The sequence below is a fragment of the Pseudophryne corroboree genome, chromosome 6 (genome assembly GCF_028390025.1).
Source record: "Pseudophryne corroboree isolate aPseCor3 chromosome 6, aPseCor3.hap2, whole genome shotgun sequence".
In the NCBI taxonomy this organism is placed as follows: Eukaryota; Metazoa; Chordata; class Amphibia; order Anura; family Myobatrachidae; genus Pseudophryne; species Pseudophryne corroboree.
In genome coordinates, this window is record NC_086449.1 from 230,700,712 (window position 1) to 230,772,800 (window position 72,089).

Genomic DNA, 72,089 nt, shown 5'->3' on the forward strand with positions numbered 1-72,089 from the left:
CCTTTGGGGTCTGTTCGGTCTGGAGTCACCGATCAACCATCTATAGACGGTGTGATTCTGATAATCTGTTGTGACCGTAGCGAGTTTACTGCATTTAAAGGCAGTGATCTCTTTCTTATCAATGTCTAATTGTGTCTGTAGTTTTTCAACTAGATTGTTGGTTTTATCTTTCTTGATAGTAACCAGATGTGCGCTGCTGAAGATATCGATTTGTGTTTTGACTTTGTTTAGTTCTATACCAACCTCCTCCACAACCAAAAGCATGAGGTCAAGGGAACACTTATTAAGTACCCCACACCAGCGACTGCAAAAAGTGGGGTTGTTCCTGCCTAGTGTCGGGATGTTATTGACCCTAAATCCCCAGGGTATCTGCTTTTTCCGATAATATTCGGACAGAAATTGACCATGCAAGGTGAGGTCGACCTCCCTCCTTTTGAGTCTAAGGAGTTGGTGGTATAGGTCTGTGGGTGTCTCAGCGGGCAAATTGTCAAAGTCTAACTGGTCAAATAAAACCTTTTCCGCATCATCGTCCGTGAGGGATACTATACCGTGTTCAGCTTGTGCAAGAAGGTTATCATCAAGGAAGCCCAACTGGCTTTGCGCCATGCCAAAATTAGGTATTACCACTGCCAATGTTATATAAATATAGAGATACTTACTGTACCTAGTATTCCACGTAGTCACCCTAGCGTGTACTGACCAGGCCCAGCACTGCTTAGCTTCCAAGTTCGGATGGTTTCGGGCTTGCCCAGTGTGGTATGACAGTAAATATAATTGGCGGTATCAAACCAAATAATCCCTTGCTTAGACACCTATACACATATGCAATGAACAGGTACATAACCCAATAAAGTGATGAATCTCATAACAACAGTGCCTGTATTAGATCGAGCTATGTATGGTGGGTGCTGGAGAAGAAAACAGCACAGGATCCTGAACTGTATCTAAATATACTTACAGATCCCTGCACTCTCACGCAGCTCTGCCAACAACTGGGATGCCAATCAGAGTCCGACCCACATAGAGGTGGGACCCATAGTACAATACAGGATTATCCACCTAGTGGAACAGATAGCACTCTCCAGACTTTACTTCAATAAATCAGCAAAGAAAGTATTTAATGTAAATGTATATATATATGTGTATATACAGTATATAAAGATAGTGTGAGCACAACACCACCTAAGCAGCCAGTGATAAAATATAGTAGAATAGGCGGATGGCAGCAAAAAATAAATGCATCCAGCAAAGGTGATGCAATCAAATGTCCAAAGGATCATAAACAACAAGATACTGAACAATATAGAACTTACCAATGTGTGTACCTATTAACAAACTGGAAAAGTTGTCCCTTCTAAGAATATTGATGCCATAGATCATCTATCCAATTTCACATTTGACCCAATAAGCAAAAACAAATCTACTACATCACATGTATGTTGAATTACTCAGTGGGCAAGCTTAGTAAACCATCCCCTAGGAAGCACTCTAACCTGTCCAAAGGTAAAATTTCTGATCATAAAAATTTTAATAAGTATACAGACACTAGGTGATTCATCGCGCCCTATGGGCGCTCTTCACACCGTCGTAAGGGGCTATGCCCCGTTAACCCTTGCATTCCCTTGCAGAGTGCAATATTTGTATTATATGGAGTACTACCTCCAATCATAATTGTGTGAGTGGTTAAACAGCGCACGCAGGGACTGATGAATTACCTAGTAGGTACTGTGGTTGGGGAGTGGCGGGTGCCAGGGAGACATGGATGAGGGAGGGAGTCCGGGGGTGTCGATGGTGGGGGAGGGGTGGATGCGGGGGTGGTGCAGGTGGGGGAGGGGCTGGTGTGGTTGTGGGGGAGGAGCGGGTGCTGAGGGTGGTGGTCAGGAGCCACCTCGGGTGTGGGGGTGGCGCAAGGTGGGGGAGTGGCAGGTGCTGTGGTGCGGCGGCTGGACTATTCAGTTTTCCCATTTCCTGCACAGTTTTTGAAACAAGAGGGTGTACTGCAACTTTTGAATCACCCTATATATACAGTAGTGGCCAAAATTGTATGAACCTTTTGTAAAATGTGTGTTTTTAGGGTTTAATTGCATATAACTGCATTACTTTAAAGAAAATCATATGAATGTATATATCACTGGAAAGATAATTTTATAGACAATATAATGCAGTTCACTGCAATGAATTATCTGTATTACTTAAAAAGTTATAGCAAAATTAAGATAGGGAGACTTTGGGGCAGATATATTAACCTGGAGAAGGCATAAGGAAGTGATAAACAAGTGATATGTGCAAGGTGATAAAGGCACCAGCCAATCAGCTCCAATATGTAAATTAACAGTTAGGATCTGATTGGCTGCTGCCTTTATCACTTTGCACATGTCACTGCTTTATCACTTCCTTATACCTTCTCCAGGTTAACACATCTGCCCCTTTTTCTGTAAAGAGTGGGGATTTCTTCAATCAAAACTGTGTTTGTTCTGAGAGCTAATCAGGTGTTGCAATGCCACAAAATGGATCCAGTAAATGTTAGAGATGAGCGGGTTCGGTTTCTCTGAATCCGAACCCGCCAGAACTTCATGTTTTTTTTCACGGGTCCGAGCGACTCGGATCTTCCCGCCTTGCTCGGTTAACCCGAGCGCGCCCGAACGTCATCATGACGCTGTCGGATTCTCGCGAGGCTCGGATTCTATCGCGAGACTCGGATTCTATATAAGGAGCCGCGCGTCGCCGCCATTTTCACACGTGCATTGAGATTGATAGGGAGAGGACGTGGCTGGCGTCCTCTCCGTTTAGAATAGATTAGAGAGACACTTGATTTACTAATTTTGGGGAGCATTAGGAGTACTCAGTACAGTGCAGAGTTTTGCTGATAGTGACCAGTGACCACCAGTTTTATTTATAATCCGTTCTCTGCCTGAAAAAAGCGATACACAGCACACAGTGACTCAGTCACATACCATATCTGTGTGCACTGCTCAGGCTCAGGCCAGTGTGCTGCATCATCTATTATCTATATATAATATTATATATATCTGTCTGACTGCTCAGCTCACACAGCTTATAATTGTGGGGGAGACTGGGGAGCACTACTGCAGTGCCAGTTATAGGTTGTCAAAGTCAGAAAAATGTCCCAATGCACGTTGCCATATTTGCACCGCACACTGGTCCGCGCTGCGCGTGCGTACGCTCTCCCGTAGAGGCGCCTACCCGCAATAGCGTGCACTCGCAGGCGCGGTATGCGTATTTACGGTAGAGTTTATGTAGTCGTAGCGTGCGACTCATTCGTTACAAATGTTCACAATTAATGTAGTTTATAGATCATGGTCCCTTTGATAGATTCTGAAAGTTTGGTTAAAATACAATGTCCCAGAGCTGAGGAATCCCTCTTTATATCGTACGAAGGGTCTAACAGGAATCATACAGCAGTGTTTGGTACCCATCGGAAGAGTATTTAATTAGCAATATTCCGGTGTTGGTTTGGAGCGTATTAATCGCTCGTGCGAATAGTTATGGACATAAGAAGTTTATGTCCATTTCTATTATTTACACATACTCAGGTATGCGGCGGGAAACCCAGTTTCCCACCCACCTGAGCTGTTGGAAATCGTCACAGCCCACCTGTATGAATCACCCTATGACCTTTTGTTATGATGCAGGGCCGAATTCCTTCGGCCAATGGACAATGGGATTGTAGGACCAGGAGATTGCATTGTGTGTGGGGCATAAATAGGCAGGCCGACCACATCCAGCTCTCACTCTCTCATCAACGGTTATCTGCTGATAGCCGGGAGCTGGATATCGAGGCGCAGGCGATCATACCCTTTGTGCGTAAGTTTCTCTCCGTTATCATTGTCTTTCTGTGAGCCAATCTCTCTCTCTCTCTCTCTCTATCTCTCTCTCTCCTCTTTTCTCTTATATCTCTCATAGTATTATAGCATTGTATTGTATTGCATTTAGGTCAGTGTAGTATTGTCTTTTTGTATTTATTGTTTAGTTCTGTGGTTAGGAAGTCTTTGTTATATTGTAGTGTATCATTTGTACTGTTATCCCCTTTTTACAAGTATATTAGATATAATACAGTTAATAGGCTTTGGAACCTAAACCAGTATCTGTGTATTTTCTATAGTGTTAAGTGTTCACTTGAGCGTCGGTGACGCTCAAGCAGCTTTGTAGTTAGTCAGGTTACACAAGGTTGCACTTACACCCTGTACTCACATTAAGGTATTCTTTGTATTTCTTTGGTATAAGGTTTAAACATTAAGGTATAGCGTTGTGAGCGTCTGCGCCGCTGGTGATCTCCTCGTGGTCTCGAGCGTCCGCTACGCTACTGCGAATCATTCCCCTAGTCATAGCCAATAACGTGTCCTGTGATCACTGGGCCGTGAGCGAACGTGACGCTTGAGCGTCTCGCCTACGGCTGAGCGATCGCTACGCCAATAGCGTACCATTACGGTACTTCTTAAGCAAACAGCGTACAGTGTTCTTAGCTTCATAAAGGGTTGTTATACGACAAAGGAATTTAGCATTGTCAATTGGGGACTCGTCCTATCCTTCTCATATCTGCACTAGGTAGATCAGCAGACATTATCCCTCCAGCAAAGGGTGGGAGGTTGTCTCACAGTGCTGACGGGATAAGCGTCTGCTTCGCTTAGATAAAGAGTGCTGAAGGAATCCGGGAACCGGAAGTAAGAACAAAACGCTTGTGTCTTTTAAAACTGTTTTATTTCTCTTCTGTCTTGCGTATACACGCACGCATACATTTATCTGCATTTCTTTTTCAAATTTCGTATATCACTATTCCTGTTTGCCAAGTTTTATAGTTGATAGAAAGTGCAAAAAGAGATTTGCTGTTATTTCATAATAAAGGTAATAGTTAAAGTATAGAACAACACACGATTTGTCTAAGAGACAAGGCAGTCAGTGTGGATTGCGGTAGATGATCAGGGATCATTTACATTGATAAAAGTATATATTGTGTTACGGTGGATCTTTGCATTGCGTACACGTGTCGCTAACAAAGACTAGCGTACGCAATCCAAACGGCAGACGCACGCAGCGTACATTACGCAACGTAGCGTCCGGTTACGCTCACGTAGCTCAAGTCACGAAAAAGTTGAATTAGCGCAAAGCGATAATTAACGCAAAGGCGATAATTAACGCACAGCGGTAGATAACGCGACGCGGTAAATAACGCAAATCTATTTTTGGAAAAATCTGAAATTTAGTTTAACAGATCCTGCTCCTAATTGGTAACACTTTTGGCCTAAAGACAATTTCTGCGCAGAAATAGATATAGAAACAAAAGTGTACATGTGTTGAGTGAGTGTGTTTTGTATACAAAAGTTTATATAACTGTAAGGTGGAACCAAAAGGAAAGCCGGGTACTCGTCAAGGGACATACGTGTAAGTGACATATACGGTGGCTAGGGAGGCATCCCTGGTTAAATAATATTTGAGCATTAGAGTATAGCGGACCATAAGGTAACAAGACCAGGAGGTCATAAGGTAACAAGACCAGGAGGTCATAAGGTAACAGGTAAAATAGACAAAGAGGTCCGCTATAAAAGTCCAGTGGCACAACGCCTGGGGTGTTGGTGCAGAACCCATATAGGCCATACAAGCTCTTGCTGAAGGAATCGCGGCCGGAAACATCGATTCCATTGATCTTTCAGTACATGACAAGTAGTGCTCGTGTACTGAACGATTGGACCGCACGTAATTGTGTGCAGTAGTTAGTAATCTGACCTAATACCATTAGAGTAAAGTGGTCACAAACGCTATTTGTACATTCTGACGTGATTTGTGTAATTTTTTATTTTTGGAAGGGAAGTTCGCTGGTCACTCAGGAACTATCCAACAACCGATACTTGCTGGGGAACGCGCCCCAGTAAATAAAGGTTCACAGGGGCCCTAGGTTGGGTACAGCAGCTCTGGTTACAGTGATTGCAGTACTGGCCAACGTGGGCGAGAAGTAAGTGGGGTACTTGATAAACCACCACCGCCGGCCTGCCCAAGGACATCTTGGTTTGTTTGTAAGGGTTCGCTGAAAGCCTTGATATTCAAGGAGGAATAAGCAACGCCTGCAGATTATGGGGGCCATTTGTTCAGGTAGGGGGCGATCAACCTCGGTTCGGGTTGATTCTGTGAACCGACCAATTGGGTCGGCACGATATGTAATGTGTGAAAAATATGGAATTCACACCGAATCTTTATGTGATGAATGGGAGAGAATGACTGTACAAGACAGGGACAAATTCCCAAGAATAGGTAGCTTCAGTCCAGAAGTGTTACAAAATTTAAGGAGGAGGATATGTCTCGTAAAATCAACAAAGAGACGAATTCAACATCATGATTGTTTACAGTTATGGCACCAGGAAGGTGAGATACAGAGAGGGTTGGCTCTGGCGGCAGGATCTGGGGCAGTCAGGAAGTTGATTGCCACAGCTCCTCCTCCACCATACATTGCAGGAGAGAAGTTGATTGCGGAGAGAAACGCACTGGGTTGTAAAACACAAACTCTTAGTAACCCTGTAAATGTTAATGATGTTAACCAAATAACTCATGCAAGTATTAACCCGTGCAAGATGTACCCTGTTTTGAACCTTCCTCAGGAGTGTGATCAAGAAGACGATTCAGCAACAATTTCAGCTCTCTCTCTTGCAGCCACCATAGCAGAAACCACAGTAGGCACAGCGACACCCACGAGATTAGTGAAAGCCCCTAGCGGAGGGATAGGTGAGGTCGTGTCAACGGGTAAGTACGGCACCATGCACTACACTGAAACAATTGTACCACAACAAGCAGTAGAATCTACACAGGAAGAGGCTGTTAGAATTGCTCCTGTAAGGGTAATAGCAGTTCCCAATGGAAAAACAGATGTGTCTGGAGCCACTCCCATAAGGAACATTGCCATGTACACTCCATTTTCCCGAATGGAATTAAGAACAATAGTGTCCGAATTTCCTGACCCCAGGAAGGATTTAGTTGCTAGCCAAAAATACATCAGGGATCTAGGTAACACTGTAGAACCCAACAACAAGGATTGGCAGATACTGCTAAGAGCTTGTTTACCTTCCAATGTTGATGCAACTCAGTTTTTAGCTGATTGTGCATTGGATAAAGATGTACCGCTTACAGACGTGTACAACAAGGATAATGTAAAAAGGATAAATTTACAGCTAAAAGAGTATTTCCCAGCCGTTGTTAAATGGAATAAAATATTTTCCATTAAGCAAAAGGAGTCCGAAACGGCAATAGAATATTTTCACCGGGCACTATTAGAAATGGCAAAGTACACGGGTATAGAAGACATAAAGACCAACCCAAACCATCGAGAAGTAGCAGTATCTGTACTGATGGATGGTTTAAAGGAAACATTAAAGACTAGGGTTCAGACCACGCAACCATGCTGGTGAGGTCTGTCAGTGTCCGGCTTGAGAGAGGCTGCTATTGATCACGACAGAAACATCACTAGGCACAGAGAGTCGCAAAGTGATAAGTTGATGTCCGTAAGTATACAGGCGCTGACCACAAGGCAGCCTGCGTATGTACCACCGAATCCTGTGGGTAAGGCAAGTGTAATAACATGTTTTTCTTGTAACAGACCGGGACACTTTGCACGAGAATGTAGAACAAAGAATGTACAAAGATCTTTTCAACCCCCTAGACAACAACACAACACACGACATTGGGAGCAGGGTCCACAGAGGCGGAGTTTTGAGCCACATACAGGGGAAACAAAAAGATATCCCCCGAACAGAGATTGGCATGCCTCTGGTAGTTCCCAGCTAACTCCCTCACAAGTAGTTGCTGCCAGCGGGATTCAGGGAGGTCAGCATACCCAATAGGGGTGTGGCCATACCTGTAATCTGCAGCCAGTTAAGTTGATTGCCAGTCTTGGAAGCGAACCAGAGATTGCAATCAATGTGGCTGGTAAAACTTTAAACTTTCTTGTAGACACAGGGGCGGCCAAGTCAGTGATAAATTCGACAGTGGGCATGAGAACCACTGGTAGGACAATTCCAGCCATGGGAGTAACAGGAGTAGTCCAGCACTACCCTGTTAGCAAACCAGCCGAGATTACAATAGGGCCTTTGCATACCAAGCATTCCTTTTTGCTGGCTGCATCTGCACCAACTAATCTCCTGGGAAGAGACTTACTATGTAAAATGGGTTGCGTCATTTATTGTACTCCTGAAGGTGTATTCTTGGACATTCCTGAGAATCACGCTCAGGAAGTACGAGACATGCTAGACTCCCCATCAAAATTAATGTCACATTCCATTATGACAAATAGGAATCCATCCCAAGTAGAAGAGATGACATCTCAGATACCAGAGTCACTTTGGACAAAAGATGGACAGGACACTGGATTAATGGCAAACGTAGCTCCAGTAGTTGTACAAGTAAAAGATGGTAGGATAGCTCCAAAAATCCCACAGTATCCTCTGAAGCCAGAGGTGGAGTTAGGAGTTTTCCCAGTAATAGAGCGCTTGCTACAACAGGGCATTCTAGTAAGAACGTCCAGCACAGCAAATAGTCCCATCTTCCCTGTTAAAAAGAGTGGGGGGAGGGGTTACAGGCTAGTGCAGGATCTAAGGGGGATTAACAAAATAGTTGAGAGTCAGTTCCCCGTAGTGCCTAATCCAGCTGTCATCCTAATGCAAATTCCTCCCACTGCCAAATTTTTCACTGTCATTGACCTCTGCTCCGCTTTCTTTTCGGTACCTCTGCACCCTGACAGCCAATATTTGTTTGCATTCACATACAGAGGAGTCCAATACACGTGGACTCGGTTACCCCAAGGTTTCATAGATAGTCCAAGTATATTTTCTCAGGCTTTGCATGATTGTTTACAGTCTTTCCAACCAGACAGTGGATCAGTATTGATACAGTATGTGGACGATTTATTACTGTGTTCAGATTCACTGGAGGCATCCCTGAAGGATACGAAACAGCTCCTGTTTCATCTTTCAGACACAGGTCACAAGGTTTCCAAAGACAAGTTGCAATTATGCCAAGCTAAGGTAAAATATTTGGGACACTGTCTAACACAAGGACTGAGACACCTGACCGCTGATAGAATCCAAGCCATTAGAGACATGACACTGCCACAAACCCAGCAACAGATCAGGACGTTTTTAGGAATGTGTGGGTATTGCCGTAATTGGATCCCAGGGTTTTCCATATTGGCGCTACCTTTGCAGGAAATGGTCTCTTCAAACAAACCTGATCGGATTTCGCATACAGACGAATCTGAAACAGCATTTGAGAGACTCAAACAGTGCCTAACGCAGGCACCAGCACTAGGTATGCCAGACTATGGGAAACCCTTTGAACTATACGGAACAGAAAGTGCTGGGTGCGCAGCAGGTGTACTAACACAAAAACACGGTGACGCCAGCAGGCCAGTCGCATACTACAGCGCCCAGCTAGACACGGTAGCGCGATCCCTCCCCACATGCTTGCGTAGCGTTGCGGCGATAGCATTGCTAGTGACGAAAAGCGAAGATGTCGTGCTAGGCCACAACCTCACAATCCATACACCGCATGCGGTATCTGCCTTATTGAATTCTGCCCAAACCAGACACGTCTCATCTGCAAGGTTTACAAGATGGGAATTGGCATTAATGGCCCCAGTAAACATCACCATAAGGAGATGCAGCGCATTAAATCCTGCAACATTTCTCCCAGGTGTGCCTGGTCAGACACAAAGGGTGGAAGGTGAGAGTGATGGGGAAGGAGGATTTAATGCAAAGGAAGATACACATGATTGTATGGAATATTTGACCCAAAATTTTACCGCAAGGCCTGACATCAGTGACAATCCACTGGAAGATGCAGAACTCACGTTCTACACGGACGGTAGTTGTCACAGACAGTCAGACTCGGAAGACTTGTGTACTGGATACGCAGTCGTAGATGACCAAGACACCATAGAAGCGGAACCGCTAGGCCCACCTCACTCAGCCCAGGTTGCTGAACTGGTCGCCCTAACCAGAGCATGTGAATTGGCTAAGGGTAAGTCAGCCAATATCTACACCGATTCCAGATACGCGTTCGGGGTAGTCCATGATTTCGGAGCGCTATGGCGGCTCAGAAATTTCATGACGGCGGCTGGTACACCGATAGTGCATGCAGCTTATATAAAAAGGCTTCTAACAGCGATACAGGAACCCGACAGAGTGGCTGTTATCAAATGTAAAGCACATACATATAGCCAAGACCCAGTATCCCTTGGTAACAGCCGAGCAGACGAAGCCGCAAAGCTTGCAGCTGCTACCCCCATACAGACAGACACCACACAACTGATGGTATTTAATACCATCAACACACAAAAGTTGTGTGAGATGCAGAATTTGTGTTCCACACAGGAGAGAGCAGTCTGGAAGGCAAAGGGATATGGCCAGGAGTCCTCAGGGCTCTGGACGGATGGACATGGTAAACCAGTGGCCCCCAGGGCATACCTTCCATGTCTGGCTGAAGCAGCTCACGGGCTGACTCATCTAGGCAAGGAGGGGATGTGCAAATTGGTAAGAGCATACTGGTGCGCCCCAGGATTCTCCTCTCATGCGGGTAAAAGAGCAATGTCATGCCTTACCTGTCTGAGAAAGAATATTGGAAAAGCAATACCTACAGAACCATCCCATATCCCACCTGCCGGCGGCCCTTTCCAGGTAATACAAATTGACTTCATTCAATTACCCCCATGTCGAAATTTGAAATATGTACTTGTTTGTATAGATGTTTTCTCGAATTGGGTCGAGGCTTTTCCAGCAGCTACAAATACCGCTATGTTTACAGCTAAGAAAATTGTGCAGGAATTTGTATGTAGATATGGTATCCCTAGAATCATTGAAAGTGATAGGGGTACCCATTTTACAGGTGATGTCTTTCAAGGAATGTGTAAATTGATGGGTATTGATAGCAAGCTGCACACTCCGTACCGTCCACAGGCGAGTGCGAAGGTCGAAAGAGTGAACAGCACTATTAAAAATAAATTGAGTAAAGTAATGGCAGAGACAGGATTGACGTGGCCAGAAGCTTTACCCATTGTTTTGTATAGCATCAGAACCACTCCCAGGTCCCCTCTTAACCTGTCCCCTTTTGAAATTCTGTTTGGTCGACAACCGCATGTCATGATTAACCCTCAGGATGATTTGAAATGTAACAATGAAGTAACTGTAAAATACTTGATTAACATGAGTAAGCAGTTGAGGAATCAAAATGATAATCTGAAGTTGATGATTCCTGATTTACCAGATAGTAATTGTCATGACATTGAACCTGGGGATTATGTAATGATACGAAATTTTCTACGCTCAGGTTGTCTTATTGATAGATGGGAAGGACCATACCAGGTCTTATTGACTAGCACCACAGCATTGAAGGTTGCTGAGAGAGAGACTTGGGTCCATTCATCCCACTGCAAAAAGGTGGCCGATCCAGAGAAATCCCGTGATAAGGAACAGACGGTAGAGGTTGTATCACTGGAGTGTCTGTTCCAGGAGGACTGAGGCGGCACCTGAGCCTTGAAGACCGAAAGCAGTTGTCGACTCCCTTCTCCCTTTTATTGTTTTTCTCCACTTCCCAGCCCCTCTCCCTTAAAATTTCTTTTTCCCCCTTCTCATTCTTCTCTATTTCCCTCCTCAAAGATGGACTTGCCCCAAGAGACTGTGATCCGGATTTTGATGTTAACCATGATGTTGACCAGAGCAGTCTGTTCCGGCGAGAGTACCATAGAGGTCGAGAGAGGTTCTGGAATGGGTTCCGATTATGATGATGGAGGCGTAGTTTTCCAAGATCAACCGAACCAACAAGCAAAGGCGAGTATCAGAAAACGATCCGATAGAAGAAATTGTGATGGATTGTTAGCTGAAGAAAATTGTATCTGTAGGCTCTGTGATAATCTGGTTGAAGATGGATGCATAAAGAAATGCCAATCTAGTTTTAATATCCATATAGACCGGCATCCATTGAGTGACTATCACTCCTTAGTGGGTAACGTGTTAAACCAAACAGATTGTTGGGTATGCTCTCAAGTACCTCAGGGTCACAGCAAATCAGGGCTAGTACCATTTCCTTTAACGTTAGGGGAGGTACTTGAGCTAAGTGGTGGGAGACCGGTGGACCGGAGGTTTAACATCTCCAGCCCTCCTAGTTTGAAGCTCCACCAATACCATGTGGATAGGTCCCTCATATGTTTTAACATCTCCAATCCCAGAAAACCGGGAAATTGGGAAGTGTCATGGAGCAACCTTACCATGACCTTTTCACACAGAGCAGATAGAATGCCTACAGATACAGAGCTCGTACGCCATATAGCCAGTAGAGGAAAATCTTTTCGGTATCGATATACCTTAGGAAATAGGATTACTAGAGTTGGAGAGGTATCACCAGGATACTGTGCACATATCGTACAAACCGATACGTGCATTAAGCAGATGGAAGAATTAGGGTCAGGAGATTTCACCTGGAAGGTTTGTAACATGGTCATGTCCTTCTCCGTCCCATATGTTCTCCCCGATGACGCATATTTCATATGCGGGAGAAAGGCGTACAAGTGGCTTGCCCCAAACTCTGAAGGATTGTGTTATATTGGAAAAGTATTGCCTGAAGTGATGACTGTTACACATGACAAAATGAAGGACATACACCGTGGTGCCCAAGCTCCTTATACTCACACTCATTACGAGCACCGAGTTAAAAGACAACTGTCAGAAAGGTTAGAGCATCCGGCCTCCGATCTTATCCATGAATCCACCGGGATTCAGGTTCTGGTAGCGTTAGATTTCACTCGTACCGCTCGAGGAGTGATGAATTATAGATACATTTCCGCACTCGCCAATTTGTTAGATAATATCACTGAAATGTATGATGACACGTTTAGATACACTGGAAGAGAACTTCAAGCTTACAAAACAGAACTGGTACAGCATAGAATGGTTCTTAATTATCTTACAGCAGTAACAGGCGGATATTGTGTTACATTGGCAACACAGTACGGCATAAAGTGTTGCACGTATATCACAAATAGCACCGAGGATCCGGTAGAGGTCATAGACCAAAAGATGGATGATATTCTCCAATTGAAGTGGGAATTTCGTCGAAAACACAATCTCACCCTTGCTGCTGTAGGTAATGAGCTGACTAGTTGGGTGTCATGGTTGAACCCGCGAAATTGGTTCTCCGGTTTGGGAGAATGGGCTCAAGGAGTCATAATGGATGTTGGAAAGTTTCTACTATGTATCTTGGGTGTCGTTATATCGATTGGATTGATATTTAGATGCGGGCAGGCTTTAATGAGGTGCAAACAAAGTACAAAAGTGATGAGCTTGAGGAGTGAGGAAACTGTAATTAACCTGGATTTGATTTATGACCCAATGATAGAAACCAGAATGTGATGAAAATGCGATTATACGGTCCGTTTCTTTCACCTGTTTTTCTGCTTTTCTCCCAGATACAAAGACCCCCTTGGACGAGGAAGCTGACGAGACGAGATGTATACAGACAACGGATTGACCAAAGAAGAAGATTTGACAACTTTAAATATGGACACTTGATGAACTTTGCCATGGATCCCCAGTTTCCCTAGTATTTTTAAACTCACGCTAGCCCAACATTTTTGTAAATCTGATGGCACTGACAAAGCTTGTTGCTCATGCCTAAGGAGCAAAACAGCGCAAAGAAGACGACTCTCAACAGATACCGAACACAACTTCAACAACAGATGTACATTTCCCTGACATAGAATATCATTGCATTTTTCGTAGGTGTTCTTTATCTTCATCTCTACAACCCTCAGGTAACGACACACATAGACGATAGGGAATACAGGCACAGATATCAGCAACCACATACCTCCCCCATTCATGTATCATCAACTAAAATGTGCTCCCCATTTTTTTCAAAATCCGAAAAGAGCTCGGTAAAGTTTGACAGCCCATCCACAGACCTGTACCACAGGATAAGAAGGAATTCAAATGTATACTTCGCAATACCTCGAAGCTTGATTTACAACACGTACGGCACGATGATACATGACCCCCCAAACATGGATTCATACACACATGCTTCTGCTATCTCACTAGGTCATACCCTCTTCACACCTTCTCCTCTCTCCTCCCCTACCCAACCATGGAAATCAATTAACCCCTGACTTACATTTTTCTCCTTAAATGTTTTGTGGCAGTTATTATTGACTGCCAAAGGGTGGACTGTCAAAGTCAGAAAAATGTCCCAATGCACGTTGCCATATTTGCACCGCACACTGGTCCGCGCTGCGCGTGCGTACGCTCTCCCGTAGAGGCGCATACCCGCAATAGCGTGCACTCGCAGGCGCGGTATGCGTATTTACGGTAGAGTTTATGTAGTCGTAGCGTGCGACTCATTCGTTACAAATGTTCACAATTAATGTAGTTTATAGATCATGGTCCCTTTGATAGATTCTGAAAGTTTGGTTAAAATACAATGTCCCAGAGCTGAGGAATCCCTCTTTATATCGTACGAAGGGTCTAACAGGAATCATACAGCAGTGTTTGGTACCCATCGGAAGAGTATTTAATTAGCAATATTCCGGTGTTGGTTTGGAGCGTATTAATCGCTCGTGCGAATAGTTATGGACATAAGAAGTTTATGTCCATTTCTATTATTTACACATACTCAGGTATGCGGCGGGAAACCCAGTTTCCCACCCACCTGAGCTGTTGGAAATCGTCACAGCCCACCTGTATGAATCACCCTATGACCTTTTGTTATGATGCAGGGCCGAATTCCTTCGGCCAATGGACAATGGGATTGTAGGACCAGGAGATTGCATTGTGTGTGGGGCATAAATAGGCAGGCCGACCACATCCAGCTCTCACTCTCTCATCAACGGTTATCTGCTGATAGCCGGGAGCTGGATATCGAGGCGCAGGCGATCATACCCTTTGTGCGTAAGTTTCTCTCCGTTATCATTGTCTTTCTGTGAGCCAATCTCTCTCTCTCTCTCTCTATCTCTCTCTCTCTTCTTTTCTCTTATATCTCTCATAGTATTATAGCATTGTATTGTATTGCATTTAGGTCAGTGTAGTATTGTCTTTTTGTATTTATTGTTTAGTTCTGTGGTTAGGAAGTCTTTGTTATATTGTAGTGTATCATTTGTACTGTTATCCCCTTTTTACAAGTATATTAGATATAATACAGTTAATAGGCTTTGGAACCTAAACCAGTATCTGTGTATTTTCTATAGTGTTAAGTGTTCACTTGAGCGTCGGTGACGCTCAAGCAGCTTTGTAGTTAGTCAGGTTACACAAGGTTGCACTTACACCCTGTACTCACATTAAGGTATTCTTTGTATTTCTTTGGTATAAGGTTTAAACATTAAGGTATAGCGTTGTGAGCGTCTGCGCCGCTGGTGATCTCCTCGTGGTCTCGAGCGTCCGCTACGCTACAGCGAATCATTCCCCTAGTCATAGCCAATAACGTGTCCTGTGATCACTGGGCCGTGAGCGAACGTGACGCTTGAGCGTCTCGCCTACGGCTGAGCGATCGCTACGCCAATAGCGTACCATTACGGTACTTCTTAAGCAAACAGCGTACAGTGTTCTTAGCTTCATAAAGGGTTGTTATACGACAAAGGAATTTAGCATTGTCAAGGTTATAGCAGGAGCCAGGAGTACATAATATATTATATAGTGAGTGACCACCAGACACACAGTGCAGTTTATTTAATATATCCGTTCTCTGCCTGAAAAAAGCGATACACACAGTGACTCAGTCAGTCACATACCATATCTGTGTGCACTGCTCAGGCTCAGGCCAGTGTGCTGCATCATCTATATATATTATATATCTGTCTGACTGCTCAGCTCACACAGCTTATAATTGTGGGGGAGACTGGGGAGCACTACTGCAGTGCCAGTTATAGGTTATAGCAGGAGCCAGGAGTACATAATATTATATTAAAATTAAACAGTGCACACTTTTGCTGCAGGAGTGCCACTGCCAGTGTGACTAGTGACCAGTGACCAGACCACCAGTATATATAATATTAGTAGTATACTATCTCTTTATCAACCAGTCTATATTAGCAGCAGACACAGTACAGTGCGGTAGTTCACGGCTGTGGCTACCTCTGTGTCGGCACTCGGCAGCCCGTCCATAATTGTATATACCACCTAACCGTGGTTTTTTTTTCTTTCTTTATACATACATACTAGTTACGAGTATACTATCTCTTTATCAACCAGTCTATATATTAGCAGCAGACACAGTACAGTGCGGTAGTTCACGGCTGTGGCTACCTCTGTGTCGGCACTCGGCAGCCCGTCCATAATTGTATATACCACCTAACCGTGGTTTTTTTTTCTTTCTTTATACATACATACTAGTTACGAGTATACTATCTCTTTATCAACCAGTCTATATATTAGCAGCAGACACAGTACAGTGCGGTAGTTCACGGCTGTGGCTACCTCTGTGTCGGCACTCGGCAGCCCGTCCATAATTGTATATACCACCTAACCGTGGTTTTTTTTTCTTTCTTTATACATACATACTAGTTACGAGTATACTATCTCTTTATCAACCAGTCTATATTAGCAGCAGACACAGTACAGTGCGGTAGTTCACGGCTGTGGCTACCTCTGTGTCGGCACTCGGCAGCCCGTCCATAATTGTATATACCACCTAACCGTGGTTTTTTTTTCTTTCTTTATACATACATACTAGTTACGAGTATACTATCTCTTTATCAACCAGTCTATATATTAGCAGCAGACACAGTACAGTGCGGTAGTTCACGGCTGTGGCTACCTCTGTGTCGGCACTCGGCAGCCCGTCCATAATTGTATATACCACCTAACCGTGGTTTTTTTTTCTTTCTTTATACATACATACTAGTTACGAGTATACTATCTCTTTATCAACCAGTCTATATATTAGCAGCAGACACAGTACAGTGCGGTAGTTCACGGCTGTGGCTACCTCTGTGTCGGCACTCGGCAGCCCGTCCATAATTGTATATACCACCTAACCGTGGTTTTTTTTTCTTTCTTTATACATACATACTAGTTACGAGTATACTATCTCTTTATCAACCAGTCTATATATTAGCAGCAGACACAGTACAGTGCGGTAGTTCACGGCTGTGGCTACCTCTGTGTCGGCACTCGGCAGCCCGTCCATAATTGTATATACCACCTAACCGTGGTTTTTTTTTCTTTCTTTATACATACATACTAGTTACGAGTATACTATCTCTTTATCAACCAGTCTATATTAGCAGCAGACACAGTACAGTGCGGTAGTTCACGGCTGTGGCTACCTCTGTGTCGGCACTCGGCAGCCCGTCCATAATTGTATATACCACCTAACCGTGGTTTTTTTTTCTTTCTTTATACATACATACTAGTTACGAGTATACTATCTCTTTATCAACCAGTCTATATATTAGCAGCAGACACAGTACAGTGCGGTAGTTCACGGCTGTGGCTACCTCTGTGTCGGCACTCGGCAGCCCGTCCATAATTGTATATACCACCTAACCATGGTTTTTTTTTCTTTCTTTATACATACATACTAGTTACGAGTATACTATCTCTTTATCAACCAGTCTATATATTAGCAGCAGACACAGTACAGTGCGGTAGTTCACGGCTGTGGCTACCTCTGTGTCGGCACTCGGCAGCCCGTCCATAATTGTTTATACCACCTAACCGTGGTTTTTTTTTCTTTCTTTATACATACATACTAGTTACGAGTATACTATCTCTTTATCAACCAGTCTATATTAGCAGCAGACACAGTACAGTGCGGTAGTTCACGGCTGTGGCTACCTCTGTGTCGGCACTCGGCAGCCCGTCCATAATTGTATACTAGTATCCAATCCATCCATCTCCATTGTTTACCTGAGGTGCCTTTTAGTTGTGCCTATTAAAATATGGAGAACAAAAATGTTGAGGTTCCAAAATTAGGGAAAGATCAAGATCCACTTCCACCTCGTGCTGAAGCTGCTGCCACTAGTCATGGCCGAGACGATGAAATGCCAGCAACGTCGTCTGCCAAGGCCGATGCCCAATGTCATAGTACAGAGCATGTCAAATCCAAAACACCAAATATCAGTAAAAAAAGGACTCCAAAACCTAAAATAAAATTGTCGGAGGAGAAGCGTAAACTTGCCAATATGCCATTTACGACACGGAGTGGCAAGGAACGGCTGATGCCCTGGCCTATGTTCATGGCTAGTGGTTCAGCTTCACATGAGGATGGAAGCACTCAGCCTCTCGCTAGAAAAATGAAAAGACTCAAGCTGGCAAAAGCAGCACAGCAAAGAACTGTGCATTCTTCGAAATCCCAAATCCACAAGGAGAGTCCAATTGTGTCGGTTGCGATGCCTGACCTTCCCAACACTGGACGTGAAGAGCATGCGCCTTCCACCATTTGCACGCCCCCTGCAAGTGCTGGAAGGAGCACCCGCAGTCCAGTTCCTGATAGTCAGATTGAAGATGTCAGTGTTGAAGTACACCAGGATGAGGAGGATATGGGTGTTGCTGGCGCTGGGGAGGAAATTGACCAGGAGGATTCTGATGGTGAGGTGGTTTGTTTAAGTCAGGCACCCGGGGAGACACCTGTTGTCCGTGGGAGGAATATGGCCGTTGACATGCCAGGTGAAAATACCAAAAAAATCAGCTCTTCGGTGTGGAGGTATTTCACCAGAAATGCGGACAACAGGTGTCAAGCCGTGTGTTCCCTTTGTCAAGCTGTAATAAGTAGGGGTAAGGACGTTAACCACCTCGGAACATCCTCCCTTATACGTCACCTGCAGCGCATTCATAATAAGTCAGTGACAAGTTCAAAAACTTTGGGTGACAGCGGAAGCAGTCCACTGACCAGTAAATCCCTTCCTCTTGTAACCAAGCTCACGCAAACCACCCTACCAACTCCCTCAGTGTCAATTTCCTCCTTCCCCAGGAATGCCAATAGTCCTGCAGGCCATGTCACTGGCAATTCTGACGAGTCCTCTCCTGCCTGGGATTCCTCCGATGCATCCTTGCGTGTAACGCCTACTGCTGCTGGCGCTGCTGTTGTTGCCGCTGGGAGTCGATGGTCATCCCAGAGGGGAAGTCGTAAGCCCACTTGTACTACTTCCAGTAAGCAATTGACTGTTCAACAGTCCTTTGCGAGGAAGATGAAATATCACAGCAGTCATCCTACTGCAAAGCGGATAACTGAGTCCTTGACAACTATGTTGGTGTTAGACGTGCGTCCGGTATCCGCCGTTAGTTCACAGGGAACTAGACAATTTATTGAGGCAGTGTGCCCCCGTTACCAAATACCATCTAGGTTCCACTTCTCTAGGCAGGCGATACCGAGAATGTACACGGACGTCAGCAAAAGACTCACCAGTGTCCTAAAAAATGCAGTTGTACCCAATGTCCACTTAACCACGGACATGTGGACAAGTGGAGCAGGGCAGGGTCAGGACTATATGACTGTGACAGCCCACTGGGTAGATGTATGGACTCCCGCCGCAAGAACAGCAGCGGCGGCACCAGTAGCAGCATCTCGCAAACGTCAACTCTTTCCTAGGCAGGCTACGCTTTGTATCACCGCTTTCCAGAATACGCACACAGCTGAAAACCTCTTACGGCAACTGAGGAAGATCATCGCGGAATGGCTTACCCCAATTGGACTCTCCTGTGGATTTGTGGCATCGGACAACGCCAGCAATATTGTGTGTGCATTAAATATGGGCAAATTCCAGCACGTCCCATGTTTTGCACATACCTTGAATTTGGTGGTGCAGAATTTTTTAAAAAACGACAGGGGCGTGCAAGAGATGCTGTCGGTGGCCAGAAAAATTGCGGGACACTTTCGGCGTACAGGCACCACGTACAGAAGACTGGAGCACCACCAAAAACTACTGAACCTGCCCTGCCATCATCTGAAGCAAGAAGTGGTAACGAGGTGGAATTCAACCCTCTATATGCTTCAGAGGTTGGAGGAGCAGCAAAAGGCCATTCAAGCCTATACAATTGAGCACGATATAGTAGGTGGAATGCACCTGTCTCAAGTGCAGTGGAGAATGATTTCAACGTTGTGCAAGGTTCTGATGCCCTTTGAACTTGCCACACGTGAAGTCAGTTCAGACACTGCCAGCCTGAGTCAGGTCATTCCCCTCATCAGGCTTTTGCAGAAGAAGCTGGAGGCATTGAAGAAGGAGCTAAAAGGGAGCGATTCCGCTAGGCATGTGGGACTTGTGGATGCAGCCCTTAATTCGCTTAACAAGGATTCACGGGTGGTCAATCTGTTGAAATCAGAGCACTACATTTTGGCCACCGTGCTCGATCCTAGATTTAAAGCCTACCTTGGATCTCTCTTTCCGGCAGACACAGGTCTGCTGGGGTTGAAAGACCTGCTGGTGACAAAATTGTCAAGTCAAGCGGAACGCGACCTGTCAACATCTCCTCCTTCACATTCTCCCGCAACTGGGGGTGCGAGGAAAAGGCTCAGAATTCCGAGCCCACCCGCTGGCGGTGATGCAGGGCAGTCTGGAGCGACTGCTGATGCTGACATCTGGTCCGGACTGAAGGACCTGACAACGATTACGGACATGTCGTCTACTGTCACTGCATATGATTCTCTCAACATTGATAGAATGGTGGAGGATTATATGAGTGACCGCATCCAAGTAGGCACGTCACACAGTCCGTACTTATACTGGCAGGAAAAAGAGGCAATTTGGAGGCCCTTGCACAAACTGGCTTTATTCTACCTAAGTTGCCCTCCCACAAGTGTGTACTCCGAAAGAGTGTTTAGTGCCGCCGCTCACCTTGTCAGCAATCGGCGTACGAGGTTACATCCAGAAAATGTGGAGAAGATGATGTTCATTAAAATGAATTATAATCAATTCCTCCGCGGAGACATTGACCAGCAGCAATTGCCTCCACAAAGTACACAGGGAGCTGAGATGGTGGATTCCAGTGGGGACGAATTGATAATCTGTGAGGAGGGGGATGTACACGGTGATATATCGGAGGGTGAAGATGAGGTGGACATCTTGCCTCTGTAGAGCCAGTTTGTGCAAGGAGAGATTAATTGCTTCTTTTTTGGGGGGGGTCCAAACCAACCCGTCATATCAGTCACAGTCATGTGGCAGACCCTGTCACTGAAATGATGGGTTGGTTAAAGTGTGCATGTCCTGTTTTGTTTATACAACATAAGGGTGGGTGGGAGGGCCCAAGGACAATTCCATCTTGCACCTCTTTTTTCTTTTCTTTTTATTTGCATCATGTGCTGATTGGGGAGGGTTTTTTGGAAGGGACATCCTGCGTGACACTGCAGTGCCACTCCTAGATGGGCCCGGTGTTTGTGTCGGCCACTAGGGTCGCTAATCTTACTCACACAGTCAGCTACCTCATTGCGCCTCTTTTTTTCTTTGCGTCATGTGCTGTTTGGGGAGGGTTTTTTGGAAGGGACATCCTGCGTGACACTGCAGTGCCACTCCTAGATGGGCCCGGTGTTTGTGTCGGCCACTAGGGTCGCTAATCTTACTCACACAGCTACCTCATTGCGCCTCTTTTTTTCTTTGCGTCATGTGCTGTTTGGGGAGGGTTTTTTGGAAGGGACATCCTGCGTGACACTGCAGTGCCACTCCTAGATGGGCCCGGTGTTTGTGTCGGCCACTAGGGTCGCTAATCTTACTCACACAGCTACCTCATTGCGCCTCTTTTTTTCTTTGCGTCATGTGCTGTTTGGGGAGGGTTTTTTGGAAGGGACATCCTGCGTGACACTGCAGTGCCACTCCTAGATGGGCCCGGTGTTTGTGTCGGCCACTAGGGTCGCTAATCTTACTCACACAGCTACCTCATTGCGCCTCTTTTTTTCTTTGCGTCATGTGCTGTTTGGGGAGGGTTTTTTGGAAGGGACATCCTGCGTGACACTGCAGTGCCACTCCTAGATGGGCCCGGTGTTTGTGTCGGCCACTAGGGTCGCTTATCTTACTCACACAGCGACCTTGGTGCAAATTTTAGGACTAAAAATAATATTGTGAGGTGTGAGGTATTCAGAATAGACTGAAAATGAGTGTAAATTATGGTTTTTGAGGTTAATAATACTTTGGGATCAAAATGACCCCCAAATTCTATGATTTAAGCTGTTTTTTAGTGTTTTTTGAAAAAAACACCCGAATCCAAAACACACCCGAATCCGACAAAAAAAATTCGGTGAGGTTTTGCCAAAACGCGTTCGAACCCAAAACACGGCCGCGGAACCGAACCCAAAACCAAAACACAAAACCCGAAAAATTTCAGGCGCTCATCTCTAGTAAATGTCCTCATTCCAAGTTGATCACTTGCTAGCTAGTTTTAGCAGACGTGCAAACGCTATGCCACCGCCCACTGGGGAGTGTATTTTAGCTTAGCAGAAGTGCGAACACATGTGCAGCCAAGCTCTGCAAAAACAGTTTGTGCAGTTTCTGAGTAGCTCTGAACCTACTCAGCGCTTGCGATCACTTCAGCCTATTCGTGTCCGGATTTGACTTCATACACCCGCCCAGCGAACGCCCAGCCACGCCTGCGTTTTTTCAGACACGGCTGCGTTTTTGCAAACACTCCCTGAAAACAGTCAGTTGACACCCAGAAACACCCCCTTCCTGTCAATCTTCTTGCACCCGTCAGTGCGACTGAAAACTTCATTAGAACCTGTGCACAACCACAACGTGCTTTGTACCCGTACTTCACGCTTGCGCAGTGCGGGGCATACGCATGCACAGAAATGCAGATTTTTAGCCTGATTGCTGCGCTGCTAACAACTGCAGCTAGCAATCAACTCTGAATGACCCCCATAGTGTTAGCATAAGTAAGCTCACATTTGTTGCTACTAGAATTGATAGTAAAACATTTTATTTAGTTGTTTGATTATCACTAAGTTGGTCACTGTTTTTTATGCATTTATTTTACTTTAATTTCCTGCAGTAAGCTGTGTAACTTATTAATGATGACAAGCAAAGTAAAGAGAGTTCACTGGTCACCTAGAAAGAGATACAAAATAATTACTTTACATGAAGAAGGTAACACTGACAACAAAATTATAAGAAAAGTAGGTGGCAACATAACCAAAGGGGAATTTCGAAAATTTGGAATAAGTATCAACTAGTGATGTGCACCGGAAATTTTTCGCGTTTTGTGTTTTGGCTTTGGGTTCGGTTCCGCGGCCGTGTTTTGGATTCGGACGCGTTTTGGCAAAACCTCACCGAAATTTTTTTGTCGGATTCGGGTGTGTTTTGGATTCGGGTGTTTTTTTCAAAAAACCCTAAAAAACAGCTTAAATCATAGAATTTGGGGGTCATTTTGATCCCATAGTATTATTAACCTCAATAACCATAATTTCCACTCATTTCCAGTCTATTCTGAACACCTCACACCTCACACTATTATTTTTAGTCCTAAAATTTGCACCGAGGTCGCTGGATGGCTAAGCTAAGCGACACAAGTGGCCGACACAAACACCTGGCCCATCTAGGAGTGGCACAGCAGTGTCAGGCAGGATGGCCCTTCAAAAAAATAGTCCCCAAACAGCACATGATGCAAAGAAAAAAAGAGGCGCACCAAGGTCGCTGTGTGACTAAGCTAAGCGACACAAGTGGCCGACACAAACACCTGGCCCATCTAGGAGTGGCACTGCAGTGTCAGACAGGATGGCCCTTCAAAAAAATACTCCCCAAACAGCACATGATGCAAAGAAAAAAAGAGGCGCACCAAGGTGGCTGTGTGACTAAGCTAAGCGACACAAGTGGCCGACACAAACACCTGGCCCACTAGGAGTGGCACTGCAGTGTCAGGCAGGATGGCCATTCAAAAAAATAGTCCCCAAACAGCACATGATGCAAAGAAAAAAAGAGGCGCACCAAGGTGGCTGTGTGACTAAGCTAAGCGACACAAGTGGCCGACACAAACACCTGGCCCATCTAGGAGTGGCACTGCAGTGTCAGGCAGGATGGCTCTTCAAAAAAATAGTCCCCAAACAGCACATGATGCAAAGAAAAAAAGAGGCGCACCAAGGTGGCTGTGTGACTAAGCTAAGCGACACAAGTGGCCGACACAAACACCTGGCCCATCTAGGAGTGGCACTGCAGTGTCAGGCAGGATGGCTCTTCAAAAAAATAGTCCCCAAACAGCACATGATACAAAGAAAAAAAGAGGCGCACCAAGGTGGCTGTGTGACTAAGCTAAGCGACACAAGTGGCCGACACAAACACCTGGCCCATCTAGGAGTGGCACTGCAGTGTCAATCAAGACAGGATGGCCCTTCCAAAAATTTGTCCCCAAACAGCACATGATGCAAAGAAAAAAAGAGGCGCACTAAGGTGGCTGTGTGACTAAGCTAAGCGACACAAGTGGCCGACACAAACACCTGGCCCATCTAGGAGTGGCACTGCAGTGTCAGGCAGGATGGCCCTTCAAAAAAATTGTCCCCAAACAGCACATGATGCAAAGAAAAATTAAAGAAAAAAGAGGTGCAAGATGGAATTGTCCTTGGGCCCTCCCACCCACCCTTATGTTGAATAAACAGGACATGCACACTTTAACGAACCCATCATTTCAGTGACAGGGTCTGCCACAGGACTGTGACTGAAATGACTGGTTGGTCTGGACCCCCACCAAAAAAGAAGCAATCAATCTCTCCTTGCACAAACTGGCTCTACAGAGGCAAGATGTCCACCTCATCATCATCCTCCGATTCCTCACCCCTTTCACTGTGTACATCCCCCTCCTCACAGATTATTAATTCGTCCCCACTGGAATCCACCATCTCAGGTCCCCGTGTACTTTCTGGAGGCAATTGCTGCTGGTGAATGTCTCCACGGAGGAATTGATTATAATTCATTTTAATAAACATCATCTTCTCCACATTTTCTGGAAGTAACCTCGTACGCCGATTGCTGAAAAGGTGAACGGCTGCACTAAACACTCTTTCGGAGTACACACTGGAGGGAGGGCAACTTAGGTAGAATAAAGCCAGTTTCTGCAAGGGCCTCTAAATTGCCTCTTTTTCCTGCCAGTATACGTACGGACTGTCTGACGTGCCTACTTGGATGCGGTCACTCATATAATCCTCCACAATTCTTTCAATGGTGAGAGAATCATATGCAGTGACAGTAGACGACATGTCAGTAATCGTTGCCAGGTCCTTCAGTCCGGACCAGATGTCAGCACTCGCTCCAGACTGCCCTGCATCACCGCCAGCGGGTGGGCTCGGAATTCTTAGCCTTTTCCTCGCACCCCCAGTTGCGGGAGAATGTGAAGGAGGAGATGGTGATGGGTCACGTTCCACTTGACTTGACAATTTTCTCACCAGCAGGTCTTTGAACCTCTGCAGACTTGTATCTGCCAGGAAGAGAGATACAATGTAGGTTTTAAATCTAGGATAGAGCACGGTGGCCAAAATGTAGTGCTCTGATTTCAACAGATTGACCACCTGTGAATCCTGGTTAAGCGAATTAATGGCTCCATCCACAAGTCCCACATGCCTAGCGGAATCGCTCTGTTTTAGCTCCTCCTTCAATGTCTCCAGCTTCTTCTGCAAAAGCCTGATGAGGGGAATGACCTGACTCAGGCTGGCAGTGTCTGAACTGACTTCACGTGTGGCAAGTTCAAAGGGTTGCAGAACCTTGCACAACGTTGAAATCATTCTCCACTGCGCTTGAGTCAGGTGCATTCCTCCTCCTTTGCCTATATCGTGGCCAGATGTATAGGCTTGAATGGCCTTTTTCTGCTCCTCCATCCTCTGAAGCATATAGAGGGTTGAATTCCACCTCGTTACCACTTCTTGCTTCAGATGATGGCAGGGCAGGTTCAGGAATGTTTGGTGGTGCTCCAGTGTTCTGTACGCGGTGCCTGAATGCCGAAAGTGGACCGCAATTCTTCGGGCCACCGACAGCATCTCTTGCACGCCCCTGTCGTTTTTTAAATAATTCTGCACCACCAAATTCAAGGTATGTGCAAAACATGGGACGTGATGGAATTTGCCCAGATGTAATGCATGCATAATATTGCTGGCGTTGTCCGATGTCACAAATCCCCAGTAGAGTCCAATTGGGGTAAGCCATTCTGCGATGATCTTCCTCAGTTGCCGTAAGAGGTTTTCAGCTGTGTGCCTATTCTGGAAAGCGGTGATACAAAGTGTAGCCTACCTAGGAACGAGTTGGCGTTTGCGAGATGCTGCTACTGGTGCCGCCGCTGCTGTTCTTGCTGCGGGAGGCAATACATCTACCCAGTGGGCTGTCACAGTCATATAGTCCTGAGTCTGCCCTGCTCCACTTGTCCACATGTCCGTAGTTAAGTGGACATTGGGTACAACTGCATTTTTTAGGACACTGGTGAGTCTTTTTCTGAGGTCTGTGTGCATTTTCGGTATCGCCTGCCTAGAGAAATGGAACCTAGATGGTATTTGGTACCGGGGCACAGTACCTTAATCAAGTCTCTAGTTGGCTCTGAATTAACGATGGATACCGGAACCACGTTTCTCACCGCCCAGGCTGCCAAGGCCTCAGTTATCCGCTTTGCAGCAGGATGACTGCTGTGATAGTTCATCTTCCTCGCAAAGGACCGTTGGACAGTCAATTGCTTACTGGAAGTAGTACAAGTGGTCTTCCGACTTCCCCTCTGGGATGACGATCGACTCCCAGCAATAACAACAGCAGCGCCAGCAGCAGTAGGCGTTACACTCAAGGATGCATCGGAGGAATCCCAGGCAGGAGAGGACTCGTCAGACTTGACAGTGACATGGCCTGCAGGACTATTGGCTTTCCTGGGTAAGGAGGAAATTGACACTGAGGGAGTTGGTGGTGTGGTTTGCAGGAGCTTGGTTACAAGAGAAAGGGATTTAGTGGTCAGTGGACTGCTTCCGCTGTCACCCAAAGTTTTTGAACTTGTCACTGACTTATGATGAATGCGCTGCAGGTGACGTATAAGGGAGGATGTTCTGAGGTGGTTAACGTCCTTACCCCTAATTATTACAGCTTGACAAAGGCAACACACGGCTTGACACCTGTTGTCCGCATTTGTGTTGAAATAATTCCACACCGAAGAGCTCATTTTTTTTGTATTTTGACCAGGCATGTCAATGGCCATATTCCTCACACGGACAACAGGTGTCTCCCCGGGTGCCTGACTTAAACAAACCACCTCACCATCAGAATCCTCCTTGTCAATTTCCTCCCCAGCGCCAGCAACACCCATATCCTCATCCTGGTGTACTTCAACAGTGACATCTTCAATTTGACTATCAGGAACTGGACTGCAGGTGCTCCTTCCAGCACTTGCAGGGGGCGTGCAAATGGTGAAAGGCGCAAGCTCTACCCGTCCAGTGTTGGGAAGGTCAGGCATCGCAACCGACACAATTGGATTCTCCTTGGGGATTTGTGATTTTGAATAATGCACAGTTCTTTGCTGTGCTTTTGCCAGCTTAAGTCTTTTCTTTTTTCTAGCGAGAGGATGAGTGCTTCCATCCTCATTTGAATCTGAACCACTAGCCATGAACATTGGCCAGGGCCTCAGACGTTCCTTGCCACTCCGTGTCGTAAATGGCATATTGGCAAGTTTACGCTTCTCCTCAGATGCTTTTAATTTTGATTTTTGGGTCATTTTACTGAACTTTTGTGTTTTGGATTTTACATGCTCTCTACTATGACATTGGGCATCGGCCTTGGCAGACGACGTTGATGGCATTTCATCGTCTAGGCCATGACTAGTGGCACCAGCTTCAGCACGAGGTGGAAGTGGATCTTGATCTTTCCCTTTAACCTCCACATTTTTGTTCTCCATTTTTTAATGTGTGGAATTATATGCCAGTATCAATAGCAATGGCCTACTACTATATTTACTGCGCAAAACTAAAATACACCACAGGTATAGAATGTAGATGGATAGTATACTTAATGGATGATGAGTGACGACACAGAGGTAGGTACACAGCAGTGGCCTACCGTACTGCTATATATAGTATACTGGTGGACACTGTCAGCAAACTGCAAAACTAAAATGCACCACAGGTATACAATGTAGATGGATAGCATACTTAATGGATGACAAGTGATGACACAGAGGTAGGTACAGCAGTGGCCTACCGTACTGCTATATATAGTATACTGGTGGACACTGTCAGCAAACTGCTAAACTAGTCTAAAAAAATGCACCACAGGTATACAATGTAGATGGATAGTATACTTAATGGATGACGAGTGACGACACAGAGGTAGGTACAGCAGTGGCCTACCGTACTGCTATAAGTACATATATAGTATACTGGTGGACACTGTCAGCAAACTGCAAAACTAAAATGCACCACAGGTATAGAATGTAGATGGATAGTATACTTAATGGATGATGATTGATGACACAGAGGTAGGTACAAAGCAGTGGCCTACCGTACTGCTATATATAGTATACTGGTAGACACTGTCAGCAAACTGCTAAACTAGTCTAAATAAATGCACCACAGGTATACAATGTAGATGGATAGTATACTTAATGGATGACGAGTGACGACACAGAGGTAGGTACATAGCAGTGGCCTACCGTACTGCTATATATAGTATACTGGTGGACACTGTCAGCAAACTGCAAAACTGTCTAAAATGCACCACAGGTATAGAATGTAGATGGATAGTATACTTAATGGATGACGAGTGACGACACAGAGGTAGTTACACAGCAGTGGCCTACCGTACTGCTATATATAGTATACTGGTGGACACTGTCAGCAAACTGCAAAACTAAAATGCACCACAGGTATAGAATGTAGATGGATAGTATACTTAATGGATGACGAGTGACGACACAGAGGTAGGTACACAGCAGTGGCCTACCGTACTGCTATATATAGTATACTGGTGGACACTGTCAGCAAACTGCTAAACTAGTCTAAAAAAATGCACCACAGGTATAGAATGTAGATGGATAGTATACTTAATGGATGACGAGTGACGACACAGAGGTAGGTACAGCAGTGGCCTACCGTACTGCTATATATAGTATACTGGTGGACACTGTCAGCAAACTGCAAAACTAAAATGCACCACAGGTATAGAATGTAGATGGATAGTATACTTAATGGATGAAGAGTGATGACACAGAGGTAGGTACACAGCAGTGTCCTACCGTACTGCTATATATAGTATATTGGTGGATACTGTCAGCAAACTGCAAAACTGTCTAAAATGCACCACAGGTATAGAATGTAGATGGACAGTATACTTAATGGATGACAAGTGACGACACATTGGTAGGTCCACAGCAGTGGCCTACCGTACTGCTATATATAGTATACTGGTGGACACTGTCAGCAAACTGCAAAACTGTCTAAAATGCACCACAGGTATAGAATGTAGATGGATAGTATACTTAATGGATGACGAGTGACGACACAGAGGTAGGTACAGCAGTGGCCTACCGTACTGCTATAAGTATATATATATATAGTATACTGGTGGACACTGTCAGCAAACTGCAAAACTGTCTAAAATGCACCACAGGTATAGAATGTAGATGGATAGTATACTTAATGGATGACGAGTGACGACACAGAGGTAGGTACACAGCAGTGGCCTACCGTACTGCTATATATAGTATACTGGTGGACACTGTCAGCAAACTGCAAAACTAAAATGCACCACAGGTATAGAATGTAGATGGATAGTATACTTAATGGATGACGAGTGACGACACAGAGGTAGGTACACAGCAGTGGCCTACCGTACTGCTATATATAGTATACTGGTGGACACTATCAGCAAACTGCAAAACTGTCTAAAATGCACCAAAGGTATAGAATGTAGATGGATAGTATACTTAATGGATGACGAGTGACGACACAGAGGTAGGTACACAGCAGTGGCCTACCGTACTGCTATATATAGTATACTGGTGGACACTGTCAGCAAACTGCAAAACTGTCTAAAATGCACCACAGGTATAGAATGTAGATGGATAGTATACTTAATGGATGATGAGTGACGACACAGAGGTAGTTACACAGCAGTGGCCTACCGTACTGCTATATATAGTATACTGGTGGACACTGTCAGCAAACTGCAAAACTAAAATGCACCACAGGTATAGAATGTAGATGGATAGTATACTTAATGGATGACGAGTGACGACACAGAGGTAGTTACACAGCAGTGGCCTACCGTACTGCTATATATAGTATACTGGTGGACACTGTCAGCATACTGCACAACTAAAATGCACCACAGGTATAGAATGTAGATGGATAGTATACTTAATGGATGACGAGTGACGACACAGAGGTAGGTACAGCAGTGGCCTACCGTACTGCTATATATAGTATACTGGTGGACACTGTCAGCAAACTGCTAAACTAGTCTAAAAAAATTCACCACAGGTATACAACGTAGATGGATAGTATACTTAATGGATGACGAGTGACGACACAGAGGTAGGTACAGCAGTGGCCTACCGTACTGCTATATATAGTATACTGGTGGACACTGTCAGCAAACTGCTAAACTAGTCTAAAAAAATGCACCACAGGTATACAATGTAGATGGATAGTATACTTAATGGATGACGAGTGACGACACAGAGGTAGGTACAGCAGTGGCCTACCGTACTGCTATATATAGTATACTGGTGGACACTGTCAGCAAACTGCTAAACTAGTCTAAAAAAATGCACCACAGGTATACAATGTAGATGGATAGTATACTTAATGGATGACGAGTGACGACACAGAGGTAGGTACAGCAGTGGCCTACCGCACTGCTATATATAGTATACTGGTGGACACTGTCAGCAAACTGCTAAATTAGTCTAAAATGCACCACAGGTATAGAATGTAGATGGATAGTATACTTAATGGATGACGAGTGATGACACAGAGGTAGGTACAGCAGTGCACTCTGCACTGTACTACTCCTATATAATATTAATTATACTGGTGGTCCCAAGTCCCCACAATAAAGCAGCACACTGTGAGCACAGATATGGAGTGTTTTTCAGGCAGACAACGTATACTGGTGGTCACTGTCAGCAAAACTCTGCACTGTACTCCTGCTATAGCTGCTCCCCAGTCCCCACAATTAAGCAGTGTGAGCACTCAGCACAGATATATCATGCAGCACACTGAGCACAGATATGGTATGGAGCGTTTTTTTCAGGCAGAGAACGGATAAAAAAACTGGTGGTCACTTATCAGCAAAACTCTGCACTGTACTCCTAACAGCTGCTCCCCAATCCTCCCCACAATTAAGCAATAAAAAACAATCAAGAATCAACTGTCTTCTACAATAAACGGAGAGGACGCCAGCCACGTCCTCTCCCTATCATCTCCAATGCACAAGTGAAAATGGCGGCGATGCGCGGCTGCTTATATAGAATCCGAATCTCGCGAGAATCCGACAGCGGGATGATGACGTTCGGGCGCGCTCGGGTTAGCCGAGCCATACGGGAGAATCCGAGTATGGCTCGGACCCGTGTAAAAAGGGTAAAGTTCGGAGGGGTTCGGTTTCTCATCACTAGTATCAACAGACTCTGTCCATTCAAAACCAAACTGGTAAATGTAGGAGAAGATTCACAACACTGTGCTTCAGTGTTGGACTAAGGCATGTAGGGCCCACCGGGGAAATGCAGTGGTAGGGGCCCATGTTAGGGGTGTGGCCAGTCTGCAGAGGAGGTGTGGCCTGCCATCTCATTGGTTTGACTAACCAATAGAGTGCAACTTTTGGTCCCCTTCATAAATATATACAGTAAATGCAGCTGCTGCATGCATGATAATGTACCAGATTAATAGGAGATTAATAACAGCAATGCACTGTAGAAAATACACCATAGTCCAGTACAAGATAACATATGTATAATGTATAATTCATGTGCACAGTCTGGAACCCGATCCCTAGAGCAGGATGTGGGCCCACCGGTGGTTTCCCCTGTACCCCTGTGGGCCAGTCCAAGCCTGCTGTGCTGTGATAGAAGAATGAAAAAAACTGTGCTTGAGAGCCAGAAAAAAACATCTGAAGCAATTCAACATGATTTACATGAATGGTGTGTAAACATCAGTGCCAGGACTGTTTGACGCAGTCTTCAATATTTTGGATTAAACACCAGAATCCTAGGAAAAAGTCGCTTTTATCTCTCAAACAAAGACAGAAAAGATTTGAATTGGTTAAAAAGCATATTAATTGGTCAGAAGAACAATGGAACAGTGTCATCTGGAGTGACAAAACCAGAATATCCATATTTGGTAGTGATGGCATGATTTATGTCCACAGAAGAATTGGAGAAAATTTGCTACCTGAGTGCACAACACCTACTGGGAAGCATCCAGTTAGTGTTATACTATGGGGATGTGTGGGATGAATTTATGTGATCAACGGCACTTTAAATAGCAGCAAATACATGAGTGTCCCGCAGTGGGGAGGGGGGAGCTGTTGGAGGGAGCACAAACTATGCAGAGTAGTGGGTAAGCAGCGGGTGAATAGCCACTGTGTGCATGCATACAGCATCTATACTCAGTGCAGAGAGAGCCTGGGGGCAGCCCAGCATAACGGAGAGTGCTGGTCATGGCCCCAAAGTGACGGAAAAGGGAGTGACACAAGGCCTCACCCCTTTTCCCTAGGCTCCACTTTTTTTCTGATGCAGGCACGCTTTCAGAATGCCAAATGTCCCGACCCACTGGCCACCAATGTTGGGTGTAACTGCAGCAAAAGGCTTCCTGACGAAGTACTAATGAATATTGTGCGAAATTAAGAAATGTACTTTTCTACTGTTCAGTACGTATAACTGTTATCAAAATGTAAAACTGTGTTATAAAGTTTATTGTATTATGTTGTATTATATTCTAAATAAAATTGCCATTGTAATGATGTGTGCTTTTGGTATAATACTAAAATATATTTTATATATATATATATATATATATATATATATATTATAAGCTGTTAAACTTCAAAATTGCACATTTTACAAAAGGTTTCCACAATTTTGGCCACTGGTGTATATATATATATATATATATATATAATATGAGATTGTTTTGCATATATATATATATATATATATATATATATATATATAGTGAAAAAACGTATTCATTCTCATGCATTAATTGTGAATTTCTGACAATACGCTCAATTTTCCACAGCAATTAAATATTAATTTTCCCGTGTCTAATTATAGTCCATACTGCTAATAAACTATTTTAGGTTGAACTGTTCTGGTAATTTCCAAAATGTTTGAATTCCTCACAGAAAGCATTTTATAGAAAATTAGATGCAATTAAAAAGCTGTATCTGTAATGATTCACTTCCCTGCCTTAAGGTACACTAAACTGTAAAAAGAACATTCTGTACAGTAAAAAAAAATGTTTATATTATAAATTGTTTTGTGAAGCTAAACTCAAGTTGAATAATACAAAACAGCCACTGTTAGCTTAAAATTCTGGCATTTGGTGCTGAATCTTAACTGTCCACAATTGTGCATTGCTTTTAGTCAATCAGTAATTGTAGGTGGGTAAAGTTCTTTACATCTGCGTAGAAAGATATGTAGAAGACACATACTGTATATCAGCCTAAGTGAATAGAGGTTACAGCTACCCCTGGTAAACCCAAATCATCCTCAGCTCAATTGCTGACATATATCAGCAGAGTATATCAGTAATGGTACAAATATTCGGAAGCCCAGTCGCTGGTTATCTGGATCTGCGATCGTTTAACATGGGCAGCCCTTGTTCAGCTACTTCAAAATGTCTTGTATGTCATAATTTTTATATTACATAGGCATTTGTGACCACAGCAGTTTGCATGCCATTTTCCAGTGACCTGTATGAACCCATTAGTACCCCCCCACTAAACTACTAGTACCATGGTGTGTCTTATTTGGAGGTCAGGGGGCACAGGCATGTCAATTGTCCAGAGATAGATTGTTCACTTTCTGTGGTGTTTACTAATATGGATGTATACTCAATGAAGAAACTTTACTTATTTCAGTAGAACGTATAGTAGTTTAAGGTACTATGGCCCTCATTCCGAGTTGTTCGCTCGGTATTTTTCATCGCATCGCAGTGAAAATCCGCTTAGTACGCATGCGCAATGTTCGCACTGCGACTGCGCCAAGTAACTTTACTATGAAGAAAGTATTTTTACTCACGGCTTTTTCTTCGCTCCGGCGATCGTAATGTGATTGACAGGAAATGGGTGTTACTGGGCGGAAACACGGCGTTTCAGGGGCGTGTGGCTGAAAACGCTACCGTTTCCGGAAAAAACGCAGGAGTGGCCGGGGAAACGGTGGGAGTGCCTGGGCGAACGCTGGGTGTGTTTGTGACGTCAACCAGGAACGACAAGCACTGAAATGATCGCACAGGCAGAGTAAGTCTGGAGCTACTCTGAAACTGCTAAGTAGTTAGTAATCGCAATATTGCGAATACATCGGTCGCAATTTTAAGAAGCTAAGATTCACTCCCAGTAGGCGGCGGCTTAGCGTGTGTAACTCTGCTAAATTCGCCTTGCGACCGATCAACTCGGAATGAGGGCCCATGGTTCTAGTAATAACCTAGTCTTGCAAGATTTACTACCACTAGAGAACACTCACAATCACCCCATTAGATGTCTTTTTCACAGGGACTTTAGAGCTTACCAAATTACCTTAGTTTCCTTGTCTGTTAAGTGGACATCGGCTACTTTCACGGTGATGGTTTTCCCATATTTATCAGCACTGCCTGAGGAAGCAGATTGTTGTACCATAATAGGAAATTGGAAGTGAGATTTTTTTTTAATCTTATGCTTTAATTTTCTGTTTTTCATTTTTTTATACTGCCTGTGCTATATATGTTATGTTTATATGCTGTGTCTTATATTTTTATATCTATTTTATAAGTTTAGAATTTATACTGTATTTTTATCATTTTTACTTACATATACACAGCTCCCAAGCTAGTGAATACGAAAGTCAATTCCTTTAAGAAGTTATCAATATATTGTAAGAAACATTAATTATTAGATTTGTAGATACTAGGTGGGGTATTCAATTATCCGCAAATTCGCGGCAATTTTGCGCCAAAAATTTTTTCGCGGCAATCGGCCGAAAATTGCCGCGAAAACGCTCCGTTTTTCGACCTATTCAATTCCGACCGGGTTTCACGTGAAAATTCTTGCAGTGCAAAGTGCAGGTGAAAATGGGGAAATCAGCCTGTACCCCAAAAAATGCTAAACTAACATAGGAAAACAGAAGAGAAGTGTGTTAGAGATCACATTAGAGCGTTTTTGGGGACTTAAATTGTGTGAAATGGCTGTTATATGCATTTTTTTTTAAAATGCAAAAAAATTATAGAAAGCTATTTTTTTTAGCAAAATAAATGCTCTCATTAAATTTGGGGTACATGAAAATGGGTATAAGTATATATTTGGGTCATTTTAGGGTACTTTAAAAAAAAGTGGAAACAGACTGATTACTCCCATCTGCAAGCCTAAAAAACACCTGTCCCACTCATAAAGCACCCCAATATACCTGTCCCATACCTTGAACCCCAATTTCCTTTACTTTTTACTTTTTCACCCCAAAAATGACATGTCATTATTGGCCAATTAAAAATAATTAAAAACTTCAACGTGCCTAATTAGTCATTAAGGGGGGTGTCCCAGGAGTTCTGTACCATATCCAAACATTTTTACCTTAAAATAGTGACTTTTCCCAACTTTTCACCTGCTTCAGAGAAGGTGAAGTGAAATTAGTGAAAAAATGATCACCGATAAATTTTCCAGAATAATTGAATAGCCTGTAATTGCGTTTCACGTGAAAAGTCAGTTTTTTCACCCGAAAACCGGACTTTTCACGTGAAAAGTCCGTTATCACTGCTATTTGAATATACCCCTAGGTATCAGACATATGATTGTGTTCTAAGTGAAACTTAAACCCCTATTCAACTGCCACAATAATTGAGGTTATTGATGGGTTTACCCACGTCGCAGCTCAGTGGAAAAGGGTACATGAAAAAAAAAACCTGCTCCAGTGACCCAGGAATCAGACCCGGTTAGGTACCAGGTTTGGAACTGGGAAAAAAGGGGGTAAGGTCGCAGTGTAAGGGTCCCGTTAAAAGTATATGGAAAGCTGTCTCACTGTTGTTTATAGATTATGTTATCTTCAAAACCAGCAAAGGAAAGACTGGCGACTAACCCAGATCCAGCCTGCAGAGTGAACAGGGTTTCATGCCAGCTGTGACATGGCTTGAAACCGTGTTTCATTATCCGGGTTGGATGTGAGTTTTTGGTGGAAAAGGTATACATTTGAGGTAGTTATATTTCCAGCACTAAAGATAATCAATATTTTTCCATAGATCACCATATATACTTATTAAATTTGGAACCAACTTGCCATTGTCCAATGCAACAGTACACCATATTTACCAGCACCTGCATTACAGGGCTGATACTGGCCCAGCTTCTTTGTCCTATGCAGGGAAAGGAAAAAAATGGTGCTTCCCAGTCAAGCTGAGGCCTTTGGAGAGACATTTCTCTTTTCTCCTGATTTGTTCATTAGCCAGTTGAAAAACCTTTAAAAGCGGAAATGTAAGTTAAAAAGAAAACACGGACTGGATCGCTGGAGAAGTTCTGGTAGGAAATGGAGTCCCAGAGCTAACATACTATATGCTGATAATGATAATGCAGAGTTACATAATACTAATGGGAATGTGAGTTTACATGAAATTAATGACAATGTAAATCTGTGTAATGTTTGTAATATGAATGCTAATGTTATAGCTTGTAACGATCAGCTTCTGTAAAAGCTTCATATAACCAATAAGGATGTTAAATCATTGTTTTAAAGTACTAGAGTTGTGTGTCGGACAATTTTTGCTGGTTTTGGATTTGGATTTTCCAAAAGGCTGTGACTGGTCTTGGATTTGGATTTGGTTTTGCTTGTTTTTTTCCCCCAAAAAATTTACAATAAAAGCTAAAATCACATAATTTGTAGAGATTAGCGGGTTCGGTTCCTCGGAATCCGAACCCCCCCGAACTTCACCCATTTGTACACGGTTCCGAGGTAGACTCGAATCTTCCCGCCTTGCTCGGTTAACCCGAGCGCGCCCGAACATCATCATCCAGCTGTCGGATTCTCGCGAGATTCGTATTCTATATAAGGGGCCGCGCGTCGCCGCCATTTTCACTCGTGCATTGGAGATGATAGGGAGAGGACGTGTGCAGCGTTCTCTCAATTGTGTTCAGTGTGCTGCAAATATCTGTGCTCAGTGTGCTGAAAATATCTAAGTTCTCTGCCTGAAAAACGCTCCATATCTGTGCTCAGTGTGCTGCAAATATCTGTGCTCAGTGTGCTTTATTGTGGGGACTGGGGACCACCAGTATTATATAGTAGGAGAACAGTGCAGAGTTTTGTTGACCAGTGACCACCAGTATTATACGTTCTCTGCCTGAAAAACGCTCCATATCTGTGCTGCATTGTAGTATATAGTAGGAGGACAGTGCAGAATTTTGCTGACCAGTGACCACCAGTATTATATCAGTACGGTACAGTAGTCCACTGCTCTACCTACCTCTGTGTCATCAAGTATACTATCCATCCATACCTGTGGTGCATTTTAGTTGCTGTGCGCAGTAGTAGGAGGACAGTGCATAATTTTGCTGACCACCAGTATATAATATATAGCAGTACGGTACAGTAGTCCACTGCTCTACCTACCTCTGTGTCATCAAGTATACTATCCATCCATACCTGTGGTGCATTTTAATTGTTGTGCGCAGTAGTAGGAGGACAGTGCATAATTTTGCTGACCACCAGTATATAATTAATAGCAGTACGGTACAGTAGTCCACTGTTCTACCTACCTCTGTGTCATCAAGTATACTATCCATCCATACCTGTGGTGCATTTTAGTTGTTGTGCGCAGTAGTAGGAGGACAGTGCATAATTTTGCTGACCACCAGTATATAATATATAGCAGTACAGTACAGTAGTCCACTGCTCTACCTACCTCTGTGTCGTCAAGTATACTATCCATCCATACCTGTGGTGCATTTATGTTGTTGTGCGCAGTAGTAGGAGGAAAGTGCATAATTTTGCTGACCACCAGTGTATAATATATAGCAGTACTGTACAGTAGTCCACTACTCTACCTACCTCTGTGTCATCAAGTATACTACAGTATCTATCCATACCTGTGGTGCATTTTAGTTGTTGTGCGCAGTAGTAGGAGGACAGTGCATAATTTTGCTGACCACCAGTATATAATATATAGCAGTACAGTACAGTAGTCCACTGCTCTACCTACCTCTGTGTCGTCAAGTATACTATCCATCCAGCAACCTTGGTGCACCTCTTTTTTTTTTTTTTTTTGCATCATGTGCTGTTTGGGGACTATTTTTTGAAGTGCCATCCTGTCTGACACTGCAGTGCCACTCCTAGATGGGCCAGTTGTTTGTGTCGGCCACTTGGGTTGCTTAGCTTAACCATCCAGCGACCTTGGTGCACCTCTTTTTTTCTATGCATCATGTGCTGTTTGGGGACTATTTTTTAAATCTGCCATCCTGTCTGACACTGCAGTGCCACTCCAAGATGGGCCAGTTGTTTGTGTCGGCCACTTGGGTCGCTTAGCTTAACCATCCAGCGACCTTGGTGCACCTCTTTTTTTTCTTTGCATCATGTGCTGTTTGGGGACTATTTTTTTAATCTGCCATCCTGTCTGACACTGCAGTGCCACTCCTAGATGGGCCAGTTGTTTGTGTCGGCCACTTGGGTCGCTTAGCTTAACCATCCAGCGACCTTGGTGCACCTCTTTTTTACTTTGCATCATGTGCTGTTTGGGGACTATTTTAAAAATCTGCCATCCTGTCTGACACTGCAGTGCCACTCCTAGATGGGCCAGGTGTTTGTGTCGGCCACTTGAGTCGCTTAGCTTAGCCACACAGCTACCTCACTGCACCTCTTTTTTTCTTTGCATCATGTGCTGTTTGGGGACTATTTTATAAATCTGCCATCCTGTCTGACACTGCAGTGCCACTCCTAGATGGGACAGTTGTTTGTGTCGGCCACTTGGGTCGCTTAGCTTAACCATCCAGCGACCTTGGTGCACCTATTTTTTTTCTTTGCATCATGTGCTGTTTGGGGACTATTTTTTAAATCTGCCATCCTGTCTGACATTGCAGTGCCACTCCAAGATAGTCCAGTTGTTTGTGTCGGCCACTTGGGTCGCTTAGCTTAACCATCCAGCGACCTTGGTTCACCTCTTTTATTCTTTGCATCATGTGCTGTTTGGGGACTATTTTTTAAATTTGCCATCCTATCTGACACTGCAGTGCCACTCCTAGATGGGCCAGGTGTTTGTGTCGGCCACTTGGGTCGCTTAGCTTAGCCACACAGCTACCTCATTGCACCTTTTTTTTTCTTTGCATCATGTGCTGTTTGGGGACTATTTTTTAAATCTGCCATCCTGTCTGACACTGCAGTGCCACTCCTAGATGGGCCAGTTGTTTGTGTCGGCCACTTAGGTCACTTAGCTTAACCATCCAACGACCTTGGTGCACCTCTTTTTTTCTTTGCATCATGTGCTGTTTGGGGACTATTTTTTAAATCTGCCATCCTGTCTGACACTGCAGTGCCACTCCTAGATGGGCCAGGTGTTTGTGACGGCCACTTGGGTCGCTTAGCTTAGCCACACAGCTACCTCATTGCACCTCTTTTTTTCTTTGCATCATGTTCTGTTTGGGGACTATTTTTTAAATCTGCCATCCTGTCTGACACTGCAGTGACACTCCTAGATGGGCCAGTTGTTTGTTTCGGCCACTTGGGTCGCTTAGCTTAGGCACACAGCGACCTTGGTGCACCTTTTTTTTCTTTGCATCATGTTCTGTTTGGGGACTATTTTTTGAAGTGCCATCCTGTCTGATACTGCAGTGCCACTCCTAGATGGGCCAGGTGTTTGTGTGGGCCACTTGGGTCGCTTAGCTTAGTCATTCAGCGACCTCTGTGAAAATTTTAGGACTAAAAATAATATTGTGAGGTGTGAGGTGTTCAGAATAGACTGGAAATGAGTGGAAATTATGGTTATTGAGGTTAATAATACTATGGGATCAAAATGACCCCCAAATTCTATGATTTAAGCTGTTTTTGAGGGTTTTTTGTAAAAAAAACACCCGAATCCAACAAAAAATTTTCAGGGAGGTTTTGCAAAAACGCGTCCGAATCCAAAACACGGCCGCGGAACCGAATCCAAAACCAAAAAATAAAACCCGAAAAAAATGTCCGGTGCACATCACTAATAATTTGGGACTTTTTTTTTGCCCAAGAGCATTAATAACCTGAATAACATTTAATTCCAGACATTTCCAGACAATTTTGACCACCTCAAAGCTCACAATATTGTTTTTACCAATATAGACCCAAAGGCTGCAGCGAGCTGTACTAAGTGACAGAGCATCAGCACAAACACACAGCAGTTTATAGAACATCTATGAAACATTGTCACAGCATACTGAGTATAGCGCACAGAACTGTACAAACAATAAATCTATATACAGATAGTTTCATGTTTATCCTGACCTTTAATAAAATAAACTGAGACTGGGCAGTCGGACTTAATCCCCTGCTGTAATGACTTAATCCCCTGCTGTATTGTTCTCTGTATTGTATTGCCACTGAGAACAATAGATAAGGGGTTTATGTTAATAAATCATGTTGTGCCTAGGCGCAGCAGACTAGCCAAGATAACCATGGACCCATCTGTATGTTGTTATTTTTATTTTTTTAACTTGCAGCTCGATACAAACTATGTGGAGTCACAGGGCTTTGAACAAAGAGCATAAAGCGCACCAAACAGTGCAAACAAAAGAACTATAAATATTTTTATTTCATTCTAAATTTTGAACTTACAGCTCGTTAAAAACTGCATGGTGTCACAGGTCTTATAGATCCACATGAACAAAGTGCACTAGGGTAAAGCGCACCAAGCACTACAAACAATAAAACTTAACTTTTTTAATTTTTTTATTTTTCAGCTCATTTCAAACTGCGGCGAGTTACAGGGCTTATAGATGCATGTGAACAAAGTGCAGTAGGGTAAAGCACACCAAACAGTACAAATGGCACTAGGGTAAAGCACACTGAACAGTACAAACAATAAAACTATATATTTTTTATTTTCTGTTTCTTTTTTTAACTTGCCACTAAAAATTTGTAGTTCATACTGAGTGGAGTCACAGAGCTTATAAATGCGCATGAACAAAGTGCACTATGGTAAAGTGCACCAAACAGTATAAACAACAGAACTATATTTTTTTCTATTTTTTAACTTGCGCTTAATTCAAACTGTGTGGCATTGCTAGGCTTATAGATACATGTAAACATAGTGACCTAGTGTAAAGCTCACCAAACAGTTACAACAATAGAACAATATATATATATATATATATATATATATTTAAATGTCTAGCAATAACAGCACACGGAGAGTTTCTCAGCAGAAAAAAGTGTATTTAGAAATATTGACGTTTCGGAGCAATACGCTCCATCCTCAGAATAAACACATACAATACAACAAAGACAAACGTACCCCCTTATGTAGAAACCCACCGCACCATTCAGCCGTCCCCGTACTTCCGTCCCCGTGTCCCGTCACCTCGTGCTGGAGGCGCCACGTCACATCCGGAAGCTGGCTGAGCGGTTGCCTAGGAACCAACCGCATGCGTTCCAGCTCAGGCCAACATTGCAGACCATACCTGGCGTGCTAGCAATGCTCGTGAGTGGGAGGGATCTATAGGGGGAGGAAGAGGGGGAGCGGTGAAATGTAAAAACAGACATAAAAACAAAATGCAGCATCATATTCCTTACATGAAGAAAAAACACATATACAACGATCATCATAGCAGATGTGAGAAACCAAATCTTATGATCTAACAGACCTGTCTGCAGGAAAATACAACGACATGAGGGGTTGGATATAGTTTACACCAGTGTGTTCCAATTGATCTTCTCATTAAGACCCCCAGGAGAGGTAGTCCCCAACCTGGTGATCCACCGTGCTTCTTTAATTAATAAAGTTTTAGCCCTATCCCTCCCCTAAGGGTCACAGGAACATGGTCCATAATGAAATAGCGGAGAGATTCTAGGGAATGGCCTGTCCTTTTAAAGTGTTTAGCTACGGGTTGGTCAATCAGTTTCCCCTCAAGGGTCAACTTGATCGCCGATCTGTGGGCAGCCATCCGTTCCGAAAATTTTCGGATGGTTTGCCCAACATAGAACAGGCCACATGGGCAAACAATAATGTATATAACATAAGAAGTAGAACAAGTAAGAACAAATCTAATATCGTATTTTTTTTGACAATGGGGGTGTTGAAAGGATTTACAATTAAACATAAACTGACAAGTGGTACAACCACTGCATCGGTAACATCCAGGGGCTTTGTAATAGACATTAGGGATCTTAGGAACTCCCATACCTGTAATATCAGTTTTAACAATCCGGTCTCGGATGTTTCTACCCCTTCTAAAGGCCATCATGGGTGCTGATTGATTAAGGCCCTTAAGCTCAGGATCAGTGGCAACTATAGGCCAAAGGGCCCGAGTTGCCCGTCTCATGATGGGATTAGAGGTTAAAAAATCACACGGAAAAGGGATCCTAGATTTACGCTTCTTACTGGCTGAAACCAATAACAATTGTCGTGGCATCAGTACCACCTCATCTTTTTGGGCCAAAAGAGACTCTTTATCATAGCCACGAGACTGAAATCTAGAAATGAGACCATCAAGTTCCTTATTAAGAACAACAGGGTCACTGATGATCCGTGCTAGACGCATCATCTGTGAACGTGGTAGGCCCTTTTTGAGCGCTACAGGAGGGAAACTAGAAGCCATCAGGATCGTGTTCCTATCCGTAAAAATAATTACGGCGGAGGGTTAATTCTAGCAAGGTCAAAAAGAAATCATGGTTAAACACATCTGTAGATAAATGCACATTAAGGAACGAGGACATAGCAGCCAAGCCTTCTATATGAGAGATCACAGTATACAAGCTACAAACGTCTAAACAACAAAGAAGTGTCCCTTCAGGGAGCTGGCCAATTCCCTGTAATTTCAACAAGAAGGAGGTGGTGTCTTTCAGGAATGTTAATTGAAGAGGAAGGAACGGCTGGATAATGGAATCTAAAAATTGTGCTACAGATCTATACAATGATTCAGGGGCCGAAATGATCGGCCTACCAGGAGGTTTAGAGCTGTGTTTGTGCAATTTAGGCAAAGTGTACAGTACTGGAACCTTGGGATATCGTATGAATAATGTTTTAAGCATTTTCAAAGGCATTTTTCCTTCCTGTACAGCCATTTGAAGAATGGACTCAAGTTCCTTCTGGTATTGCAATGTAGGATCGGTGGTCAATTTACGGTATACTTCCTCCTGCGACAATTGTGAGTAGATTTCTGCCTTATAGTATTCCAGGTCAAGTACCACAATGGCCCCGCCTTTATCGGCGGGCCTGATCACAATGTCCTCATAGGATCCCAATGCGGTCAGAGCTGCAGACTCATCCTTAGAGAGATTAAACTTAATCTTAGAAGGAGCAGATGTAAATTTTACTATTGACTCATCCAGGAGTCTATGAAATGGTTTCAAAGAGGCATTCGTAGAATAAGGGTCAAAGGTAGACCTAGAAGCCTTTCTAAGAAAGTTGGAGAAAATGGACGTCTCAGTCTGCGCCTCATTGTCCTGGAAATGTTCTTTAAGGTGTAGTCTACGAGAAAAAGCGTGTAAATCTCTAGACCAATTAAAGGAGTCATGCAGGCTGGTGGGGACAAAACTAAGTCCTTTATTTAAAACCGCCATTTCGGTGTTGCTAAGAGTGCGTTTAGATAAATTAAAAATCAACGGTTCTTGCGTTGCGTCACGGCTCTTACCCCTTTTGTTTTGGCCACCCCTGCGGGTGGCAGAGATTTTATGGGGGTTGCGGAATCTCGTGAACTGCCCTCTAAAGGGACACTCGTAGTTGCCACACCTTCATCAAGCTCTGAAGTGGCAAATTCACTCTCAGAACTGGATTGGTTGGAAACATTTTTGCAGTTTGATTTCCGGAACCAGGGTCTTCTCATACGAGATGGTTTTTGATTATGTTCAGAAGTATTTGTCCCAGACAACCATCGGTATACTTGGTTTTCCTCATAATCGGTATCCACCGTGAGCTTCTTGTTTCTTTTAAATTTCAGCAGATCTTTTCTGTATTGAGTGCACTGATTCTCCAATTTAAGAATCCAATCCTGGGTTCGATCCTCCTCCAGGGTGGCATATAGATCTTTTTCAAAGGTCAGAATCTTGGATCTGGTAATAAGCAGTTCTTTATTAGCCTCGTCGATTACTAAAATCATCAAATCAAAGGCGCACTTATTCAGTATCGCAATCCAACGTCGGACAAAATCGGGGTTATTACGTCCTATGGTAGGTACGTTGCGGACCCTGAATCCACGTGGAATTTTATGTTCGCGATAATATTCTGACAAAGTGCTGCCATGAAGGGAAAAGTCTATCTCACGGCATTTAAGTTTCCAGATTTGATGATACAGAGACTCAGAATCCAGTGATTTATCAGACAATAAAGGAGTTTCTTTAGACAAGATCTGTTCAATTTCAGCTTCAGAGAAGCTAAATGTCTCCCCCGTATCAGTGACCACAAGATTACGGCAACCCTGCATTTCCTGTGAGGCTGACATCATGTCTTCAGCAATACCTCAAACCATGCAAGGAAAACAGGTGCGCATGCAAATAAATGTGCAGAGTCACACAGACTGGAGAATATCTCAAGGGAGATATATAAATACAAGTGGTGGTGCCAGGTAACGGGTGCTGTAAACCAGCACAATAAAATCCATCCAGTAAATACCGGCACTCACAAAACTATATACATCTTCCTCCGGTGCATGTCAGAATCCAAGATAAATGTCCAGCAACAACAGCACACGGAGAGTTTCTCAGCAGAAAAAAGTGTATTTAGAAATATTGACGTTTCGGAGCAATACGCTCCGTCCTCAGAATAAACACATACAATACAACAAAGACAAACTTACCCCCTTATGTAGAAACCCACCGCACCATTCAGACGTCCCCGTACTTCCGTCCCTGCGTCCCGTCACCTCGTGCTGGAGGCGTCACGTCACATCCGGAAGCTGGCTGAGCGGTTGCCTAGGAACCAACTGCATGCGTTCCAGCTCAGGCCAACATTGCAGACCATACCTGGCGTGCTAGCAATGCTCGTGAGTGGGAGGGATCTATAGGGGGAGGAAGAGGGGGAGCGGTGAAATGTAAAAACAGACATAAAAACAAAATGCAGCATCATATTCCTTACATGAAGAAAAAATATATATATATATATATATATATATTTATTTATTTATTATATTTTTTTACTTGAAACTTGGTTCAAACTGCATGGAATCACAAGGCTTAGAGGTGCATGTGAACAAAGTGCACTACGTTAAAGCATAGCAAACACTACAAACAATAAAACTATATTTATGTGTTTGAACTTGCAGTTCGGTTCAAGCTGCATGGAGTCACAGGGCTTATAGATGCACATGAACAACATGCACTAGGATAAAGTGCACCAAACAGTACAAACAATAGAACTATATATTTTTATTTTTCTGGTTTTGAACTTGCAGCTTAGTTCAAACTGTGGAATCACAGGGCTTATAGCAGCACATGAACAAAGCACACAAAGGTAATGTGCACCAAAATTTACAATATACAGCAGAGTACAGCATAGCGTACAGCAGCATGTAGCATGCTCCTATACACAGTACAGTAACTATATATAGCACAGCCACTTGTGAGTCTGGCCACAGCACAGCCAGTATAGCAGAGTACAGAACAGCATACAGCAGCATGCAGCATGCAGCATGCCCCCACACAGTCACTTTAGAGCATAGCCACTTGTGAGTCAGGACACAGCACAGGGAATGCAGCAGAGTAAAGCACAGCATACAGCAAAGTGCAGCATGATCCACACACAGTCACTTTAGAGCACAGCCACTAATGAGTCTGGAGTCTTAGCACAGCCAATACAGCAGAGTACAGCGCAGCATTCAGCAGCATGTGCTAAAGTGAAATGGCACTGATTCTCGTCCGTGGCGCCTTATATAGAATCCAAATCCTGGTAGATTCCAACATTGGGAGAATGATTGTCGGCCTCAAAGTGGGACCCGAGTCTTGCTTGGGTGGACTTGGATCCCGGGAGTAGTTTGGAGTCTGGATTTCTTAGAATCTAAACCACTCATCTCTAGAAAGTACATACTGTACTTCAGTTTTGCATATGATACTTAGCACCTACCATTTTAGTTCTTATTATAACTGTATTGTTTATTTTATGACAGTTGTGGTTTTTATTTGTAATTAGTAAAGTTTAAGGCACTGATTCCTAGTATCAGACAAAAGTGCACACAGCAGTGTATTTTAGCAGTCACCTTTCTGCAAGTTTATCCAAACAGCCTACAAATTGAATGTGCAAGGACTGAAATGCACACTTTTAGTGCCTGCACACACTTTCATACTGATTGGGGCGCCATTGAAAATTGCACCAACCCTGTAGCAACCACAGTTTCTCCATTTGACCATGGACTCCTATGTTTACAGTTGTGCATCTGTGAACACAGCCGCTTGGATTGACATGCCTGCTGAATGGCCCATTTTTGAGTGTACTGCTATCCACCTCCAGTAACCACCCTGGATTGTCCATCTCCTTTCTGAGCCCATCTGAAATGATTGCAACCACACCTTTGTGAATTCACTCTGTGTAACACATGCACAGTTGCAAATAATCGATCAATTACATAAACAGTGAATCACTGTTTCACTAGGATTGTGGGATAATGGGCAGCACAGATGGTGTAATGGTTAGCAATACTGTCTCACAGCACTGCGGTCATGGGTTTGATTCCCACCATAGTCTTAACTGTGTGGAGTTTGTATATTCTCCCTGTGCTCGTGTGGGTTTCTTCTGGGTACTCCGGTACTCCGGTTTCTCCCAGAATCTAAAAATATACTGGTAGGTTAATTGGCTCCCAACAACAAAAAATTAACCCTAGCATTAATGTGTGTGCTTGTACATGTGGTAGGGAATACTAGTTGATCACTAGCTGCCGTTGTTCGCAGCGCAGCGATCAGGCTAAAAATCGGCATTTCTGCTCATGCGTATGCACCGCAATGTACAGGTACAAAGGCTTTTGTGGTTTTGCACAGGTTCTAGCAACGTTTTCATTCACACTGGCGGCCGCAAAAATATTGACATGAAAGGGGCGTTTCTGGGTTTCAACTGACCGTTTTCAGGGAGTGTTTGAAAAAACGCAGGCATGCCAGGGAAAAGGCAGGCTTGGCTGGGCGGACGTTGGGTGGGTGTGTGACGTCAAAAGCCAACTCTCCAACGTTAGTATCAACGCACACGAAGAGTAAGTTCAGGGCTGGTCTGGTTTTGCACAAAATGTTTTTGCAGGCGCTCTGCTGCACAGGCGTTCGCACTTCTGCAAAGCAAAAAAACACTCCCCAGTGGGCGGCGACAATGCGTTTGCACGGCTGCTAAAAACTGATAGCAAGCGAACAACTCGGAATGACCACCACAGATTGTAAAGTCCACTTGGGCAGGGATTTATGTGAATGGGCAAATATTATCTTTAAAGTGTTGCAGATTATACAGGTATGTGTGCACTATATAAATAACTGATGATAATAATACTTGTGGGTGACAGAATTAGGCTCTAAGGGTAGTATTCAATTCTTTTTACCCCCTTCCACACTTGTTCTGTTTCTGCCCTCAGGGGCATGATATCATCATTTCAGCTTGCTACCCCTGAGGTAGTGAGGCACCCAACACTGTACACAGCTAAACCTGATTACTATGAGCGCAATATGCGCGATAACGGGGATCATTTTGGAAAGGAGATTTGGCGTGATATATCATTTGAATACCACCTTAAGTGTTTTGGGTATCTATCTCATGTTTTTCATTGAATTCTCCAGTAACACACTCTCATTCTTTTATATTTAGTTGCCTTGGACACCAGCGCAGTGAATGACAATTATTTTTGACTTTTTATTGTTTTGCATACATGGCAATAGCAATTTAATGTACAGTTTCTCAGAATTAGTATTTAGTACCAAGGCATTTGTACTTGCTTGCACAGTGAAAGGAGGAGAGCTGTATCATAGCTTCTAAAGTGTGGACAGGGCCAGCTTGAGGCACATTTCTTAGGTGCGGGTGCATGGTGCTCCAGACTTCTAAGGGCAGCCATCAGCCAGCCCATCAGACAACTCAAATCAGGTGCCGGTTCGTCAGCCAATCAGAGCTCACCGACCGGCAGCGGCAGTTCCTAATCGACTGCCGAACCGCAAGCTTTGATTGGCTCATGAACTGGTGCCATATTTGAGATGGCTTCCTCACTCTGGCCACAGCGGCAGCAGCAGAATCCAGCATCAGCCTGCAGAGCCCAGTGGTGGGGACAGCAGCAGAAAAGCCCAGTGGCAGCCAGCAGTGCCTGGCAGTGGTGACAACAGCAGAGGAGCCAGGCAGCACCCAGCAGAGTTTGGCGATGGTGACAGCAGCAGAGGAGCCCGGCAGTGGTGACAGCAGCAGATGAGCCCGGTGGCGGTGACAGCAGCTGATAGAGCCTGTTGCTACGGGGGGTGGGGCATATGTGTGTCTGGCACTAGGTGGGCGCATGTGTATCTGGCACTATGGTGGCTTATGTGTATCTGGCACTATACTGGGGACATATGTGTATCTGGCACTATGTGGCATATGTGTATCTGGTACTATGGTGGCTTATGTGTATCTGGCACTATGGGGGCATATGTGTATCTGGTACTATGTGGGCATATGTGTATCTGGTACTATGGTGGCTTATGGGTATCTGGCACTATGGGGGCATATGTGTATCTAGCACTATGGGGGCATATTTGTATCTGGCACTATGGGAGCATATGTATATCTGGCACTATGGGGGCATATGTGTATCTGGCACTGTGGGGACATATGTGTATCTGGCAATATGGGGGCATATGTGTATCTGGCAATATGGGGGCATATGTGTATCTGGCACTTGGGGGAATATGTGTATCTGGTGCTTTGGAGGCATATGTGTATCTGGAGCTATGGGGGCATATGTGTATCTGGTACTGTGAGGGCATATATGTATTTGGCATACTGGGGGTATATGTTTATCTGGCACTATACTGGGGGCATATGTGTATCTGGCACTATACTGGATGCAGATGTGTATCTGGCACTTTATGGGAGGCATATGTGTACCTGGCACTATACTGGGGGCATATGTGTACCTGGCACTATACTGGGGGCATATGTGTAGCTGGCACCACACTGGGGGCATATGTGTATCTGGCACTATACTGGGAATGTTATGTGTATCTGGCACTATACTGGGAACGTTATGTGCAACTGGCACTATATTGGGGATGTTATGTGCATCTGACACTTTACTAGGGATGTTATTTGCATCTGGAACTATACAGGAACATTATGTGTATCTGACACTATAGTCGGACATTATGTGTATCTGACACTATACTAGGGACATTATGTGTAAGGAGCACTTCTGTGCGCATTGTGTGTAAGGCTGCTAATTGTGTGTGTGCATGTGTAAATGGGGGTATAATTATATATTTATAGATTGATATCATAATATAAAATTGCAAAGTCACGCCCACTTTCCAGGGAGCTTCGCCGCATGCATTGAGGGTGTTAGTAGGCCTGGAGCCAGCCCTGAGTGTGGAGTAGTGGAGAAATTGCCCATAGCAAGCAATAATCTTCTAGTTTACATTTATCAAGCACAATCTCTAACATGATAGGTACAAACTAATTGTTGCTATGGACAACTTTACAATTTCTCCACTTTTTAGAAGCTTTGATAAACCTCCGTCAAAATCCCCTTTATAGAGTGAAGGACTGCCACTTATGAGGAAATTGTTAATCACTAAGGTTTCAGGAGGGGATTCCCCACATTGTCACATGGCCCTAACTGTGCGGAGTTTGTTTATTCTCCCCGTACTTGTGTGGGTGTCCTCCAGGTACTCCAGTTTCCTCCCACAATCCCAAAAATATACTGGCAGGTTAATTGGCTCCCAACAAAAATTAACCCTAGCGTGAATGTGTCTGTGTGTACACGTGATAGGGAATATAGATTGTAAGCTCCACTGGGGCAGGGACTGATGTGAATGGGCAAATGTTCTCTGTAAAAGCACTGCGGAATATGTGTGCGCTATATAAATAACTGGTAATAATAAATAATAATAGATGGCATATGCATGTTCTATGCATATTCTTTTATCTGTCCATCACACTGCAAAGCCTGAATTCTCTTCCTGTATAAAAAGTATGTTGTTGTTTTGATGTGGACACTGCATAAACCTGCTGTGCTCAGTGTTGGACTGTGGCATGTAGAGCCCACCGGGGGAATGCAGTGGTAGGGGCCCATGTTAGGGGTGTGGCCAGTCTTCAGAGGGGGTGTGGCCTGCCACATCATTGGTTTGACTAACCATTAGAGAGTGCAACGTCTGGGCCCCATCATAAATATATACAGTAAATTCAGCTGCTGCATGCCTGATAATGTACCAGATTAGTAACAACAATGCACTGTAGAAAATACACCATAGTCCAGTATAAGGGAACATATGTATAATGTATAATTCAAGTGTACAGTCTGGAACCTGATCCTTAGAGGGGGGGGGCAGGCAGTAGGGCCCATCGGGGGTTTCTCCTGTACCCCTGTGGGCCAGTCCAAGCCTGGCTGTGCTTGTACCTAAAATATTAACTCAGACAATGTGAAGGCGACCACTACAACAGTACATTCATTACTTTACTCTGCATTGTGAAAAAAAGCCATGAGTAGTACATAATGATTTAGGTGACACACCAAACACAAAGAAGCATGATTCAAAGGAAAACAGGACAAATATATAGATAAGAAAGGATTTGAATGTTGTCATATATTGCTGACACTTTTTAGAACATTTAGTGTAGATAAAGCAAACTTTTCTCTTGAGATCCAAGGTTAAACTATAACTCTATCTTTGTTACATAAAATCACGGAAACACAAATACCCTTGAAAGAGCAAGTCTTAGTACAAGTGAAATCTTACCATTAACACTCAGACAGTATATTCAGAACTTTTATAAATATTTGAAGTAATGTGGAATTAAATACATTTGTTTCCAAAACAGAAAAAAATAAAATAATAATAATAATAATAATTATTATTATTATTATTATTATTATTACAATTATTATTAATTAATATATAATGCAGTCACTTTTCTTTCAATCTGTATCCCTCTTACAGAATTTACTAAGGCACAGCAGTAGAGCAGAACACACAAACACACAAAAAAGAAAATATCCACTTAATCCTGTGGTCAAAGAAGCTTTTTCCTTCCAAATTAGGTCACTCCTGTGGATACACCATTGCAGCCAGGTCTGTGACAGCCCAACTGAAAGCAATTTTGAATTATGTTGTGAATATAGAACCTGCAGAAAAAAATGCACCATGGCCCTCATTCCGTGTTGTTCGCTCGCAAGCTGCTTTTAGCAGCTTTGCACACGCTAAGCCGCCGCCTACTAGGAGTGAATCTTAGCTTATCAAAATTGCGAACGAAAGATTCGCAATATTGCGAAAAGACTTCTCTGTGCAGTTTCTGAGTAGCTCTAGACTTACTCTGCCAGTGCGATCAGTTCAGTGCTTGTTGTTCCTGGTTTGACGTCACAAACACACCCAGCGTTCGCCCAGACACTCCTCCGTTTCTCCAGCCACTCCCGCGTTTTTCCCAGAAACTGTAGCGTTTTTTCACACACTCCCATAAAACGGCCAGTTTCCGCCCAGAAACACCCACTTCCTGTCAATCACATTACGATCACCAGAACGAAGAAAAAACCTCGTAATGCCGTGAGTAAAATACCTAACTGCATAGCAAATTTACTTGGCGCAGTCGTACTGCGGACATTGCGCATGCGCATTAGCGACTAATCGCTCCGTTGCGAGAAAAAAATAACGAGCGAACAACTCGGAATGACCCCCCATATTGTTACAAAACCCTCTTTCTTGTTTAAAATAAGGACCCCTTCTTAGCGAGTCTACACAGTGTAACAGACAAGTCAGACTCTCTGATAGCAGAAACACAGTGTAGCATGAGGACTTTATTGACATGTGGTCCTCTAACAAGCTCTAAATGTCCACTAGGATATTAAGGTACACTTCTACTGCTTACCATTAATGTTCCCATTGAAAAATACACTATACAGACAAAAGTATTCAAACGCCTAAACATTACACAAACAGGGACTATAATAACATTGTATTCAAATACATATACTTTAATATGGAGTGGCTCCCCCCCCCCCACCCTTTTTGCAGTTATACAGTAACAGCTTCCTCTCTTCTTGGAAGGCTTTCCGCAATATTTTGGAGCGGTCCTGTGTGAAATTGTGCTCGTTCATTCTGTAGAGCTTTTATGAGTTCAGGCACTTGTGTTGGATGAGTAGGCCTGGCTCGCAGGGGCCTAATTCAGAGTTGTTCGCAGCAGCACATTTGTTAGCAGTTGGGCAAAACCATGTGCACTGCGGGGGGGGGGGGGGGGGGGGCGGTATATAACATGTGCAGAGAGAGTTAGATTTGGGTGGGGTGTGTTCAAACTGAAATCTAAATTGCAGTGTAAAAATAAAGCAGCCAGTGTTTACCCTGCACAGAAACAAAATACCCCACCCAAATCTAACTCTCTCTGCAAATGTTATATCTGCCCCCCCCCCCTGCAGTTCACATGGTTTTGCCCAACTGCTAACAAATTTGCTGCTGCAATCAACTCTGAATTACCCCCAATGTCCGTTACAGTTTATCCCAAAGGTGCTCGATGGGGTTGAGGTTAGGGCTCTTTGCAGACCAGTCAAGTTCTTCAACACCAAACTCATCAAACCAAGGGCCTAATTCAGACCTGATCACAGCAGCAAAATTGTTCTCTAATGGGCAATAACATGTGCACTGCAAAGGGTGCAGATATCACACGTGCAGAGAAAGTTACTTTTGGGTGAGTTATTTTGTTTGTAGGCAGGGTAAATACTGGCTGCTTTATTTTTACACTGCAATTTACTGTAGATTTCAGTTTGAACACACCCCACCTAAATCTAACTCTCTCTGCGCATGTTATTTCTGCCCCACCTGCAGTGCACAAAGGGAGTTGATCACACACTAGCTGTTTTTAGTAGCCGTGCAAACGCATAGTCGCCACCCACAGGGGAGTGTTTTTTTGCTTTGCAAGTGTGCGAACGCCTGTGCAGCCGAGCCCTGCAAAAACATTTTGTGCAGTTTCAGAGTAGGTCTTAACTTTATCAGCCCTTGTGATCACGTCAGTCTTTTTGGTGCCGGAATTGACATCACACACCCGCCCTCCAAATGGCCGGACATGCCTGCGTTTTCCCTACCACTCCCAGAAAACGGTCAGTTGACACCCATAATTACCCTCTTTCTGTCAATCTCCTTGCGATCGGCGGTGCAAGTGGATTTTTTGTTAAATCCATAGCTCAGCAACGATCCGCATGGTACCCATACAACACGCGTGCGCATTGCAGTGCATACGCATGTGCAGTAGAGACCTGATTGCAGCTCAGCGAAAATAGGCAGCGTGCAATCAACTCAGAATGACCCCCATTGTTTTTCCCATTAGAGAACAAGTTTGCTGCTGCGATCAGGTCAGAATTAGGCCCCATGTATTTTTAGTCCTTGCTTTGTGCACTGGGACACAGTCATGTTGTAATAGAAAAGGACCTTCCCCAAACTGTTGACACAAAGTTGGAAACATAGCATTGTTCAAAATGTCTTAGTATGCTGAAGCATTAAGATTGCCCTTCACTGGATTTAAGGGGTTTAGCCCAAACCCTGAAAGAAACCCCCATACCACAAGATTGTCCATCATTGGAGTTAAGAGGCCTAGCCCAAACTCTGAAAGACACCCCCATACCATTAGCCCTCCTCCACTAAACTTGACAGTTGGTATAATGAAGTCAGGCAGGTAATATTCTCCCAGCATCTGCTAAACCCAAACTCGCCCATCGGACTGCCAAACAGAGAAGTGTGATTCGTCACTCCACAGAACATATTTCCACTGCTCCACAGTCCAGTGTCAGTGTGCTTTACACCACTCCATCCGACGCTTGGCATTCCAATTGGTGATGTGAGGCTTGCATTTAGCTGCTTGGCCATGGAAAACCATTCCAGTATGCTCCCACCACACAGTTTTTGTGCTTACATTAATGGCAGTGGAAGTTCAGAGCTCTTCAGCTATGGAATCAGCAGAACATTGGAGACTTTTATACACCATGTGCCTTAGCAGTCATTGACCCCACTCTGTGATTTGACGTGGTTATCCGCATCATAGCTGAGTTGCAATTGTTCCTAAATGTTTCTACTTTCTAATAATATAATTTACAGTTGACTGTGGAATATCCAGCAGGGATGAAATTTCACAAACCATCTTATTGGAAAAGTGGCATCCTATCACAGTACCACTCTTAAAGTCACTGAGCTCTACAGAACAACCCATTTTGCATCACAAATGTTTGTATATGGATATTGCATGGCTAGGTGCTTGATTTTATAAACCTGAGGCAACGGGTCTGATTGAAACACATGAATTCAATAATTTACAGGTATGTCCAAACACTTTTGTCCATATAGTGTAATTAGGCATCTGATAGACTAGTCCTGGACTAAATTGAAAAAACATACCCTCCAAGATATAATCTTGGGAGTATACCAAGAGCGCTGTTTCCACCACAATTCCTACTATATTATTTCACAACCGGTTTATATTCAATACTTTTTTATTTTAAAAAGAATGTTTATATAAACATAATACTTTAAATAGACACAAAGAAATTCATCACATACAATACATGCTGCAGCATAACAATTAATATTTAAAAAAACAAAACAAAAAGACCTAAGAGGCTTATTTGTATCCAAATGAGGCTTGTAATAAAATCAATTTAGCTGGGTAATATCTACATTAAATCAATATGTCCCAGTAGAATGTAGAAACTTTTCATTTCATAGTGATCCAAGATTTGATTAAGTTGATACGTGTATTATCTTCAAAAGTGTCCCAATTTACTTGGATTCCTAATAATGTGTGCACACATACAGTTCTTTATATTCACTGGTGTTTACCATACAGCTGTTGATTTCACCTCCAATACTGGACTCCTTGCTGTTACGGCTCTTTTGGTAGTCGCAAACCATCAGTCATCATCTGTTTCTACTCACAGTGCTCAGGCTCCCTCCGCTGGTATAAGCCCGTATTGCAATTTGCACTGTATGATGCTGTTGCCGACCCCGTATTTCAGCGTTCCGGAGGTAGAAATCAGTTACCACGGTCACTCGAGCTTCGGAAGCCGCTGAGGGAGCATCAAGGCGGAGAAAAGCGTTTTCGAGTGACCGTGGTAACTGATTTCTACCTCCGGAACGCTGAAATACGGGGTCGGCAACAGCATCATACAGTGCAAATTGCAATACGGGCTTATACCAGCGGAGGGAGCCTGAGCACTGTGAGTAGAAACAGATGATGACTGATGGTTTGCGACTACCAAAAGAGCCGTAACAGCAAGGAGTCCAGTATTGGAGGTGAAATCAACAGCTGTATGGTAAACACCAGTGAATATAAGGAACTGTATGTGTGCACACATTATTAGGAATCCAAGTAAATTGGGACACTTTTGAAGATAATACACGTATCAACTTAATCAAATCTTGGATCACTATGAAATGAAAAGTTTCTACATTCTACTGGGACATATTGATTTAATGTAGATATTACCCAGCTAAATTGATTTTATTACAAGCCTCATTTGGATACAAATAAGCCTCTTAGGTCTTTTTGTTTTGTTTTTTTAAATATTAATTGTTATGCTGCAGCATGTATTGTATGTGATGAATTTCTTTGTGTCTATTTAAAGTATTATGTTTATATAAACATTCTTTTTAAAATAAAAAAGTATTGAATATAAACCGGTTGTGAAATAATATAGTAGGAATTGTGGTGGAAACAGCGCTCTTGGTATACTCCCAAGATTATATCTTGGAGGGTATGTTTTTTCAATTCTGTCTTGTATAAGGAATGCAATTATCCTTAACCAAAGAGCAGCAGTATCCACTTAGTATAGGGGTAGAAATCTCCTCCATAAGGTAAATCCAGCGCCCTTTCTTTGTATACACCGGAGTCCTTGTGCAATATCGGGGAATACGGTGTGTGCAAATATATGTGTTTTGTAGTCCTGGACTACCATGCAGCTTCTGCTTCTTCTGGCCAGGAATCATCCAGGATGTGTAGTGCTTTAGGAAAGTTTGTTGTATGTGTCAAAGGACTGGTTGGCCCCACCCAAAGTTCCACTCCAACTCATTCCTGTAATAATGGAGTCTTTTCAAAGAGGGGCAATAGACATAAATGCCATATGGGCAAAGGGTCAAAGAGCTGCAAGACTTAATTTAAATAGCCCAAAAGTAATCAATATTGAATATGTGGAGATAAATGGAGCTAATTCAGTTGAACATTCTAGCTACTCAAGACGGAAAGAAGTATAGGTAAGATAGGTGCACTCAAGTCAAGAAATTACAGGTAGGACAGCAGCTTCTAGCACAAGGCCATATTTCCAAAAATATGCTGCAGATTTTCTTGGAATGGACCATACATGTTCACTCAATGGGGAAACAGTAAATACAATAGAACTAGATGCAACCAGTAAGACGCTTTACACTAAACACACCAACCCAAATAAAAACATATCTTGAAAGGAAAGTGGTTGTGATATCTGTCAAGGTGAAATTACTGTATGTCCCCAACATTTTGACACACAGTTCAGACAGTTTGAGGTTCAACCCTAATTTGCAGGCAAACCTTGGTGAAACTATTGGTATCCTATCATGTTGACATTGAGGATTCTAAGTGTATTCACAAATCTGTTATACTTTACTGAATCTACAGAGGTGCTCAAAAGTATAAATGCTAAAGATGGGGTAATTGTATGTTCCCACAGACAGCTTAGAGGCAGCCAGTTAGGGGATACTGCTAAAACAGGACTGTATTAAACTATTCTTTATGAACTAGAAACATAGAATTTGATGGCAGATAAGAACCACTTTGCTTGTCTGGTACTTCTTATACTTTAGGCAATCTCAACCCTTTTTGATCCTTAGTTCTTTGTAAGGATACTCATATGCCTAACCCAATCATGTTTAAATTGCTCTACTGTCTTAGTCTCTACTACCTCTGATGGGAGGCTATTCCACTTATGGTAAACAGAACTGGATAGAGTATTCTAGATGAGGCCGTACTAATAACTTATACAGTGGCATTCATACTTTTTATCCAGCTACTTATTAGTCTCAGTATGCAAACAAGCATCGGACTTGCTTTACTCATTGCTTTGTTGCACTGCTTCCTAGCCTTTACGTTACTTGAAATAGTGACTCCTAAAACCCTTTCCTCCTCAGTAGCTTCCATTGTTACTATATTTAGCCTTTGGGGTTTTGAGACCTAAGTTCACAATTTTACATTTTTTAGCATTAAACTGTAGTTGACACATTCTTGACCATTTCTCAAGTCTATGTTGATAATTAGTCATTTGTTTTATCCCTCCCGGTGTGTCTACCCTGTTGCATACTGTATCTTTGTGTCATCTGCAAAAAAGCATACTTTCCCTTCAATTTCATTTGCAATGTCATCAACAAAGATAACAAAGAGCACAGGTCCAAGTACAGATCCCTGGGGTACTCCACTGGTAACATTTCCCTCCATAGAATGCACTACATTTACTACAGATGTCTGTTTCCTATCCTACAACCAGGTTCTTATCCATTTAACTGTTTTATAAACCAATCCCACACTTTTGAGTTTATTTAGCATTCTACAATGTGGAACAGTGTCTAGTTCCTTACTCAAGTCTAGATATGCTACATCTTTGGCCACCCCTTGATCTATTATTTTATTCACAGAGTCAAAACAAACAAAACATTGGTTTGGCATGATCTCCCCCCAGTAAATCCATGTCATTTGGGATCCTGTAAAAATTGTTTCATTTAAGATGTTCCACTACTCGTTCTTTTAATAGTGTGGTTCGATTACATGTGGTTAATGTAAATGACAGTTAGTGATCCCTACCCAATAGATAAACTCCTCAACCAGCTCATGGTGGGTCTGCTATGTGTCTTCCTTAGATGTTGGCAAAGATTACCAGACTAATCTTTTGGCCAGAGAGGGAAATTAACATTTAGGGGCAGATTTACAGACAAGTGGAGGTGTTACCCATTTGTGATCACTGACCATAAGCCAATGAGCTCCATCAGATGGCTAATTGTTAAATGTATCTCTAAAAAAGGATAATAGTCCACAAGAATACAGAATTTACAGGCAAGCTAAACCCTTGCACACATGACTGCACTGTACATTGCCATTTGCTTTCCTTCAGTGAAAGCAATTCCTGGGTCAAATTAATAACTTTGTATAAATCTTCATTCCAGACTTCAGGGAGCTATCCTCAGCATATGCTGCAGATGAATAAGAGGTAGTCATCAAGTCCCAAAACCATGGCAACTGACATGGACTGACTGGGATATAACTTCCCCTTGATGCTCAAAACCCACATTATTAACAAGAGACTTTGATTGGCAGTTCCACATCTCAAAGACTCTGTTTGGAATCAATTAAAGCCACCCTGAAAAATAAGGTTGGGAAGGTTCTTGCTGAATTTTGCAAACACCTATTGATCTCTCCTCTTGTATGTATAATGAATGCGGGGTTGCATTAATGTTTAATTGCTGTCTAGCTGACTAATGGAGTAAACAATCCTGTCATTGGAAAGCTTGTGCCTCTGGCCAGATACCCCTGGATACTTGCTATTGGTGATTGTCTGTAAACAGAATTTTCCAACTCTATGGGGTATTATCGTGTGCATTATAATTTGAAATCAATTATAAAAGAGCTATAGCCACTTGAATAATGTATCTACATAAAACATGTTCAGGGGTGATTCACAGGTGATTGCAGGGAAGCCATTAAACACAAGTGTTCAACGGTTTTCCTTTGTGCATATATCTGGATTTCACTGAGCACTATTTTTACTGCATAGAACGCAGATAAATATTTTGATGGGTGTTTCAGGGGTGAAACTAGGGGGGAGATGGGTTGGATAACAATTGTAAGCAAGTTGCAGGCATGTAAGTGTCAGCACCTGCCTATAAAAACTCAACGGCCACGATCTGTCAAACACTATGACCATGTCTGATGATTCGACTGCTGTATACAGACATCAATGATATCGCATTGCCATTGGTGACTGCTTGTTGTTTTGAGACAGCATGAAAATCTGCACCCATGTTAGCAGTATCAGGTAAGGGATGAAGCTGCATGATATGCCTAGCAGTGCAGAAAGGTACCCAGATAGTGTAGGCAAGGCCAGTGCTAGGGTGTTCGGCACCCCTCTGCAAACTATACATTTGGGCATTCCCTCCCATATGTATTAAAGGGATAATGCGTGCCTTTGGTGCAAGTTGCAAAAAAGTTGTGTGGTGTCACAAGGAAGGGGAGTGACCACACAATAGTACCCCCAATTCAAATTATGCAACTATGCACTATCTTATTCACATAACACCACTCATAGTGCCCCTGATTTATATTACACTACACAGTAGTGTCCCTTATTCATAAAAGGACACGTAGTGGTGCCCCTTATTCATGTTACGACACACAGTAGTGCCCCTTATTCACTTTACATCACATGTTAGTGCCCCTTAGTCACATTAAGCTACACAGAAGTGCCTCTTATACATGTTACACTACAAAGTAGTGCCTCTTATACACAATACCCACAGTAGTGTCCCTTATACATATAATGTCCAAAGTAGTAGTGGCACACATAATGCCCACAGTAGTAGTGCCCCTTACATACAATGCCAACAGTAGTAGTGCCACACATAATGCCTACAGAAGTAGTGCCACACATAATGCTCACAGTATTAGTAGTGCCACACATAATGAACACAGTAGTAGTGCCATGCATAATACCCACAGTAGCAGTGCCACACATAATGCCCATAGTACTAGTACCACACATAACACCCACAGTAGTAGTGGCACACATAATACCCACAGTAGTAGTGCCACACATAATGCCCACAGTAATAATAGTGCCGCTTATACTTAACACCCACAGTAGTAGTGCTACACATAATGCCCACAGTGATAGTGGCCCTTACACTTAACACCTACAGTAGTAGTGCCACACATAATGCCCACAACAGTAGTGCCCCTTACACATATACATCAACAGGAAGGGATTGTGTGGTGCTTACACAGAGCTTTTTAAACAACAATGTACAAAAAATAACACAAGCTTATGTAGAAAATTGTGGCCTGGGTGATTTAGCTTAGATTCGACATTGTGCATAAATTAATTTAAATATGATACTTTTCTGCAGGTAAAAAGTATACTGAAACAGCTGTGTGTAGGGGTTTGGTATATTACAATATGTTGACAGTCACCATGACGTTATTCATAATGAGGCACCTACCCACATCTCTTTTGACAATAGACATGTTAGGGTTATGTTTAAAATTGCTTGTCAAGATTGTCACCATGTAGTCATTTTGTCACTGTCAACATGCTGGATGTTGACCTTGTACATGTGGATTGCGTCAACTTTTTTCTCAACATATTGACAATGTCCACATAAATGATGACAGAAAAGTCGACGAGATCAGCATAGTGACTAGCATAATGTCAAAATGCAGCATGTCGACAGTGACAAAATGACTACATTCAATGTCATATGTTGACAATTTCTCCTTGTTGACATTTGCAGATGTCGATATGTTAGAAGTTGACATTTTAAGCATAGTGAATGTCCACATGGTGACTGTATACCATCTGTGGAACCCTGCTAAAATGACATTTGTACATACAGTACTAGAATTGACGAAAATGTTCTGCAAATAAGTGAAGCTAGGGTTATCTCTAGAGATGTGCACCGGAAATTTTTCAGGTTTTGTGTTTTGGTTTTGGATTCGGTACCACGTCCGTGTTTTGGATCCGGACTCATTTTGGCAAAACCTCCCTGAAATTTTTTTGTAGGATTCGGGTGTGTTTTGAATTCGGGTGTCTTTTTTTCAAAAACCCCTCAAAAACAGCTTAAATCATAGAATCTGGGGGTCATTTTGATCCCATAGTATTATTAACCTCAATAACCATAATTTCCACTCATTTCCAGTCTATTCTGAACACCTCACACCTCACAATATTATTTTTAGTCCTAAAATTTGCACCAAGGTTGCTGGATGACTAAGCTAAGCGACCCAAGTGGCCGACACAAACACCTGGCCCAACTAGGAGTGGCACTGCAGTGTCAGACATGATGGCAGATTTAAAAAATAGTCCCCAAACAGCACATGATGCAAAGAAAAAAAAGAGGTGCAATGAGGTAGCTGTGTGACTAAGCTAAGCGACCCAAGTTGCCGACACAAACACCTGGCCCATCTAGGAGTGGCACTGCAGTGTCAGACAGGATGGCAGATTTAAAAAATAGTCCCCAAACAGCACATGCAGCACACATATGGATAGTATACTTGACGACACAGAGGTAGAGCAATGGACTACTGTACCGTACTGCTATATATATACTGGTGGTCAGCAAAATTCTGCACTGTCCTCCTACTATATACTGTGCACAACTAACATGCAGCACAGGTATGGATGCATAGTATACTTGATGACACAGAGGTAGAGCAATGGACGACTGTACTGTACTGCTATATATTTACTGGTGGTCAGCAAAATTCTGCACTGTCCTCCTACTATATACTGCGCACAACTACAATGCAGCACAAATATGGATAGTATACTTCATGACACAGAGGTAGAGCAGTGGACTACTGTACCCTTCTGCTATATATATATACTGGTGGTCAGCAAAATTCTGCACTGTCCTCCTACTATGTACTACAATGCAGCACAGATATGGAGCGTTTTTCAGGCAGAGAACGTAGATATTTTCAGCACACTGAGCACAGATATTTGCAGCACACTGAGCACAGATATTTGCAGCACACTGAGCACAGATATTTGCTGCACACTGAACACAGAAACTGAGAGAACGCAGCCACGTCCTCTCGCTATCATCTCCAAAGCACGAGTGAAAATGGCGGTGACGCGCTGCTCCTTATATAGAATACGAATCTCGTGAGAATCCGACAGCGGGATGATGACGTTCGGGCGCGCTCGGGTTAACCGAGCAAGGCGGGAAGATCCGAGGCTGCCTCGGAACCATGTAAAATGTGTGAAGTTCGGGGGGGGGGGGGGGGGTTCGGATTCCGAGGAACCGAACCCGCTTATCTCTAGTTATCTCAAATAGATATTTCAGAAAATGCCTAACTTTGAAATGATTTGTTGTTCTGCTTGGTCAAATTAAACTTAAAAAATAAAAGATCATAACATAATTCTTGGTATAAAATTCACCACATCTTTAAGTTTTGTGGCTCATGACCAAAATAATTTCCTTTTAGGATAATGGGGGTAATTCAGAGTTGATCACAGCAGAAAATTTGTTAGCAGTTGGGTAAAACCATGTGCACTGCAGGGGGGGGCGGCAGATATAACATGTGCAGAGAGAGTTAGATATGGGTGGGGTGTGTTCACACTGAAATCTAAATTGCAGTGTAAAAACAAAGCAGACAGTTTTTACCCTGCACAGAAACAAAATAACCCACCCAAATCTAACTCTCTCTGCACATGTTATATCTGTCTCACCTGCAGTGCACATGGTTTTTCCCAACTGCTAACAAATTTGCTGCTGCGATCAACTCTGAATTAGGCCCAATATTGGGTCCATTTGCACACAATACATAAAAATGGCAATGGTGAAAACCGTTGAGTAAATGTTCTTTACTTTCTCTTTATACCTTTAAAATATAATATACTTTTTTCTTGAACCATTAATAAAGTATTCATTAACTAACAGGCTGGATTGTACCATAAACTGTAATATGCTCATGTCTAGTAGATATAAACAAATGCATATAGAAAATATGTATTGTGTTAACACTATTAAAATGACTTTAAATAAATACAGGTTTTTTGTTCATTAAAAAAAAGTATTACAACTAATTCATATTTCCCATTCAGTTAACTTTATGAGCTGATTTAACAGTCCGGCACAAGCAATAACTTTTAATTTCATTCTTTACATTACTGTTCCATTACTTTCTTATTTGGTATTTGAGAATGTATTTAGTGTTGTTATTTTTAGAATAGCCTTTCTTGAGCAATACAATTTTTTTTTTCATTTAAGGAGAATTATACTGTAGGTACAGCATTAGGTCATTGTTAATTCTAAATTGTTCTCATGCCAAGGCACCATCTCCCCTGTGTCAATGGAGATTGTCAGTTGCAATGTATAATGTATTTTGATTAAAATTGTTCTAAAGTGTTAAAACCTACTGTACTTAATAATAGACAGTTGCCTTTTACATTTTTTCAACAACATGATGAATATTAGTTTGCGCTATTTATTCTTCTTCTGTGTTCATAGGAAGTTGATATTTTACAGACATATTTATTAACTAAAAAAGACTAGTTTTTAAAATGTCTCTACAGTGATACATATCAATGTATTCTTGAGATTACAATGTTCTGTTTGGGTTCTGCTAACCAGAATAACCTTTTCACTCTAAGAGGATCAGTGTGTTAGGAGGCCCTGTGGCAACAAGAGGGGTGGGTCACCATTTGTATGTAGTTCCTTGTACAAGAAAAAGAACAGCAACTGCTAGAGGGCTTTTCTGGAGCAGAGCATGAGTTATTTAAAAAAGAGAGAGTTCATTCTCAGACTATGATGTGTTTCTGTAGAGATGTGTGCTTAAGATTTGAATATCTTTGGTTTAAAAAAAACACATGCTGTAACAACAAGCAATCATGAAACAGAAGACTAATGGACTTACTTGCATAATACAATACATAACTCAACAAGACAGGGTCCAAGGAACATTTAGGTTTAATACTAGATAAAAAGGGGCTCTATTTAGCAAACATAAAAACACCTTTTTCTCTTCTCTTAGTGATATATATCCTTTAGGTTTGAATGAGTAGTGATCAGTTACACTATTTACAGTATATAGAAGATTTTCTGCAAACTATTCTCCAAAAGTCAACACCATTTATATTTTTTGACATTTAGTGTAAGGTCTGTCCTGACATGATCTTTGATTTACATAATGCAAAAATAGATTGGAGAAATGTTGCAAAAACAAGCCGCATATTTCAAACTATTTTCCCTCTTTTTTTCTTTCGTTTTTTACTAAATGGAGCCCTTTATCCAGTATTTATTATTATTATTATTATTATTATTATTACCTTTTGCAAGGAGAATCAGAACCCAACTAGTATTTTATTAAATATTTAGGCCCAAAAGTATTAAGCATTAACAAGAGATAAATCTGAGACGCATAAGGAGAGATTGATGATCAGCCAACTAACTCCTAACTGTCATTTTTTTTAAAACAGCCTGTGACATGGCAGTTAGGAAGCTGATTGGCTGGTCATTTATCTCTTCTTATGCGTCTCTTATTTATCTCTTGTTAACACTTAATATATTTGGGCCATAGTGAGCATATCTTGACCAGTACATTACAGAGAGTATTTAGTTATTCACATCAATTCCTGCCCGAGTGGTGTATACAATTTATATTCCCTATCAAACTAAGTATCCTGTTTTCAAAATTGTGGCAGGAAACTGGTGTACCTGGAGGAAACATGGGAAGAACATTCTAACTCAAAACACATAGGAAAAGAAGTGAAAACAGAACCTCAGTACTTTGAGGCAAGAAGCTTATTGTTTTGCCAACATGTGCTGACTATAACTAATTGTGCAGCAGCCAAACATGTTGGTGTCATACTAGAGAGGGAGTCTGACCTTCAACTAAAACCACCATTCTATGTCCTTCGGGTTGGTTATGTACCCTATAAATATCATGTTGAAGCTATTGTGTCTGCATGACTGAAGCACGCAAAGCTGTACTCGATGACCTTCCAATCTGAATGCACTTGGTAAATCACAAATTAAGAGCATTAATCTCTACAGTTTCCATCATACTCATGTGACATCATGGTTGACGTAGTGATTAACATTACTTTCACAAAGCAATAAGGTTTTGGGTTTAATTCCCACTAAGGTTTGCATGGGTTTCCTCCGTGTACTCCAGTTTCCTATCACAAACTAAAATCATACAGGTACTGTAGTTAGGTAAACTGGTTATTGAAATTATTAAAAAAATCTAGTGTGTGTATATGTGGTAGGTAATATTGATTGTAAGGTCCTCTATGCAAGGACTGATATAAATGACCAAATATTCTCTGTAATATGCTATATTATCTGTATGCTATATACATTACTGTTAAGAACAATATACAGCCTGAGCAACATGATGCTGGAAAGTGTGAGTACCTGGGACATTGGACATACAGTGCATCACACGTAAAATCAATAATTAATCTCAATATAGTAAGTTCCAACCAATTAACTGCAGAATGTGCAATAACATACATTTAAATTCAATTTATATAAATTATAGTATGTTAAAAATAAATTAGAATGTTGGTCAAATAAATCAATCTGAAATGATTATAAATTATTTTCTCTGTGTGTGATACAATCACAATTCACCAAAACTAGCGATTACATGTTACCGCAAATGCAGTTACGTGTAATTGCTTTATAATGGCCTGCCAACTCGGAAACACTACATTATGATCCCACGTTAGAGCGTATTAGTGATAGTTTATATAGACTATCAAAGGGTGGATTGTTAAAGATCACGTAAATATTGGCTAAATAAATCAAAATAATAAAATATTAATTGCTTATAAATTGTTTTTCCTGAGTACAATGCGGGCAGAATTTTCTGAGACTAGCGATCGCATGTTACTACAAATGTTGTCACATGCAATTGCTTCGTAATGGTGAAAGGTAACAGCAACACTTGTATTAACATTTCTGCTCCATCTTATTCCCATAGAGACCCATTATACAATAGAATACTGTTTGTCAGGAATCAGCATTCAATGGTATCTCACTTACCAGCTCGCTGGTGCGCGGGCCTCCGGAGGTCACATCCCCAGCTTGATGCTGCATGAGTACTCTGTCCGCTGTGCACAGAACCCATTACCGCTGTGCACCCGTGAATTCCATCTGGCGTGTAATCCGCTGTGTTCCAGCTATCTGTACTGCATGGGCGCCGCCATGACACTTGCGGTCAGCTGACTTGAAACATCCAATCCAGCGCTGTGTCTGCACACATGACTCAAGCATCCAATGCCTGCTGACCAGGGGGTATAAAGCAAGAACACCGGCTCAGTCTCATTGCCTTGAACAACGCGTCACATCCAGTGCATAGCATCTCCTGGCTCCAGTCTCTTGTCTCCTGAGATTTCCTAGTGTCAGCTCTTCTGTGGATCTACAGGCACCAGCCATCCAGCTCGATACAGCTCCCTTCACAGTCTGCTACCACTAATACTTGCAGAAAGAGACTCTCTCCAGGTGCTGCATTTCCATACTCACCTGTGTGGTTTTATTCTGCATTAGCTCTGTGATATCCATCCAGCACTAAAGTAACCAGCTCAAAGTTACCATCTGTCTCCTGCTAATTACCAAGCCTAGCTCTGTGGTTGTTGTGCATTTCTAAATGACTGTGTGACTCTATTACAAACTGGTATCGGTTTCCAGGCCGATTATTGGTGTTATCAACTGCCTATATGAACCTGCTCAAATCACCATCGGTTTCCAGGTTGATCATCTGTTTTACTACTTACCTTCAGGACATTGTTTCCAGTTGCCATCGGCTTCCAGGCTGACCATCGTTAATTACAAGCTGTTATTGGTTTCCAGACCGATCCATTGAATGTGATTGTTTATTCAAAGACTCTGTCAGCTTCCACCCTGAGATTACACTGTACTTGTCATTGCTCCAGTAATGATTATATTTTCTGTGTGCTCTCAATAAAACATCACTGCGCACATGCACAGGAACTTATTACAGCCTCTTTGTTTCCTCCATCGCACCACCACTGACCCACTAGTGCCCCCTTCAGGAACAGACACAGGCCTGACACTGTATGTATGGCATTGCAAAAGGCTGGACTTCCATTCATCAGAGAGGCCTGAGAGTGTTCTCCTTTAAGGGGTTTGACTCAATAACTACCAATACTAATGCAATACAAACTATAGACATTAGATATACAGTACAGTACGTCAGTTGTACCAATATTCATTAACTGCATTTTTGTCCAGATTCAATATTATCTTGGATGTCAAATATTGTTCATTGCCTCCCACTATTTTAAAGTCAACAATGCATTGCATTGGTCAATTCTCATTGTCCGTGTCTGAGTTAATTTCACTGGCTTTTATTCTTGTAGCAATGACCATTTTCCTTGTATGTACTAGAACGATTGGAATGTAAATCAAGCCTTCTCCTTCAGGTTGCAAAATCTAAGAACGTGAGCCAAAACATGTATTCATTTAGGATGGTCTTGATTCCAACACAGACAAACTCTATACACCAATTAACCATAATTTTCTTGGACAGTTCTGAGCCCCTGACTTATAGGAGTCTGACTTGTGAAATGGACACCTGATGTTTGCAATGATGTAATTTATGACCATTTGATATTGAAAGTAACAACATAACATATTTAATAGCTGATTGTATAAAAGGCTGAAAGTGAAGTGTTCATGGCCAACTGTGCTTTATGAATTGAATTGCAAGTGTAGTTTCTGTGTAGGCTGTTTGAATTGTATGCTTATCTGTTTTGAATTCTGAAGTTGTGTACTGGTTTTATGGTGCTTATATAGAAGTAAATGGGAAAAGCTAGTATTAGGTAAATTAAGGGAACTTACTTGCCCAAATTTTTGGGGTCAGTGGTCACCTAGGGTATGACAGGATAGGTTAGTCGAGTATAGATCTCAACCATCCATACAAAATGCATGGAAATGGTGTAACAGAAGCACAGGCCTGAAATATTAATGCTGACAAGAAATTGAAGATTGTAATTGTCTGTTCTGACACATCAGGAGACGTGGGCCCTGTGGCTATGTAGACATGGTATGAATCTGTATTGGTCAATAAATTAAGGATTCAAACCAACGTTCGCTGTTAAACCTTCCTTACCATTGTTGCTATAACTTCTGTGGGAAGAAATCTAGTAAGGTTGCCATGGAATTCAGTCTAATCCATCAGTGGGCACTTTTGATACCCAGAGAGATCAGTAGATCTCCTATGAAGGTTAAGTTCCTGGTAGGCTCAGTAATGTATATTATTGACAACAAATATGGATGTAAGGCAATTGGTTGCATAAAGCATTGGGTGAAAATTATGAAAGAGTGTGTGTGTGTGTGAGACCATTTCCTTTTGTTGGTACATTTAATAAAGTGATTTTACAAAATGCTAATGTTAGATTCCTTGTATTAAATCTAGAAAACAAAGGTTAAAGCAAACAGTAATTTTTAAGGTGTGACAGCAAAAGGGTGAAAATGAAGAGCTAGGCAAAGTACTGAGAGAAATGTGAAGCTATAGTTGTGCTTGTAAATTCTGTTAGCAAAGGGCGTGCGTATCTCAATGCACTATCACGTCCTTATGTCGACAAAACTACTACTTTCTCCCTTCTGGCCACTATTATGCATGTACAGTACTGCACATACAAGATAGCCAACCAGGGCATATGGGATGGTCTAGCAAAATACTTAGTCTAAATGCAATGGGGGACACTCGTGACATGAGCACATCTGAATTAGGTAGACAAAAGATGGCTACATGCTGGGAGGTGGTTAAAGTAAAGAAAGAATTAGAATCAATAATTTACAAATCACACGTAAATAGCGAGGTTATACCCGGTATGTACCATAGTTGTTCCTTACGGTTGGGCTAATAAAAGATAGGGTCTTACTAGTTAGGAAATGGCCATATATTGTCTCTGGAGTAAGGCTAAGCTCAGGTCTATAATTTTAGACTTTCCAAGCCCTAGCCTGGGGAATACTCAGGAGCTTACCAACAAAGCTTGGTGTGTATATTGCCCAGGGCATGTTTTCCTGAAAGTACTGATGTTCCCAAATGTATTAAAGAAGCTAAATTAGAGGATGGTATTGCCATTGCCAATGAAATAAATGAAATTAAAATAGAACAAGTAATTACTCAATTTACTCACTGCCTATCCAGTAATTAGGGACTGGCAGAAAATACTACAATTAGACAAAAGGAGGATGAAGAGACAGCTGAGTATTTCACCAAGGCTGTAGATTAAATGTCTTGGTATATGGAGGTTATGGACACTGGGGTTAATGCACATCATGGGGCAGTACTGTAACTATGTCTTTATTCAAGAATGGACTCAAAGAAGCCCTTGAGGTCAAAATCCAAATATCTCATCCTAAATGGAGATTAATCACTGTAAATTCCATTAAAGAATCTGTAGTTAATCACGAACATAATATTAAGAGAAAAGACCAACAAAACTTATTATGTTAAGCATTCATTGCGACAGCCAAAGCAATCAAAATTTCCATTCTGTAATGCATCCCATAATGCATACATCCATAGGCAAATGCTATGCATGAAGAAAACTGGGGCACATGTAGCTAGATATTGTGCACATCAGTATGTGAAAGGAAGACATGTACATATGTACATGTATAAGGGGATTCACGTAGTACAGACTTCAACAAATGTCTTTTGCGTGCATGCAACTTTGACGTGTGTGCACACGCAAACAATGCAGTTGAACAAATGTGAGTGCATATGATGACTGAAGATGCACATTATTGCCATCTGAACAGGTTGTATTAGGGGAGGTTTGGTCACTGAGGATTAGGCCACCCCCATAAGCTAATAATAGTACAGTTAATTAGTAGGTCTGATAGGGAGGCAAATGTGTAAATTAACATTGCAGGTAGTAAACACACTTTCCTAGTAGATACAGTTTAAGCTAGATCTGTATGAACCTCTCCCTTGAAATTGTCTCATACTGTACTAAGAAAACTACTTGGGCTGTGGGGGTAATAGGCAAGGTGAACCATTACCCTTTGACTGCTTTGGCAAAAGTTGCCCTTGGGCCACCCTAGATGAAACACTCTTTTCTCCTTGGAGTAGCAGCTCATACTAACCCTTTTGGCTAAGACATACTGTGCAAATTGGTCTGCATTATATACTTCACTCCTGAAGAAGTTTTTCTAGATATTCCAGAACATAATGCCCAGGAAATGCAAGACATATTTTTGATCCCACAGAGCCTTATGTTACATCTCCCTGGTATAGACTCAGTCCAATTCAGTTTAAACAAATGCTATCACAAATACTCAATTCCCTGTGGATGAAGGATGGACAAAACACTGGATTGATAGTATTGGCATGATTAAAGGAAGCAAGGCACGCACAAAAAAATACAACTAAGGGGGTAATTCTGAGTTGATTGCAGCAGGAACTTTGTTAGCAGTTGTACAAAACCATGTGCACTGCAGGGGAGGCAGATATAACATTTGCAGAGAGAGTTAGATTTGGGTGTGTTATTTTGTTTCTGTGCAGGGTGAATACTGGCTGCTTTATTTCTACACTGCAGTTTAGATTGCAGATTGAACACACCACACCCAAATCTAACTCTCTCTGCACATGTTATATCTGCCTCCCCTGCAGTGCACATGGTTTTGCCCAACTGCTAACAAAGTTTCTGCTGCGATCAACTCAGAATTACCCCTAATGTCCATTGAAACCTGAAGTTGAATTTGGATTTTCCTAGCTACTGAAAGGCTGTGACAGCAAAGTTTTTTATATGTACTGCTAGTATTGAAAAGGTTGAACTCGATTTACGGATGTCTATTTTCAACCTCACAAACTATGTAACTATGTAACTTTGTAAGTACAGCCAATAGTTACATTTACCCATATGAAGACGAGAGGGTTAAGGGACTATAGACTAGTGTAGGATTTAAGGGGGGATTAACAAAGTAGTTCTGAGGGGTTCAATATGATTTCCTGGTGGCTGGGATGCTGGCCATCAGTATACCGACTATGGCATCCTGGTCGCCAGTATGCCGGCAGCGTGCCGGCAGCGGGGCAAGCGCCAAAAGTCCCCTCATGGGCAATAGAAGAGCAGATGAGGCTGCAAGGAGAGTAGCAGCTTCACCTTTGATATGAAAATACAGACAGACAGTGATGAAGACTCAAATAATTTGCTGGTGTTTAAATCTCTCAGCACAAACAGACTAATCAAACTGTAAGAAATGTGTTTCCCACAGAAAAAGAGCATCTGGAAGTTGAAGGGATGTAGACAAGATGCAATGGGCTAATGTTAAGATAGAAAGGGTAGGCTAGAAGCTCCAAAAGTATTCTTCAAAGCTCAGTGGCAGTGGCATGTGGGTTGATACATTTGGGTAAAGAAGATATGTATAGATTGGTAAATGAATACTGGTATGCTCCTGGGTTTTCTTCCCATGCTGGTAATAAGGCTGATTCATGCCTTACTTGTCTGAGAAAGAACACAGGATACCAACCAAACCAGTGACAGATTGTCCTCTTCTCTTGTGGTTGCAATGCATACACATCCTAGCACACAAGTTGCAGCATAGCGAGGCACATGTGTATCCATGCTCCCGCTATGCATACAGTACAATGGGAGCTGACGGTTGTGTGCCTATGCACGCTCCCACTGCGCATTCATTTCAATGGGAGCCGGCGGCGATATGTATGCAAGTGGCATGCAGCAATGCATATGCATCATGATCCTGCTACAGCACACTGCTTTACGCAGCAAAGGAATAATTGGACACATCTGTAATTTTGATTAATTTCATCTAGATAACTCCTTGTAGGAATTGAAAGTTTGTGGTGATATGCATTGATGTGTTTTCTAACTGCAAAGAGGTCTATACGGCAACAACTAATACAATACATATGCTTACTGCTAAGAAAATTGTTCATGAATTTGTGTTTAGATCCCAAAGTTATTAAGAGTGATCGGTATAACC